The following is a 72,089-nucleotide window of genomic DNA, read 5'->3' on the forward strand; positions in this document are numbered from 1 at the left end:
TTCTTCTTCTCCTTTCTTCTTCCCTTCTTGTTGTCGCCCCTGTCACTAGAAATAGGACATTTTGCTATAAAGTGATCGGGCTTACCACACTTGTAACAAACCTTCTTGGAGTGGGGCTTGTAATCTTTCCCCCTCCTTTGCTTGAGGATTTGGCGGAAGCTCTTGATGACGAGCGCCATTTTCTCATTGTCGAGCTTGGAGGCGTCGATGGGTGTTCTACTCGATGTAGACTCCTCCTTCTTCTCCTCCGTCGCCTTAAATGCGATCGGTTGTGCTTCGGACGTGGAGGGACCGTCAAGCTCGTTGATCTTCTTTGAGCCTTTGATCATAAACTCAAAGCTCACAAAATTCCCGATTACTTCCTCGGGAGTCATTAGTGTATATCTAGGATTGCCACGAATTAATTGGACTTGAGTAGGGTTAAGAAAAATAAGTGATCTTAGAATAACCTTAACCATTTCGTGGTCATCCCATTTTTTGCTCCCGAGGTTGCGCACTTGGTTCACCAAGGTTTTGAGCCGGTTGTACATGTCTTGTGGCTCCTCCCCTTGGCAAAGACGGAAGCGACCGAGCTCCCCCTCGATCGTCTCCCGCTTGGTGATCTTGATTAGCTCATCTCCCTCGTGCGCGGTCTTGAGCACGTCCCAAACTTCCTTGGTGCTCTTTAATCCTTGCACCTTGTTGTACTCCTCTTTACTTAGAGAGGCGAGGAGTATAGTTGTGGCTTGGGAGTTGAAGTGCTCGATTTGGGCCACTTCGTCCTCATCATAATCTTCATCCCTTACGGATGGTACCTGTACACTAAACTCAACGACATCCCATATACTTTTGTGGAGTGAGGTTAGATGAAATCACATTAAATCACTCCACCTTGCATAATCTTCACCATCAAAAGTTGGTGGTTTGCCTAATGGGACGGAAAGTAAAGGCGTATGTTTAGAAATGCGAGAATAGCGTAGGGGGATCTTACTAAACTTCTTGCGCTCATGGCGCTTAGAAGTGATGGACGGTGCATCGGAGCCGGAGGTTGATGGTGATGAAGTGTCGGTCCCGTAGTAGACCACCTTCCTCATCTTCTTTTTCTTATCGCCACTCTGATGCGACTTGAGGGAAGAGGATTTCTTCTCCTTCCCCTTCCCTTTGTTGCGGGACTCTTCCGATGAAGCTTTCCCGTGGCTTGTAGTGCGCTTGTCGCCGGTCTCCATCTCCCTCTTGGCGTGATCTCCCGACATCACTTCGAGCGGTTAGGCTCTAATGAAGCACCGGGCTTTGATACCAATTGAAAGTCGCCTAGGGGGTGAATAGGGCAAAACTGAAATTTACAAACTTAATCACAACTACAAGCCGGGTTAGCGTTAGAAATATAATCGAGTCCACGAGAGAGGGTGCAAAACAAATCGCAAGCGAATAAAGAGTGTGACACGCGGATTTGTTTTACCGAGGTTCGGTTCTTGCAAACCTACTCCCCGTTGAGGTGGTCACAAAGACCGGGTCTCTTTCAACCCTTTCCCTCTCTCAAACGGTCCCTCGGACCGAGTGAGCTTCTCTTCTCAAATCAATTGGGAACCAAACTTCCCGCAAGGACCACCACACAATTGGTGTCTCTTGCCTTGTTTACAATTGAGTTGATCGCAAGAACGAATGAGAAAAAGAAGTAATCCAAGCGCAAGAGCTCAAAAGAACACAACAAATCTCTCTCACTTAACACTAAAGCTTTTGTGGAATTGGGAGAGGATTTGATCACTTGGGTGTGTCTAGAATTGAATGCTAGAGCTCTTGTAAGTAGTTGGAAGGTGGAAAACTTGGATGACTTGAATGTGGGGTGGTTGGGGGTATTTATAACCCCAACCACCAAACTAGCCGTTTGGTGGAGGCTGCTGTCGCATGGCGCACCGGACAGTCCGGTGCGCCACCGGACACTGTCCGGTGCGCCAGCCACGTCATCAGGCCGTTGGGTTCCGACCGTTGGAGCTCTGACGTGTGGGCCCGCCTGGCTGTCCGGTGGTGCACCGGACAAGCCCTGTAGGCTGTCCGGTGTGCCACCCGCGCGTGCTCTGACTTCTGCGCGCGCTGGCGCGCATTCAATGCGCCTGCAGTCGACCGTTGGCGCGAAGTATGTGACGGAACCTCCCAAGTAATTAGGCCCACCTACAGTTGTCCTCGTCTCAAAGACATCAGACAACCCTGTAGATGCCCCTGAACTACTTGACAAGTTCGGTATCTTTCCTTACCTTACCAGGAACGTTTCACCCATCTTGTAGACATTACAGAACATCGGAGATGAAGAAATGCGGAAGCGAATTATATAATCTTACATTTATTTCAAAAGCAAGCTTGAGTTATGTTATTACAGACCAGACTATAAGTGAGTGCAGAGTAGTAATATTATACAAGCCAGGGGAGGCACAAACTCCTCCCGATAAGTTAAAAGCAAAAGATCCTAAGTGGAGGACCGAGTCCTCCCGCACTTCAGTCTTGATTTTCTTCTTTGGGAACCACCTTGGCACAGAAGCAGCAAAAGTCTGCTACTTCCTCACCTAAAAACAACGAAGGGATAAACCCTGAGTATGGAATTACTCAGCAAGTCTTACCCGACTAAAGAAAAGACTCTCAAGGGTATGCTGGTTATGTGGGAGTCAAGGTAAGGCTTTTCAATATTCAAAGACTCTGTTTTGCAGAAATGCTTACTAAAGTGGATCCTTAAAAATCAAATTTTATTTGTCAAGTTAGGTAAAATTACCTGCACTAGAGTTCTTTCTACCCTAGTTCAATTACTGCTCCTGCACTAGCCAATTTCTTAACAAGAGCCCATCGTCTTTAGTGGAATGCTACGTGTAGGGTAGTGACCAAGTCTTCATGACCGCGAAGGTACGGCGATCCGAATCGATTATACTCAGCTGAGGATCTCCAATCACACGACATATGTAGCACTTAACCCTTGCATATGTCAACCCGCCACCGGGGTTCTTAAGACCGGATCAGGTTCACGCAGACCGAGAGCACAGATACACCACCGTCCAGCCTCTTGCCACGGAGGGTACACGCTACTCTCGCCACCGCTCCACGCCCATCTCGTGTTGTCTTATTTCGGCCTTAGTCTGCCCGAGGCAAGGCTTACCCATGACGAGGTATGTGACCAGCTAAAGGGTCCTCGATCAACAAGCCTACATCGAGACGGTCCTTAATCGACTCAGACTGAGACACTACACCGAGACTCTCTTCTCGTGCAAGTCACCCGCCCGGTCTCAGCTTAATCATTTTACCCCAAAAACTTGGTACCTGGCAGAGGTACATCTTTTCCGATGTTGAATCCATCACGGCCGTGATGGATCCACCATCAAGTTTTATTTTCGAAAACAACCCTCCCACTTTGCCAAACATCTTTTGTAAAACAAATCCTTTGTTTTTCTAAAGCAATGCTAAGCAAAGTAAAACCTTTTGTAAAAACAGGATTTCAAGGGGGGTAATCAAGATCAAGGAAGGTAATGCAGGAATTGTTTAACAATCAACTCCTATAACTTAATGCAGCAAGCAAGTGAGAAAGATTTTTAAAAACATCAAGGGAGGTGGCAAATGCACCGGGGCTTGCCTTCGTTCACAGGTGAATCAGGCTCAGGTCCACAGATGTCAAAGTAGAAATGATTCCCGGCCTGAGACTCCGAAGGTGGTGGTGGTGTCTCCTCTTCGGTAACTTCGATTTCTTCCTCACGTTCTAATCATAACCATACATATGTATAAGAATGGATGCCATGGGATGCTCATGAGGATGCAAAGATAACATAAACTTATTATTTATGTCTTGAATACAACTTTCCTTCACGGAGTTCCGGGAACTTAGGGTTTCCGGAGTCGGTAAAGGAGTTCATAGGGCAGGGGGGTGTTTTGGGGTTTGGTGATCAAACAAGGTCCAAATCAATTCAAATTTTACTCAAGGCTTCTAAATATTGTATAACACTCATATAAAAATTTTGGACATTTTAGGACTTACCAATTTTTTTCTAAAAATCCATAATCAACATTTTTAACCATTTTAAATACCCTAAAATTTCTTACTTTCACTAAAAATTACCAACTTATTTTTATTAAATACTATGGAAAATAACAAACCTAGGAAAATTAGTTTCACCATTTTAGCATTTTTCTACATTTTTCTACATATTTTTGAATCTCTGCTGAAAAAGAAAAAGGAAAAGAATTAATAGAACTGGGCCGGATTCAGCCCAGCGGCCCAGGTCCAGAGGGAAAGCGCCCGCGCGCGGTCGCGCCCTGGCAACTTTGCACAGGGCCCCCCGGATTTTTAACTAACTGAGAATGAGTTCTTTCACTATTTCTTGTGTCGCTGACACTTCACAGAAATGCCCCCGACTTTCTATTCCTTCACACAGACCGGTCCACGACGAGGGCAGCGCGCTGACGAGCTCCGGCGAGCACCTACGCCGGCCGATTGGGGCTGTGACCGGCGCTCTCCGTCGACTGACACCAAATTCACACCTTATTCGATGTTTCCCCTAGGTTAATTTCAGGAATGACACACCGAGACGCCCTGACCACGGTGACCGCGGATGAGGCGGATGACCATACGCGTTCTCGGCGAGGGGGGGCGGTCCAGTTCAATTGGGTGGGTCTAAGAGCTTTAGGAGGGCCTAAGGACGCTAGAACAGGCAACAGAGGAATGCGAGCTAACCGGAATCGAGCTGGCCACGGCGAGGTTGCCCTTCGCGGTGTTCTTCAACGGTTTTGGGGAAATCCCAAATTCACGTGCTCTGGTGGGGGTTTCGGGATGCCGGTGGGTGCAGTAGATGCTTGGATGCATGGCGAAGCTGGGGGTACGGTCAATTTATAGCGAGGGTAAGCGGCGGTGGCGAATTTGACCGAGCAGTACTGGCGGCCGGAGATAGGGAAGAATCCCTGGCGCGGTGAGTTCGTGGCAAACGGCGTGGCAAGCTTACCGGAGCTGATTTGACGGCCGTAAGAAGCCACGGCGACACGGTAGAAAAGTTAGGCCACGCGACGCACGGCCGGGAGGCGGCGGTCACCGGCGTTCTTATCGGCTCAAGCCGCAGGGTAGAGGGAAAGCACGGGGGTTCACCGGAATGGAGTCCAGCTCACCGGCGACGAATATTCCCTCTCCCCGGGATGTTATCCGGTTACCAGCGAGTGCGAATCTCAACGGCGGCGATGATCTTGGCGCAAGGTCGTCGACGGTGAAGACAGCCGCGCTGGCGGTCTGATCTATTTCAGTTGCCATACTATACCATGGCGATTTTCAGTTTATGACGCCTGACAGAGCAACTTTAGAGCAACTTTTCTCTCAAATCTTCATGGCAACAGGTCCAAATCTCTGCAGCAATATTGTAGTGCTATAAACCAGCTACATCTTTGCTATATGGTATTGTCACAAAAAGGCAGCAGATCATGCATGAACTTGGTCTTGAAGTTGCTATCAGTCCACTGTCAGTCTGAATTTTCAGACTTAAATAGCCTGACAGTCCAACTTTGGGCTTACTTATCTCTGGATTTTTCTTAACAAGTGAGCTTACCACCTTAAGCAAAGTTGTTCTTCTATAATCAGGTTACAATTTTGATGTGGTGACTTAATATGAATTCTCGGTATTTTGAAAGCTACACAGCCCCAAAGTTGGGCCTATAACCCTGATTTCAGACTTAGCATAGGAATCAAAATTGGGGTCCTTTTTGCAAATGAGTCCAAAACTTAGGGTTTAGCTTGCAAATTCACATATTTATGAACCAAATGACTTAAAATACTTATTTGGCTTGGTTTTTGCACTTTAGTCCAAAAGTGGACCAATTTTGCATATAAGCCCCTAGGGTTTGGTTTTAGGGTTTTCCAGGGTTCCAATTAGAGTTTCTGGTATCCCAGGGGTATAAAAGTGATTCAAGTTTATTTTTGGGGTCATTATATGACTTTTACCCTAAAGCTTTTAGGTTTTCTTAACTTGGGTTAAGTTTTACCCCTTTAACCACTATTTAGGGTTAAGTCCTTTAACCAGGGTTCTTTTTGCAAAACACTTTAAACAACACAACTTGTTTGAAGTTTTTGCCTAGTGAATGCACTCTAGGTGTGTCAAACATATGCAATGCCAATGCTTATGATGTCATGCTCAAGTTTTAGTAATAGTAACACCAAGGGTGTTACAAAGTAGTCGTTGCTCCGCTGGCTCACCGGACAGTCCGGTGTGTGATAGTCGCCTAGAGGGGGGTGAATAGGGCGAAACTGAAATTTACAAATATAAACACAACTATAAGCCAGGTTAGCGTTAGAAATAAAAACGAGTCCGCGAGAGAGGGTGCAAAACAAATCACAAGCAAATAAGAAGTGCGACACAAGGATTTGTTTTACCGAGGTTCGGTTCTCGCAAACCTACTCCCCGTTGAGGTGGTCACAAAGACCAGGTCTCTTTCAACCCTTTCCCTCTCTCAAACGGTCCCTCCGACCGAGTGAGCTTCTCTTCTCAAATCAAAACCGGGAACAAAACTTCCCCGCAAGGGCCACCACACAATTGGTGCCTCTTGCCTTAATTACAATGGAGTTTTGATCACAAGAACAAGTGAGAAAGAAAAGAAGCAATCCAAGCGCAAGAGCTCAAAAGAACACGGCAAATCTCTCTCGCTAATCACTAAAGCCTTGTGTGGAGTTGGAGAGGATTTGATCTCTTTGGTGTGTCTAGAGTTGAATGCCTAGCTCTTGTAAGTGGTTGAGAAGTGGAAAACTTGGATGGATTGAATGGTGGGTGGTTGGGGGTATTTATAGCCCCAACCACCAAACTAGCCTAGCTCTTGTAAGTGGTTGAGAAGTGGAAAACTTGGATGGATTGAATGGTGGGTGGTTGGGGGTATTTATAGCCCCAACCACCAAACTAGCCGTTTGGTGGGGCTGACTGTCGTATGGTGCACCGGACAGTCCGGTGTACACCGGACATGTCCGGTGCGCCAGCCACGTCACCAAAGCCGTTGGGATTCGACCGTTGGAGCTCTGACTTCTGGGCCCGCCTGGATGTCCGGTGGCGCACCGGACATGTACTGTAGAGTGTCCGGTGCGCCACTACACGCGTGCCTGACTTCTGTGCGCTCTGGCGCGCATTAATTGCTGTTGCAGGTGACTGTTGGCGCGAAGTAGTCGTTGCCCCGCAGTTACACCGGACAGTCCGGTGTACACCGGACATGTCCGGTGAATTATAGCGGAGCAGCCGTTGCAGTTTCCCGAAGCTGGCGAGTTCCTGAGGCCGCTCTTCCTTGGAGCACCGGACACTGTCTGGTGTACACCGGACAGTCCGGTGAATTATAGTGGAGTTGCCTCTGGATTTTCCCGAAGGCGACGAGTTTGCGCTGGAGTCCTCTGGTGCACCGGACATGTCCGGTGCGCCAGACCAGAGGTGCCTTCGGTTGTCCCTTTGCTCTTTTGTTGAACCCAATACTTGGTCTTTTTATTGGCTAAGTGTGAACCTTTGGCATCTGTATAACTTATACACTAGAGCAAACTAGTTAGTCCAATTATTTGTGTTGGGCAATTCAACCACCAAAATTAATTAGGGACTAGGTGTAAGCCTAAATCCCTTTCAATCTCCCCCTTTTTGGTGATTGATGCCAACACAAACCAAAGCAAATGTAGAAATACAAAATTGAACTAGCTTGCATAACGTAAGTGCAAAGGTTGCTTGGAATTGAGCCAATATAAATACTTACAAGATATGCATGGATTGTTTCTTCATTTTTAACATCTTGGACCACTCTTGCACCACATGTTTTGTTTTTGCAAATTCTTTTTGTAAATCCTTTTCAAAGTTCTTTTGCAAATAGTCAAAGGTAAATGAATAAGATTTTGCAAAGCATCTTCAAGATTTGAAATTTTCTCCCCCTGTTTCAAATGCTTTTCCTTTGACTAAACAAAACTCCCCCTAAATGAGATCCTCCTCTTAGTGTTCAAGAGGGTTTTGATATATCATTTTTGAAATACTACTTTCTCCCCCTTTTTGAACACTGTAAGATACCAATTTGAAATTTACCAATTGAAAATCTCCAATTTGAAAATTAGGTGGTGGTGCGGTCCTTTTGCTTTGGGCAAATATTTTCTCCCCCTTTGGCATGAATCGCCAAAAACGGAGTCATTAGAGCCCTTGAAGTACTTTTCTTCCCCTTTGGTCATAAATAAATGAGTAAAGATTGTACCAAAGACGAAGTCCTTTTGCTTTGAACTCTCCCCAAAAAATTGGAGAGATGCGCGGAGCGACGGCGAAGGATGAGTTACGGAGTGGAAGCCTTTGTCTTCGCCGAAGACTCCAATTCCCTTTCAATACACCTATGACTTGATTGAAATAGACTTGAAAAACACATTAGTCATAGCATATGAAAGAGACATGATCAAAGGTATACAAATGAGCTATGTGTGCAATTTAGCAAAAGAAATTGCGCGAATCAAGAATATTGAGCTCATGCCTAAGTTTGTTAAAAGTTTGTTCATCAAGAGGCTTGGTAAAGATATCGGCTAATTGATCTTTAGTGTTAATGTAAGAAATCTCGATATCTCCCTTTTGTTGGTGATCCCTAAGAAAATGATACCGAATGGATATGTGTTTAGTGCGGCTATGCTCGACGGGATTATCCGCCATCTTGATTGCACTCTCATTATCACATAGCAAAGGGACTTTGGTTAATTTGTAACCGTAGTCCCGCAGGGTTTGCCTCATCCAAAGCAATTGCGCGCAACAATGGCCTGAGGCAATGTACTCGGCTTCGGCGGTGGAAAGAGCGACCGAATTTTGCTTCTTTGAAGCCCAAGACACCAAGGATCTTCCCAAGAACTGGCAAGTCCCCGATGTGCTCTTTCTATTGATTTTACACCCCGCCCAATCGGCATCTGAATAACCAATCAAATCAAATGTGGATCCCCTAGGATACCAAAGCCCAAACTTAGGAGTATAAGCCAAATATCTCAAGATTCGTTTTACGGCCGTAAGGTGAGCTTCCTTAGGGTCGGCTTGGAATCTTGCACACATGCATACGGAAAGCATAATATCCGGTCGAGATGCACATAAATAGAGTAAAGAACCTATCATCGACCGGTATACCTTTTGATCCACGGACTTACCTCCCGTGTCGAGGTCGAGATGGCCATTAGTTCCCATGGGTGTCTTGATGGGCTTGGCATCCTTCATCCCAAACTTGTTTAGAATGTCTTGAGTATACTTCGTTTGGCTAATGAAGGTGCCCTCTTGAAGTTGGTTCACTTGAAATCCCAAGAAGTACTTCAACTCCCCCATCATAGACATCTCGAACTTTTGTGTCATGATCCTACTAAATTCTTCACATGTAGACTCGTTAGTAGACCCAAATATAATATCATCAACATAAATTTGGCATACAAACAAGTCATTTTCAATAGTTTTAGTGAATAGAGTAGGATCGGCCTTTCCGACTTTGAATTCATTAGTGATGAGAAAATCCCTAAGGCATTCATACCATGCTCTTGGGGCTTGCTTGAGCCCATAAAGCGCCTTAGAGAGTTTATAAACATGGTTAGGGTACTCACTATCTTCAAAGCCGGGAGGTTGCTCAACATAGACCTCTTCCTTGATTGGTCCATTGAGGAAGGCACTTTTCACGTCCATTTGATAAAGCTTAAAGCCATGGTAAGTAGCATAGGCCAATAATATACGAATTGACTCAAGCCTAGATACGGGTGCATAGGTTTCACCGAAATCCAAACCTTCGACTTGGGAGTATCCTTTGGCCACAAGTCGAGCTTTGTTCCTTGTCACCACACCATGCTCATCTTGCTTGTTGCGGAAGACCCATTTGGTTCCTACAACATTTTGATTAGGACGTGGAACTAAATGCCATACCTCATTTCTAGTGAAGTTGTTGAGCTCCTCTTGCATCGCCACCACCCAATCCGAATCTTGGAGTGCTTCCTCTACCCTGTGTGGCTCAATAGAGGAAACAAAAGAGTAATGCTCACAAAAATGTGCAACACGAGATCTAGTAGTTACCCCCTTATGAATGTCACCGAGGATGGTGTCGACGGGGTGATCTCGTTGGATTGCTTGGTGGACTCTTGGGTGTGGCGGCCTTTGCTCTTCATCCTCCTTGTCTTGATCATTTATATCTCCCCCTTGATCATTGCCATCATCTTGAGGTGGCTCTTTTGCTTGATCTTCTACTTCATCAACTTGAGCTTCATCCTCATTTTGAGTTGGTGGAGATGCTTGCGTGGAGGAGGACGGTTGATCTTGTGCATTTGGAGGCTCTTCGGATTCCTTAGGACACACATCCCCAATGGACATGTTCCTTAGCGCGATGCATGGAGCCTCTTCATTACCTATCTCATCAAGATCAACTTGCTCTACTTGAGAGCCGTTAGCCTCATCAAACACAACGTCACAAGAAACTTCAACTTGTCCAGTGGACTTGTTAAAGACTCTATATGCCCTTGTGTTTGAATCATATCCTAGTAAAAAGCCTTCTACAGTCTTAGGAGCAAATTTAGATTTTCTACCTCTTTTAACAAGAATAAAACATTTGCTACCAAAGACTCTAAAATATGAAATATTGGGCTTTTTACCGGTTAGGAGTTCATAAGATGTCTTCTTGAGGATTCGGTGTAGATATAACTGGTTGATGGCGTAGCAGGCGGTGTTGACCGCCTCAGCCCAAAACCGATCTGAAGTCTTGTACTCATCAAGCATGGTCCTTGCCATGTCCAGTAGAGTTCGATTCTTCCTCTCCACTACACCATTTTGTTGAGGTGTGTAGGGAGAAGAGAACTCATGCTTGATGCCCTCCTCCTCAAGGAAGCCTTCGATTTGAGAGTTCTTGAACTCCGTCCCGTTGTCGCTTCTAATTTTCTTGATCCTTAAGCCGAACTCGTTTTGAGCTCGTCTCAAGAATCCCTTTAAGGTTTCTTGGGTTTGAGATTTTTCCTGCAAAAAGAACACCCAAGTGAAGCGAGAATAATCATCCACAATTACAAGACAATACTTACTCCCGCCGATGCTTATGTAAGCAATCGGGCCGAATAGATCCATGTGGAGTAGCTCAAGCGGCCTGTCGGTCGTCATGATGTTCTTGTGTGGATGATGAGCACCAACTTGCTTTCCTGCTTGGCATGCGCTACAAACCCTGTCTTTCTCAAAATGAACATTGGTTAGTCCTAAAATGTGCTCTCCCTTTAGAAGCTTATGAAGATTCTTCATCCCAACATGGGCTAGTCGGCGGTGCCAGAGCCAACCCATGTTAGTCTTAGCAATTAAGCAAGTGTCGAGTTCAGCTCTATCAAAATCTACCAAGTATAGCTGACCCTCCAACACTCCCTTAAATGCTATTGAATCATCACTTCTTCTAAAGACAGTGACACCTACATCAGTGAAAAGACAGTTGTAACCCATTTTGCATAATTGAGATACAGAAAGCAAATTGTAATCTAATGAATCTACAAGAAAAACATTGGAAATAGAATGGTCAGGAGATATAGCAATTTTACCCAATCCTTTGACCAAACCTTGGTTTCCATCCCCGAATGTGATAGCTCGTTGGGGATCCTGGTTTTTCTCATAGGAGGAGAACATCTTCTTCTCCCCTGTCATATGGTTTGTGCATCCGTTGTCGAGTATCCAACTTGAGCCCCCGGATGCATAAACCTACAAAACAATTTTAGTTCTTGACTTTAGGTACCCAAACGGTTTTGGGTCCTTTGGCATTAGAAATAAGAACTTTGGGTACCCAAACACAAGTCTTTGATCCCTTGTGTTTGCCCCCAATAAACTTGGCAACTACTTTGCCGGATTTGTTAGTCAAAACATAAGATGCATCAAAAGTCTTAAATGAAATGCTATGTTCATTTGATGCACTAGGAGTTTTCTTCTTAGGCAACTTAGCATGGGTTGGTTGCCTAGAACTAGATGTCTCACCCTTATACAAAAATGCATGGTTAGGGCCAGAGTGAGACTTAATTCCTAGAGTGAATCCTCCTTATTTTGCTCTCGGGGTAACCGGCAGGGTACAAAATGTAACCCTCGTTATCCTGAGGCATGGGAGCCTTGCCCTTAACAAAGTTGGACAATCTCTTAGGAGGGGCACTAACTTTGACATTGTCTCCCCTTTGGAAGCCAATGCCATCCTTAATGCCAGGGTGTCTCCCATCATAAAGCATACTACGAGCAAATTTAAATTTTTCATTTTCTAAGTTATGCTCGGCAATTTTAGCATCTAATTTTGCTATATGATCATTTTGCTGTTTAATTAAAGACATGTGATCATGAATAGCATTAATATCAATATCTATACATCTAGTACAAATAGATACATGCTCAACGATAGATGTAGAGGGCTTGCAAGATTTTAATTCTACAACCTTAGCATGTAACATATCATTCTTAGTTCTAAGGTCGGAAATAGTAGCATTGCAAACATCAAAATCTTTAGCCTTAGCAAGCAATTTTTCATTTTCATTTCTAAGGCTAGCAAGAGAAATGTTCAATTCTTCAATTCTAGCAAGTAAATCATCATTATCATCTCTAGAATTGGAAGTTGAAACATTACAAACATGAGAATCAACCTTAGCTAACAAATTAGCATTTTCATTTCTAAGGTTGGCAATAGTGTCATGGCATGTGCTTAGCTCACTAGTTAATTTCTCACATTTTTCTACTTCTAGAGCATAAGCATTTTTAACCTTAACATGTTTTTTATTTTCCTTGATTAGGAAGTCCTCTTGGGAGTCCAAGAGATCATCCTTCTCATGGATGGCACTAATTAGCTCATTTAACTTTTCCTTTTGTTCCATGTTAAGATTGGCAAAAAGGGTACGCAAATTATCTTCCTCATCACTAGCGTTATCATCACTAGAGGACTCATATCTAGTGGAGGATTTAGATTTAACCTTCTTCCTTTTGCTGTCCTTTGCCATGAGGCACTTGTGGCCGACGTTGGGGAAGAGAAGTCCCTTGGTGACGGCGATGTTGGCGGCGTCCTCGTCGTCGGAGGAGTCGGTGGAGCTCTCGTCGGAGTCCCACTCGCGGCACACGTGGGCATCGCCGCCCCTCTTCTTGTGGTACCTCTTCTTTTCTCTCCTCTTGCCCTTCTTGTCGTTATCCCTGTCACTGTCACTTGATAATGGACATTTAGCAATAAAGTGACCGGGCTTACCACACTTGTAGCAAACCTTCTTGGAACGGGATTTGTAATCTTTCCCCTTCCGTTGCTTGAGGATTTGGCGAAAGCTTTTGATGATTAAAGCCATCTCCTCGTTATCGAGCTTTGAAGCGTCGATTGGTTGTCTACTTGGTGTAGACTCCTCCTTCTTCTCCTCCGTCGCCTTGAATGCCACCGGTTGTGCTTCGGATGTGGAGGGATCATCAAGCTCGTTGATCTTCTTTGAGCCCTTGATCATACATTCAAAGCTCACAAAATTCCCGATAACTTCCTCGGGAGTCATTAGTGTGTATCTAGGATTACCACGAATTAATTGAACTTGAGTGGGGTTAAGGAAGATGAGTGATCTAAGAATAACCTTAACCACCTCGTGGTCATCCCATTTCTTGCTCCCGAGGTTGCGCACTTGGTTCACCAAGGTTTTGAGCCGGTTGTACATATCTTGTGGCTCCTCCCCTTGGCGAAGACGGAAGCGACCGAGCTCCCCCTCGATCGTTTCCCGCTTGGTGATCTTGGTGAGTTCATCACCCTCGTGTGCGGTCTTGAGTAGATCCCAAATCTCCTTCGCATTCTTCAACCCTTGCACCTTGTTATATTCCTCTCTACTTAGAGAGGCGAGGAGTATGGTTGTGGCTTGGGAGTTGAAGTGCTCGATTTGGGCTACTTCATCCTCATCATAGTTTTCATCCCCTATGGATGGTACCTGTGCACCAAACTCAACAACATCTCATATACTTTTGTGGAGCGAGGTTAGATGAAATCGCATTAAATCACTCCACCTAGCGTAATCTTCACCATCAAAAGTTGGTGGTTTGCCTAATGGGACAGAAAGTAAAGGTGTATGTTTAGAAATGTGAGGGTAGCGTAGAGGAATCTTACTATACTTCTTACGCTCTTGGCGCTTAGAAGTGACGGACGCCGCGTCGGAGCCGGAGGTGGATGCCGATGAAGAATCGGTCTCGTAGTAGACCACCTTCCTCATCCTCTTTTTCTTGTCCCCACTCCGATGCGGCTTGTGGGAAGAGGATTTCTCCTTCTTCTCTTTGTGGTGTGAAGAAGATCTCTTCTCCTTCCTCTTGGTGCGGGACTCTTCCGATGAAGTGCTCCCATGGCTTGTAGTGGGCTTTTCGCCGGTCTCCATCTCCTTTTTGGCGTGATCTCCCGACATCACTTCGAGCGGTTAGGCTCTAATGAAGCACCGGGCTCTGATACCAATTGATAGTCGCCTAGAGGGGGGTGAATAGGGCGAAACTGAAATTTACAAATATAAACACAACTACAAGCCGGGTTAGCGTTAGAAATAAAAACGAGTCCGCGAGAGAGGGTGTAAAACAAATCACAAGCAAATAAGGAGTGCGACACAAGGATTTGTTTTACCGAGGTTCGGTTCTCGCAAACCTACTCCCCGTTGAGGTGGTCACAAAGACCGGGTCTCTTTCAACCCTTTCCCTCTCTCAAACGGTCCCTCCGACCGAGTGAGCTTCTCTTCTCAAATCAAAACCGGGAACAAAACTTCCCCGCAAGGGCCACCACACAATTGGTGCCTCTTGCCTTGATTACAATGGAGTTTTGATCACAAGAACAAGTGAGAAAGAAAAGAAGCAATCCAAGCGCAAGAGCTCAAAAGAACACGGCAAATCTCTCTCGCTAATCACTAAAGCCTTGTGTGGAGTTGGAGAGGATTTGATCTCTTTGGTGTGTTTAGAGTTGAATGCCTAGCTCTTGTAAGTGGTTGAGAAGTGGAAAACTTGGATGGATTGAATGGTGGGTGGTTGGGGGTATTTATAGCCCCAACAACCAAACTAGTCGTTTGGTGGGGCTGACTGTCGTATGGTGCACCGGACAGTCCGGTGTACACCGGACATGTCCGGTGCGCCAGCCACGTCACCAAAGCCGTTGGGATTCGACCGTTGGAGCTCTGACTTCTGGGCCCGCCTGGATGTCCGGTGGCGCACCGGACATGTACTGTAGAGTGTCCGGTGCGCCACTACGCGCGTGCCTGACTTCTGCGCGCTCTGGCGCGCATTAATTGCTGTTGCAGGTGACCGTTGGCGCGAAGTAGACGTTGCCCCGTGGTTACACCGGACAGTCCGGTGTACACCGGACATGTCCGGTGAATTATAGCGGAGCAGCCGTTGCAGTTTCCCGAAGCTGGCGAGTTCCTGAGGCCGCTCTTCCTTGGAGCACCGGACACTGTCCGGTGTACACCGGACAGTCCGGTGAATTATAGTGGAGTTGCCTCTGGATTTTCCCGAAGACGACGAGTTTGCGCTGGAGTCCTCTGGTGCACCGGACATGTCCGGTGGCACACCGAACAGTCCGGTGCGCTAGACCAGAGGTGCCTTCAGTTGTCCCTTTGCTCTTTTGTTGAACCCAATACTTGGTCTTTTTATTGGCTAAGTGTGAACCTTTGGCATCTGTATAACTTATACACTAGAGCAAACTAGTTAGTCCAATTATTTGTGTTGGGCAATTCAACCACCAAAATTAATTAGGGACTAGGTGTAAGCCTAAATCCCTTTCAGTGTGCACCGGACATGTCCGGTGAATTATAGCGGAGCGGATTCCCGAAGCTGGCGAGTTCAGAGTCGCTCTCCTCTGGAGCACCGGACACTGTCCGGTGGTGCACCGAACAGTCCGGTGAATTATAGCGAAGCGCCTCTGAGAATTCCCGAAGGTGAAGAGTTTGGCTTGGAGTTCACTGGTGCACCGGACACTGTCCGGTGGCACACCGGACAGTCCGGTGCGCCAGACAAGGGCAGCCTTCGGTTATCCCTTGCTCTCTTTGTTGAACCCTTTTCTTGGTCTTTTTATTGGCTTAGTGTGAACCTTTGGCACCTGTATAACTTATAGACTAGAGCAAACTAGTTAGTCCAATTATTTGTGTTGGGCAATTCAACCACCAAAATTAATTAGGAAATAGGTGTAAGCCTAATATCCTTTCACTCTCTAAGGCGCTTTATGGGCTCAAGCAAGCTCCAAGAGCATGGTATGAATGCCTAACAGATTTTCTTATCACTAATAGCTTCAAAGTCGGAAAGGCCGATCCTACACTCTTTACTAAAACACTTGAAAATGATTTGTTTGTATGCCAAATTTATGTTGATGATATCATATTTGGGTCTACTAACGAATCTACATGTGAAGAGTTTAGTAGGATCATGACACAAAAATTCGAGATGTCTATGATGGGGGAGTTGAAGTACTTCTTAGGATTTCAAGTGAAGCAACTCCAAGAGGGCACCTTCATTAGCCAAACAAAGTATATTCAAGACATTCTAAACAAGTTTAGGATGAAGGATGCCAAGCCCATCAAAACACCCATGGGAACCAATGGGCATCTCGACCTCGACACGGGAGGTAAATTCGTAGATCAAAAGGTATACCGGTCGATGATAGGATCTTTACTCTATTTATGTGCTTCACGACCGGACATTATGCTTTCTGTATGCATGTGTGCAAGATTCCAAGCCGATCCTAAGGAAGTTCACCTTAGGGCCGTAAAACGAATCTTGAGATATTTAGTTTATACTCCTAAGTTTGGCCTTTGGTACCCCAGGGGATCCACATTTGATTTAATTGGTTATTCGGATGCCGATTGGGCAGGGTGTAAAATTAATAGAAAGAGCACATCGGGGACTTGCCAGTTCTTGGGAAGATCTCTGGTGTCTTGGGCTTCAAAGAAGCAAAATTTCGTAGCTCTTTCTACCACCGAAGCCGAGTATATTGCCGCAGGCCATTGTTGCGCGCAATTGCTTTGGATGAGGCAAACCCTTAGGGACTATGGTTACAAATTAACAAAGTTCCTCTTTTATGTGATAATGAGAGTGCAATCCGCATGGTGGATAATCCCGTTGAGCATAGCCGCACTAAACACATAGCCATTCGGTATCATTTCTTAAGGGATCACCAACAAAAGGGGGATATCAAGATTGCATATATTAACACCAAAGAACAATTAGCTGATATCTTTACCAAGCCATTAGATGAACCAACATTTACCAAACTTAGGCATGAGCTAAATATTCTTGATTTTAGGAATTTCTTTTGATGCTTTGCACACATAGCTCATTGATATATCATTGATCATATATCTTTCATATGCTATGACTAATATGTTTTCAAGTGCATTTCATGCTAAGTCATAGATTGAAAGGGAAAAGGAGTCTTCGGCGAAGACAAAAGGCTTCCACTCCACTCCATCGAATTATTCATCCTTCGCTGTCGCTTCGCGCCACTCTCCAACTTTGGTATAATCTTCACTCATATGTTATTTACCATAAGGAGAGAAAGTAAGAAGGGCTTATATTTCACTCAAGTATCCGTTTTTGGCGATTCATGCCAAAGGGGGAGAAAGTATTAGCCCAAAGCAAAAGGACCGCACCACCACCAATTTCAAAATTTAAAGTTGTGTTTAGAAAAGATTTTTCAAATGTGATTTTCTAATTGGTATCTTATTGTTGATATAATTTCAAATTGGTATACTCTCTACAAAATTAATATCTAAAACCCTCTTGAACACTAAGAGGAGGATTTCATTAAGGGGGAGTTTTGATTAGTCAAAGGAAAAGCATTTGAAACAGGGGAAGAAAATTTCAAATCTTGAAAATGCTTCTCAAAATCTTATTCATTTACCTTTGACTATTTGCAAAAGGACTTTGAAAAGTATTTACAAAAGAATTTGCAAAAACAAAACATGTGGTGCAAGCATGGTCCAAAATGTTAAAAATAAAGAAATCAATCCATGCGCATCTTATGAAAATTTATTGGTTCAATTCTAAGTAACCTTTGCACTTACATTATGCAAACTAGTTCAATTATGCACTTCTATATTGCTTTGGTTTGTGTTGGCATCAATCACCAAAAAGGGGGAGATTGAAAGGGAATTAGGCTTACACCTTTTTCCTAATTGATTTTGGTGGTTGAATTGATCAACACAAATAATTGGACTAACTAGTTTGCTCTAAATTATGAGTTCTACAGGTGCCAAAGGTTCACAACAAACCAATAAAAAGACCGAGAAAGGATTCAAATTTAGAGAGCAAAAGTCAGCCGAAGTGTGCCCTGGTCTGGCGCACTGGACAGTGTCCGGTGCACCAGGGACTCCAACTCCAAACTACTCACCTTCGGGATTTCTGGAGGCCGCTCCGCTATAATTCACCGGACTGTCCGGTGTAGCACCGGACAGTGTCCGGTGGGGCACCGGACTGTCCGGTGTGCCAATGGAGAAACGTCTACTTCGCGCCAACGGTCATCTGCAGAAGGCATGAAATGAGCTACAGTGCACGCCAGAGTCAGAGCAGAGCCAGATGGCGCACCGGACACTAAACAGTGCCTGTCCGGTGCACCACCGGACTGTCCGGTGGCCCAGAAGACAGAAGCTCCAATGGTCGGAATCCAACGATTTGGTGATGTGGCAGGCGCACCGGACAGTGTCCGGTGGCGCACCGGACTGTCCGGTGCGCCATGCGACAGCAGCCTTCACCAAACGGCTAGTTTGGCGGTTGGGGCTATAAATACCCCAACCACCCCCATTCATTGCATCCAAGTTTTCTGACTTCCCACACCTTACAAGAGTTATAGCATTCAATACAAGACACACAAAAGAGATCAAATCCTCTCCCAAGTCCATAGATCATTCCCAATCAAATAGTGACTAGTAAGAGAGTGACTTGTGTTCATTTGAGCTCTTGCGCTTGGATTGCTTTTTTCTCATTCTTTCTTGTGATCAACTCAATTGTAACCGAGGCAAGAGACACCAATTATGTGGTGGTCCTTGCGGGGACTTTGTGTCCCGTTTGATTGAGAAGAGAAGCTCACTCGGTCTAAGTGATCGTTTGAGAGAGGGAAAGGGTTGAAAGAGACCCGGTCTTTGTGACCACCTCAACGGGGAGTAGGTTTGCAAGAACCGAACCTCGATAAAACAAATCCTTGTGTCTCACTCTTTATTTGCTTGCGATTTGATTTTCACCCTCTCTCTCGGACTCGTTCATATTTCTAACGCTAACCCGGCTTGTAGTTGTGCTTAAGTTTATAAATTTCAGATTCGCCCTATTCACCCCCCCCCCTCTAGGCGACTTTCAATAGGTTCTTTACTCTATTTATGTGCATCTCGACCGGATATTATGCTTTATGTATGCATGTGTGCAGGATTCCAAGCCGATCCTAAGGAAGTTCACCTTAGGGCCGTAAAACGAATCTTGAGATATTTAGTTTATACTCCTAAGTTTGGCCTTTGGTACCCCAGGGGATCCACATTTGATTTTAATTGGTTATTCAGATGCTGATTGGGCAGGGTGTAAAATTGATAGAAAGAGCACATCAGGGACTTGTCAGTTCTTGGGAAGATCTCTGGTGTCTTGGGCTTCGAAGAAGCAAAATTTTGTAGCTCTTTCTACCGCTGAAGCCGAGTATATTGCCGCAGGCCATTGTTGTGCGCAATTGCTTTGGATGAGGCAAACCCTTAGGGACTATGGTTACAAATTAACCAAAGTTCCTCTTCTATGTGATAATGAGAGTGCTATCCGCATGGCGGATAATCCCGTTGAGCATAGCCGCACTAAACACATAGCCATTCGGTATCACTTTTTGATGGATCACCAACAAAAGGGGGATATCGATATTGCTTATATTAACACCAAAGAACAATTAGCCGATATCTTTACCAAGCCATTAGATGAACAAACTTTTACCAAACTTGGGCATGAGCTAAATATTCTTGATTCTAAGAATTTTGATTGATATTTTGCACACATAGCTCACTTATACCTTTGATCATCTCTCTTTCATTTGCTATGACTAATATGGTTTTCAAGTGTATCTCATACTAAGTCATAGATTGAAAGGGAATTGAAGTCTTCGGCGAAGACAAGGCTTCCACTCCACTCCATCGAATTATTCATCCTTCGTCGTCGCTCCGCACCGCTCTCCAATGTGGTATAATCTTCACTCCTACATTATCTATCAAAGGGGGAGAAAGTATGAAAAAGGGCTTATATTTCACTCACAAGTATCCGTTTTTGGCGATTCATGCCAAAGGGGGAGAAAGTATTAGCCTAAAGCAAAAAGACCGCACCACCACCAATTTTCCAAAATTTAGTCTTTGAATTTGTATTTAAAGAAGTATTTTAAATTGTTATCTTATTTACAATTTCAAATTGGTATAACCTCTCTTAAGATTAATATCTAAAACCCTCTTGAACACTAAGAGGAGGATTTTATTGAGGGGGGGTTTTGTTTAGTCAAAGGAAAAGCATTTGAAACGGGGGGAGAAAATTTTAAATCTTGAAAATGCTTCTCAAAATCTTATTCATTTACCTTTGGCTATTTGCAAAAAGACTTTGAAAAAGAATTTACAAAAGAATTTGTAAAAACAAAACAAGTGGTGCAAGCGTGGTCCAAAATGTTAAATATGAAGAAAGCATCCATGCATATCTTATGAAATGTATATTAGTTTAATTCCAAGCAACCTTTGCACTTACCTTATGCAAACTAGTTCAATTATGCACTTATATATTTTCTTTGGTTTGTGTTGGCATCAATCACCAAAAAGGGGGAGATTGAAAGGGAAATAGGCTTACACCTTTTCCTAAATGATTTTGGTGGTTGAATTGCCCAACACAAATAATTGGACTAACTAGTTTGTTCTAGATTATAAGTTTTACAGGTGCCAAAGGTTCACAACAAACCAATATAAAGACCAAGAAAGGGTTCAAATAAAGAGAGCAAAAGACAACCCAAAGACAGCCCTGGTCTGGCGCACCGGACTGTCCGGTGTCCGGTGCACTACCGGACAGTGTCCGGTGCCCAGGGAGTTTCACTCTAAACTTGCCACCTTCGGGAATTTGGGGAGGCCACTCCGCTATAATTCACCGGACTGTCCGGTGTGCCAGGCGGAGCAACGGCTCCAAGCGCCAACGGTCGTCTGCAATGGTACAGGAACAGTGAACAGTGTTCACTGCGCGCGCAGAAGTCAGAGCAGGCGTCAGAAGGTGATCCATGTATTGAACCATAGAGTCCATCATCCTAGGTGATGAATAACATTTAGGTGTGTGTCTACGGCGACACTATTTATCACTTAGGCCCATCACCCAAATGAACCCCCTGCTTAATCATGATTGAACCCGAACCACCAGCTCAGCCACACCCCATTAATCCTGCTCATATGTTCCTCGCCCGACCCACCTGCCCCTGCACCTAGCAAAAAACGCTTGTGGCGGCGCCTCCCCTCGACTATTAGATCCTCCTTGGCGCACTGACCCGCTACCTCTCGTGCTCGACTTATTACGTTGGATTGTTGATCTTGAATGGTTGAAGTAATCCTTTAATGTTTGAATATTTCTTTATTGTACATTAAAGTAAACCTTTAATGGCTGAAGTAACCCTTAAACGGTTCAAGAACCTTGAATAGCTAAATATCTGTTCTTGATGTACTTGAAACAAATCTTGAATGGCTAATGTAAAACTTGAATGACTGAACTAAATCTTAAATAACTGAATATTTGGTGTTGTGCATTGCGGAAGATGGGTAGATCAACTCCCGTAATCACGTGTGGCTAGTGCGGTTGGTTTTCTGATGCGGTTAATTAGTTTCCTAATGAGCTGGTTTGGTTGGATCTTTTTGAGTCCAGGTGATGGACCATAAGGTTCAGGGTATATATGGAATACTCAGCTCACTCGAGCTAGAGTTTTTTTTCACCATTCAACATTCATGAAGATTAAATTATTTGCAGCAGCCTGAATATACCTGACTTCTGCAATCCGAATGTAGTATTTCTGCAATTTTGTAGCACGCATGGACTATCTTTGTGTTTCTGAACTCGCATGTGGCAGGCATACAAAGGTTTGTGTATTTTTAATTGGGCACAAGGACCATGTCTAGCTTCTCATGTACCCGCCTTGCTCAGTGATGTATCTCTGTTTACTACTTAGAAAGTGTACTTGTTAACTATCATGAAGATGCTTTTTTAAGAAAATATTATTATTGCACGAAATTGAGCAGGTGTTGACACTATACATATCCATGGACCAAATGAAGTATATTGCAACCATAAAAAAAACAATTTCTATTCAACCCTAAAATCCTTTGATCCCACAATTAGTTACCACTGAAACAGTTATTGTGTTATTTATTGTTTCGATGGTGAGAGCATGGATGTGTAAGTTTACAGAATGACCATAAAATTCAACATCATGTATTTGGCAAGATCAAAACACGAGACTAAAATCTTGTTTGGAAGCAACCCATTTTTTTTAAAAAACCAATTTTTATTTTTTAGATAGGAGAGGCTAGCTTCTTAGTTTTAAAAAACCGTGAATCCAATATCTTTAAACTAAGACATAAGCTGCTATGTTTAGAACCACCTCAGTTTTTATAAATCAGTTTCTTAAAAACTGAGTGATTTCAAACAAGCCCTAAGTGTTTTTTGGAACATACAAAAATCTTGTTCCCATGCTTTTTCTACATAAAGTTGATACTAATTCACGTGAGATTCTGATGTTACACAAATCCAACATTTTATTAGCCAAACAGGAATTATCTGCTATCGCAAATGTATTTAGATTCTAAATAAACATTTGGTATATCAGGTTTTGTTCTTGCAACAGTGGCCGCAGATAATTTCAGGTTCTAGACTGACTTGTTTAACCAATTTGAGGTGAGCATGTTGCTTATGCCTTTTTCTTGTTGCAAACTAAAATGTAAAACTTGATTAGTTAAAGACTTATTTAAGAGCAAGGACCAGATAGGATTAAAGAGGTTAAACTTACCTTGCTATTTAAAATTGAATAGCAAAAAAAATTCAGCCTCTCCAGTATCCTTGCTCCCAAAGTAATACGGTCTCCATTTCCCATTACATATAATTTAGCATTTCTACCATTAAAAAAGGGTGCTTCGCGGAATAATACTAAATAGCACAGTTCTAGTTGCTGTTCCTCTAAAACAAGATAATTTTTCCGTTAGATAATTTTTTTCTCCTGTTGAGACGCACGGCATGTTTGTCTTAAAAAAGCAAATAAGATATTGCTGAGCACAAAAAAACATAGAAGCTATTAGTGGATTGCTGGACTAAGAAAAAGACATTTTTTTTCCAATACGAAGATAAGTGGTAATAACGACGTCTGGACTCTTAACTACAATAATAATAAAAAAAGCATTCTTCAACAAGCAACCGGTGTGCCGGGCTGCACTTCAGTCAAAGGGAAAGCTGCAGAGGGTTCTTATTTTCCTTAAACAAGTTACTTTTTAACGTCTACATAACATGTATGAAACATCTAAATACGGAGATCCTTGATTCCTTGTTACCATGCGATCGAATGGATGCACAGAGCCAGCACTCCATTTTTTGTTAGTAATGTCCTCTTCGAGGGATGTAAGATCCACTTGGAGGTGTAGGCGCCCGGTTCCCTGCGTATTCATATGTATTTGCAGCCTGCAAGGACAACAAAAGTTAATCAAGACATACAGGCAACCACATCCTCCTTCCGTCCCAAATTAAAATTCGTTTTAGTTAATTAATGAGTTCATACAATATTTGAAGGATGTCTTTTTTGTGTCTAGGTTCATCTTCATATATTTGAATATAGACTTAAAAACCAAGAGATAAAACAACTAGTATTTTGGAACGAAGTGAGTACTTCATAAAGATGCACCAAGGATTTGCAAACATCAGAGAGGTGACATTAAGTAATTACTAGAATGTGGTATCACAATGATACATGCTCATTCGGGGTGCCCAACTCTAGACGAAATGTGAAGGACAGGCAAAACTAAGGGTGCAAAGTGCAGGTCATGCCCTTGATACATAAATATGGCCAAGCATACTTCAAATAGTTGGAATGGAAACCCCTAACCCTAACTCAGGGTTGGGAGAAATAATAATAATAGATTCAGGTTGTTGGGCCTGCCCATTACACAGGGATAAAACTGTAATTGCAAGGGGCTAACTCCAAAACCCTAAACTGGTACTCTAACACCCCCGCAGTCTCAACTCTATCATGTACAGATATTGAGACGAGGTTGAAAACCGATGAATACACTCGACAGTAAACCCTTGGTGAAAATGTCGGCGAACTACAGCGTGGTGGGGACAAACGTCCGGCAGTGACACTCGCGGACGAAGTGCAGATCAATCTACACGTGCTTCATGTGCTGATGCTGCACGGGATTGGTGGAGAGGTAGACCGCGCTGACATTGTCGCAGTAGATAAGGGTGGCGCGCTGAAGGAGGTTGTGGATCTCCTGGAGAAGCTGACGCAACCAGGAGGCCTCTGCCATGTCGTTGGCCACAGCGCGGTACTCAGCCTCCGCGCTAGAGCGGGAGATGATGGGATGCCGCTTGGCGGCCCAGGAGACGAGGTTGGTGCCCAAAACACGACATAACCGGAAGTGGACCAGCGCCTGTCGCGACAACCAACCCAGTCAGCGTCGGTGTAGACCACGAGGTCGACATCAAGGGTCAGAGTAGAAGGTCGTAGTCGAGGAAGCTAGAGGTAGCGCAGGATCCCCTTAAGAGTGGTGAGATGGGGCTTCCGCAGGGTGTGCATATGCAGGCACACCTGCTAGAGGACGTAGGCGATGTCGGGCCTAGAGAAGGTCAGCTACTGGAGGGCGCCGGTCAGGCTCGTCGTCCTCAGAGAGCTTCGCCTGAGTGTTGACAGGCGTGGAGTAGGGCTTGCAGTCAGACATACCAGCCCGCTCCAGGATGTCGATGGCGTACTGGCGCTGGTGGAGGAAGAGACCCTGAAGCCGGCGCTCGGCAGTGATGCCGAGGAAGTGGTAAAAGGGCCCCAAGTCCTTCATCGCTAACTCACATTGATGGGCGACGATCGTGCATTGTAGAAGGTCGACGGTGGATGTCATGAGCACAATATCGTCGACGTAGAGCAGGAGGTAGACTATGTCGTCACAGCATCGTAAATAAAGAGAAATGTGACCGACTTGGTCTCGACGAAGCCGATGGAGGCAAAGTAGGAGCGAAGCGACTGTACCAGGCCCACGACACCTACCAGCGCAGCCGTACAGGGAGCGGTTCAAACGACAGACCAGATCTGGACGAGCGGTGCCGACGAAGCCAGTGGACTGGCTGCAATAGACAGTCTCGGTCAGAGTTCCGTGGAGGAAGGCATTCTTTACGTGGAGCTGATGGATCACCCAGTCCCGGGAGATGGCAACGACGGCTCGAACAGTGGCGAACTTGACAACGGGCCTGAAGGTCTCGTTGTAGTCCACTCTGGGGCGCTAGGTAAAGCCCCGAAGGACCCAACAGGCCTTGTAACGGTCGAGGGAGTTGTCTGAGGCCAGCTTGTGCCAAAAGGGCCACTTGACGATAGCAGGGTCCTAGGTGTGGTTGGCCAGCAGGACCGCGTACTCCTCCGTAGCGTGACGCCAGTGGAGGTCGACGAGGGCAGCGCGAACGGAGGAGGGGGCCTAGGAGGCGTCCGAAGGAGTGACAGCTGTGTCAACCGCCAAGATCACCCGGTCGGCGGGACAGAGAACACCAGTTGTGCGACGAGTCACCATCAGGTGGACGTGCTTAGGGTCACGGTGTATGGCGACCGGGTGGTACACGAGAGGCTCGATGCGGGTCGACGGTGCGTCGGGAGCCGAGGGAGTGGCCCGCTCGCGGTGGTGGTAGACGAGAGCAGGGTCGACGAAGCGAGCCGCATTCGTCGACAGGGCCAGGTCAGGAGCCAAGTGGCCCGCTCGCAGCAGTGGTAGACAAGGGCGGGGTCAGCGAAGCGGGCCACGCTCGTCGACAGGGCCGCGCATGGCGCGGGAGGGCCCAACGGAGCCGCGCGTGGCGCAGGCGAGGTTGACGGGGCTACGCGGGAGGAGGCGAGAGCCGCGCGTGGCGTGGGTAGAAGGCGAGAGCGGAGGCGCCGAGGCCGCGCATGGCGCGGGTAGAGGCGCGAGCAGAGGCGTCGAAGCCGCGCGTGGCGCAGGCAACAGCGCAAGGTGGGGCGCCTAGGGTGGACGGGGAACCGGATCGGACTCAAGGAGAGTTAAGATCGATGGGTGGGAAGGAGCCAGCAAGTGGAAACACATCTTCGTCGAAAATAGTGATGAGAGATGAGTATGCGGTGCGAGACGAGGTCAAGACAACGATACCCCTTATGGTCAGGGGAGTACCCGAGGAAGAGGCAGTGAGTGGAGCGGGGGTATAGCTTATGGGGAGCGGTGGCGGAAAGTGTTGGGATAGCAAGCACAGCCGAACACGCGAAGGTGGTCGTAGGAGGGGGTTATGCCATACAAAGCGAAGTGGGGAGTGGGGTGGCTCACCGCCTTCGCGGAGAGGCCGTTGAGATGTGTGGCGGTGTTCAGGGCCTCCGCCCAGTAGCTAGAAGGGAGAGACACTTGAAAGAGAAGGCAGCGGATCATGTTGGTGGTGTGAATGATGCGTTCGGCCCAACCATTCTGGGGATAGGTGTAGGGGTACGAGAGAGACAACTGGACGCCATGGGTGCGGAAGAAGGAACGAGATGCGTTGTTGTCGAACTCGCGACCATTATCACACTAGAGAGCACGGACTGGGCGACGAAACCGAGTAAAGACCCAGGCGAAGACGTGGGTGAGGGTGGTGAACGTGTCGGACTTCAGCCGAAGAGGGAAAGTCCACAGGAAATGAGACGTCATCCTGAATGACGAGGTAGTATTTGTAACTAGAGAAGCAGATGATAGGAGAAGTCCAGAGATCACAATGGACAAGATCAAAGGGCTGAGCAGCCCTAGACGTGGAAGTGGAAAAAGGAAGACGAGAGTGACAACCGAGCTGACAAGCATGACAGAGACGCTCAGAGGAGCCCCAGGTATAGGAGATATCTGAGCGACTGGAAAGCTGGGACATCACGTCAGGTCCAGGGTGCCCGAGACGATGATGCCAAATGGCGGAGGTGGTGGTAGTAGCAAGAGCATGGGAGGAGGGCTACGTAGTGGGGAAGTGGATGGCAAGTGAATAGAGTAGAGGGGGTCAGAGTTGTCGCAGCGAGCGAGTACGACACGAGTAGGAAGGTGGCGTATGGTGAGCCCCCAGGGATCGAACTCCATAGAACAGTGGTTGTCACTAGTGAAGCGACGAGTCAAGAGAAGGGGATGAATCAGACCGAGAGCAACGAGGATGTCGTTAAGTAGAAAGGTCCCGAAAGAACTGATGCACCTACCGAGGTGACCTGGAGGGTGGAAACGTTGCCCACCACGATAGAGGGAGGATGTAAGGGGTGTGGTGGGTGGGAGTGGAATAACGAGCTAGTGGTGGGAGTGGTGTGGAAGGAGGCTCCAAAGTCCACGGTGGGAAAGGGAGAGGGTGGTAAAGCCACAAGGTGCGCGAAAAGAGCCAGGGAAGGTGCCCCGACAAGGTCAGGATTAGGGGAGGGAGACAACAAGGTCTCGATCACCAGGGAGGCAATCACAACTCTGGGGAAAACAAGCAGTCCAGGCACGTGGCGGCCCACATGTGGGTGAAGCTCGACGTAGACATGAAGGACAAGGCGCATGGCGCGATCGAAGGCCACAAAGGTGGGAACAAGCTAGCTGTCGTGGAATACGCGCACAACGATCCCGACGAAAATGGGTGAATCCAGGAGGGGGTCGGGGAAGCCAGGGCCCACTGGAGCAGCAAGAGAGGTAAAGCTCATAGATGTGGGGGTGAAGCCATGAAACAGGTGAGGGGAGGCATAGCGAACGCAGGGGAGGCAGGGATGGGAGAAGTCCAAGCCGTGTGCGGACTAGGACTGAGAACCGACATGGGGGCGATGCCGAGGAGACCGGGAGCTACAGAAGCGGTGGGAGAGACGATGGGGGCCACCATAGAGGGAGTAGAGCATGCGGTAGGGAAGATGTCGGGGGGAGGGCTGCGTAGGGTAGACACCGTAGAGGGGAACAGCGGTGGTCTAGGAACCAGCAGGGGCACTGCGACCACTAGGGGTTGGGTGCCTACCGCCTGGCCAGCTGGGGGCTGGGACAAGGCAGCACCTAGGCGGGAGGGTTAGTTGGAGGAATGGAGCTTGAGCTTCTGGGAGGAGCAGAGGAGCATTGGACACGGCGTCGCCAAAACCGAGCAGGGAGAGGCGCGAGCGCCAGGGGGGCGACCACTGGTGAAGGCAAGATGAGGAGTCGTGCGTGCGCGGCCTGGGGGCACGGCACATCGACGCGGCCTGGGGGCGGAGCCCGTTGGCCTGTTGGCTGCTCCAGGGGTCGCGGCCTGGGGGCGGCGCCTGGACCCTGGGGAAGGGAGGGGGCATGGCAGCGGCGTCGCAGGAGCACCAGGCGGGGGTAGCCGACGATGGGAAGGGGCCGACGACTAGGGAGAGGGGCCCAGCGGCTGGGGAGTGGGGTGGGAGGGTGGGGAAGAGAGAGAAACTGGCTCTCGTACCAAGTTGGAATGGGAAACCCCTAACCCTAACTCAGGGTTGGGAGATGTATTAATAGACTCAGGTTGTTGGGCCTAACCCATTACACAGGGGTATAATTGTAATTACAATGCGCTAACCCCAAAACCCTAAACTGGTACTCTAACACAAATTATTGATGTCGATATATTGACATGACTTACCTCATAGCCAGCATGGCTTTTGTAACCAGAGTAGGCTGATGGTGGCGCTGTTGTTTCTCCCAAGAAAAAGAAAAGAAAATATTAGAACAAATTTAATATTTTAAAACAAATATGTATGAAATTTGATGCTGATCTTTTCTTATGTTATCAAGCACATTATTATAAATAAGAATAAAATTTTGCAGAAATTAGTTTACACATTATTTGCTCACTAGAATAAAAAGATGAAAAATATTTGTATCCGGATTTTATATCTATCATTTGAGAAAATATATGATAAATTTGAGATTTACTTTTATAAATCTTTACAAGCTCAACGCTAAAACGAATACAAATTTGTATAGCAGATTCTATATCCTAATTATTCACAATCAAAGAAAAAAGACCAAAAAATTGATATTCGAATAAGTATCTATTTTCATCCCTATTAAACAACATACTAAAATCTTGGGATAACTGAAAACAGAGCAGATAAGCGCAGACCCAAGATGTTCCGCAAATTTTAGGGGAGGGGCATCAGCACAAGAAAATCATATTCCAGTAAACAAATTCTCAAATTAAGCGTTTACTGGCTGAAGGTAGAGGAGCTCACGAGAGTATAATTATAATGGCACCTCAGTGTCGGTGGTTCAATAATTAGCAATTATTACTCCCTCAATTCTAAATTATAAGTCATTTGGCTTTACTAGGTTCATAAGTTTCACTACATATCTAAGTATATTGTGTATCTAGAGGGATAGCAAAAGCTATGTACCTAGAAAAGACAAAACAACTTACAGTTTGAAGTGGAGTAGTAAAATAGAATAAGTATTGAATCTTTACGGTCCTAATCATTCATCATTTCCTACTACATCTGAAGTTTTCATACTATTATTAATATTGTTAATTAACTACGCTTATGTTGTGTCAACTTAGCAGGTCCCAAGTTCTGGTAAAGGAGGGTTGTGATAGATTTTGCTAGCCAACATTAAACCTAGCCATTCTTATGGAGACCAAACCCAAAAGAAATCAATTGGGGCATAACCATCTTAGCAACACATTAAATTGGCTATAGGTATAACATTGGCGACACATCGTGTCGTGATCTATGCACGGTGTCAAGTCAGCAAGGATTGGATCGCTATTTCCTTAATGGCGCGCTACATCAACGTCCGAGTGTAGTGAAAACATGCAAGGGTCTTCACAGTATCGATAGGTGAGAAGGGTAAGAAAGCTAGTCAAACCAACTAGGATCCATTTAAGGGCTTGTTCGTTTTGATGTGTATCCATGTGTATTGGATGGTATCGAGTCGGTTTAAATCCATAATAGGTCAAAATACATCTCAATCTCACCCAATCCACTCTAATCCACATGGAACGAAAATAACCGAACAAGCCCTAAGTAGTTGAATTCAGAGTCGCTTACATCATCCTTTTCTTGTGATTTTATGGCCTACAGTTGACTGGTTGGTTACCCACTTTCCCTGACATAATTTCTAAAACAACTACCAAAAAATCATACAATATTGCTTAGAACTTTCATATTCATACGACATTTCATATGTGATCTTTAAAAACACTGACATAGGTCTTTAAATGGTAACACACCTAAAAGGTCACAAGATGATTTCAAGATGCATAAAGGAGATGCCAGGTAAATCATAAATAAATAATTAATGCTTTAATGTGTATAATTATGAAGATTAACACAATATGTAATTTGCAAGATCATACCTCTAGCATAAGGATGGACATCTATAGGATGGATATCATACCGTGCAGTTCTGTGAGATCATAAAACATAACTGAAATTAGGTATAACTAATCCAGATCTCAAGTTCCCTATGATCATGTACTGCAGAGTGTAGAATGGGACTATTTCCTCTAATAAATCTTTAACATTTAGCGCTTTTTAACATTTAACACTTTAGGTCACGCAAGCAGCCTTGGCATGGATATACGGGCTTTCATGCCAAGGTCAATGGTGTAGCATGGTTTGTCACAATGTTTTCAAGTCGAACGACTTGCTGGTAGTTCTGGCTGACCAACTTGGACGATTAATCGGACGACTTGGCGATTAATCGCGATTGGTCCAAATCGACTTGGAAGATTAGCTGTGATTCATTGGACGACTTGAAAACATCAGTTTGTCAGTAGTCACTAAGGCCTTGGCATGGCAGTCCATATACCCAAGCCATCGGCCTTGACTAAATCCCTTTTTGGCCCATATAACAACATTGGCTGGCATGGATGCTAGAGCTTTAAAAATTGGTCGAACAAAGGTTATTATTCAAATAATCTATTTAAATCAGTTATATAATAAAAACAAATCTAAAGCTGGTCATAATCGTTGCATGCACAGTAAACACCAGTGTTGTAGCAGCAGGTTCACATCTATGCCACATTGATCTGCTTGCTGATTAAGCTAACTTATTATGAGATTAGGAAGCTAGGGATGCTATTGTCAATTTTGAGTTGGATCCAGTTTCTTAGCTATTTGGCTACTAAGTAATCCTCTTGATAAAAAACGGCAGACATTTAATGAGGCAAGCAAGGATGAAGAAGGGAAAACCTCCTTGATCCAGGGCTCCCCCTTCCAATCCATCTTTTACTCCCTCCCAAATCCCAGAAAGCTCAGACAGATAGATAACAAGAGAAAAATGGAGAAGGAATTAACCTCTGTCGATTATATGCATCACTGCCATTATCTCGAATCGCAGGCGAAATGAATCCAGCATGAGGTTCCTAAAAGGCCATATACAAGCATGTAAATAAAGAACAAAGGAAATCTGATGATGAGAATAAAGATGTCAGATGTATAGCTTTTAGTAGTACCAGATCAGAGGCATATGATTTAGATCTTGAACTTCCACCCAAATTACCTGCATATTCATGCATAAAAACCAGTTTTTGTTAATCAATTAATGTGCAATAGACTAAAGGTTTTTAATCAGGAGAGAACATACTATTGCCACGTGCTTTCTTGAGAGCCTTTTCGTTTAAATATAAACTTCTGTTCTCACTGGCTTTCCTTTTCCCTTTGGAAGTGTTAGACGTTTGCAGTACTGCAGCACTCCGATGAGTTAGCTGGCTCTCATCAACGTTACCTGCACAATGATTAGTATAAGAAATAGTTTTCTTCATAAAAAGATGGCCGATGAATTATGAGAGGGAACATACGATTATTTATTGCTTTCTTCAATGGTTTTTGGTATACAGAGGCATGTTTGTTTTTTCCAACTTTCCTCTTGCCTTCAGAAGATTTGGAGGTTTGTGGTACTTCGGCAGCACCTTGTGAGGTTAGTTTTGTATCATTGTCATTTGGTAATTTACTTGATTTTTTCTTCTTCATAATTGCCTCCTTTGTCTGAGATGTAAGTTTGCTCTTGTCGCCTTTCTGGAATTTATGTTGCAAATCGATGTCTACAAGAATCTTCTCTGTGTGGGTTTTGTCCTTCTCGGTTGCGGTGGCAGCATTTGAAGGTGCAGCACTATTGACCTTTGAAGCACTTTTTGGCCAAGCAAGATATGCACACAACTAAGTAATGAAAGAGATTGTCCATGTCAGCCAGTAATTCAGAACAACTGAAAGGCTTGAGAAAACAGGATATATACCTTGAAGCTTCCATCAACAATATTTGCTTTGTTTATTCCTGTCACACAAGCTAACGCACCCTTCCTGGATGAGAATTCAACAAAAGAAATTGTTTCATTTTCCATATTCTTTGATATCTGGAAAACATCAGCTTTCAGGATCTCCCCATATTCTTCACAGTATTCCTTAACTTTATTTTCATCCCAAGAAAGAGGGACATGTTCCAGGTATACTATTTTTGCCTACAAATAATATTAATCAGTTATGAAGTGAAAAAATGACAAATTGTTAGTGTCTGATAATCTTGGAGAAACTTCATTTACAAAATGCTGAAAGATAGTAATAAGTACACCTAATTTGTTAGTTGACAATTTGCATATGAAACATAGTATAGTGTGGCATATATACCTTTTCGATTACAAAGACTAATATATAAAATCTGTCATATTTTTCTTCAGCAAAGATTATATGGATGGCTAGTAATCACAAATCTAAAATGCTTCAGAGCACTTTCTACCCAATAACGAGTCTCACAGTTGACACAAAAAGCTCACACATGTGACATGAATGCTGCATAAGAAATATGGCTCGAGCACCTACAGCCACTGAATTTGTTGATTATCACAATAGCTTATAAGCAGAATGAGAAATACACATTATAAAATAAGATCGCATCACAATATGCAGTACTTGAGGAATTCAAATATGGCAGTGAAGAGTTAATGCTAACACTATCCAACAGTGCTAAAAGGATGTTCGATCTGGTAAGCTTCATCAGCACACAATAAGTCCTTGAGGAAAGAACTATTGGTTCGAGCATTCAGTAAGGTGCACACCATGGTTTTTAAGGCGTCGCCTAGGCGACGTCCAAGCGCTCAAAAACTCTGGGCATCCAGCGTCGCCATGAGGAGGGAGCTTGAAGGAGAGGGCGGCGGCGCTGGATGGGCGGTGGCAACGACTTTGGAGGGAGCTCTAAGGGTAGGGGAGCGGCGCTGGAGGGAGCTCAAAGTAGGTCAAGACAGGTACGGGATTAGGGGTGACAATGGGCTCTAAATTTTACACTACAAAATGTAAGGATCGGATCGGATTAGGATCGGGCTCTATTTCTATTCATTTTTGAACTAAAAATAATTTAGGGCCCTAACAAATTGTGAAGAAACATTTGGATCGTGATCCATTACCACCCCTATATGGGATGGATGGCCATATGGGCTGAGCTGGTGGGCTGGCAGGCCTTTTTTTCCTTCCCCTTCCTCTTCTCTTTTTCTCCCTTCTCCCTCCCTCTCTTTTTTCTTGTGCTCCCTCCATCCTGCTGCCATTTTATTCCTTTATATGATAATAAGGCATCGGCTTGCCTCGTATTGTCGTCGCCTAGGCGTCCGGAAGGTGGTGGAACGCCGCACCTCGCCTTAACGCTTTAAGAACCATGGTGCATCACAAAGGAACTACAGATTCTGTAAAAATGAGAAATATAGGACAAATAGGCTTGACAGCCTTGACATATGGGTGGTTTCAGAACTTCTCAAACAAAATGACTATGTTACTACATGCTATAACTACCAATACAATACAAATGCATGCATTAAGCTGCGGTACATGCATTCCATTATTTCATGAGCAGCAGTCAACGGATACCTGGGCATATATCATTGACCTGAAAATGTCATGTCAAGGATCAAGAACTAAAATAGGAACAACCAGCCCTCATGGTATTTAGTATTCCTGAAAAAAAATCTCGTGTTTCTCGGATGGCAGGAAGAAGAAGCTCAATCGGAGCCTCGACCGAGAAAGGTCACGAAAGCTAGTCCCCCGTGCAACATGAGGGTCCGCCCTCTATAGGCCAGATCTTCACTCGTGCTTTGAGCCCTCCTAGCCCCTACACGAGGATCTGTCCCCCATAGGTCAGTCCATCTCATGTGCACAAAAACAGGGAAACCAGCGAGTGACCTTTTTTAACCTCGGTCTGAAATTTGCTCCTACTAGCATTCGAACTCATGACCTAAGGAGTGCTACTCAGACCACCTAACCAACTCGGCTAGAGGCCCTTTCACATCTCCTCGTGTTTCTCATCCACTCTCGGGTTACGACTCGGCTGTGCACCACCCTGGATGGGCATTTGCAGAGTGGACAGCTTGAAGCGGCCCATTGATGATGGGAGGACAGGGTTCGGGGGTTGCTCGGTCGAGACCATTGTCAACTTGTCATGACCTTCTATTAATATAATACCGTGACTACGCGAGGGTGATCTTACCCTCCCCGGGTGAATTTTTTCATCCAAATGACAAGGCCTAGGTCCAGACTTCAATCCAAATGACAAGGCCCAGGCTCAGGCCCAAGCCCACGAGAAAAAAAAACATAAAATGTAGTAACACCCAAGTCAGAACAAAAATGTAGGACTAGGGAGACCTGAAAATCTAATTTCTATAGCCACGAAATCAGCATCCTATAAGATTTTTTGGTCACAAACAAAATAAACAAGTTCATATCATAGGCGAAATACTGAAATAGTGCCACTTTGCAAAGTTTTCATTTAACCTTTCATATCCCCAGCTACTAGAGAAGCTTCTGCAGATCATAGGGAGGTTACCAAAATGAGATTCAAGTTTTTTCCGGAACAAATTTAAAAGTATCAACCAGAAACTAAACAGACTATTAATGATGTCTTGTGTCAATACGTTGTGCTTAAGTTAACACACAATTCATTTACAGCAAGCAAGAAATCCACCAAACATGAGGTACCATCCATCCTAATAAGAAATTTTGAGTTTCTCCTAAGTCAAACTATTCTAAGTTTGGCCAAATTATAGATAAAAATATAATTAATAAAATATATTTCATAAGGGTATTAACATCTAGTATATTTCAAGGGAGTAGATTATGAAAATATATTTCATAATGGACCTATTAATACTCGTTTGATATAGTAAATACTATTGTACTTTTCTGTAAACTTGGTCAAACATAGGACAGGTTGAATTTGGACGAACACAAAAAGTCCTGATATTCTGGGACTGAGGGATTAGCTATCAATAAGGGGAAATGACATAATAAATAATCAAACTATTCCAGATAATACTCTCAAATAAATTTCGAATATATGAAACATAAAGCAATGCATACCTGTATAAGTCTCTTGGATGATTTTGTGGGGGTTCGATAAAAGGATACTTTAGCGCTTCTATCAGTACCAAAAATAGCATCGGATTTCATTAAGCGACGAAGTGCTGCTCTAGCATAGTAATGTGAGGTGAACTTAAGAAAAGCAAACCCTCGGCTTCCTCCCTTGTAACTGGGAAAGCTTATCTCACACTCTTGAATTCCAATACTTTTTAGGGTGTTCAACACCTAAAGAGTTAAACAAATATAAAGTAAATGTTAAAAGTTCTACAGCAAGTGGTGATTTGGAGGATTCTGCACACTTATTCCAAAGAGAATACAATAAGTAAAATAAATAAAAAATGGATGAAGAATTAAACACCAACTTTGAAAGAAAAGAATTCAGTGTAGAAACAATATCGTGTTTTAAAAAGTCTTTTTCAATGGTCCACAATGTAAATGAGCCTTGGCATCTCAGCATTTAATCTCAATTTTCATTTTTTTTCTAGATTCAACAATAGATAACATTTATGCAATCAAACAAGTTGCACTTCTGAATTTATCATTTTATCAACAATGGCTATGTTTATCAATGTATGGGGAATTTTAAATAACATTTCAGAATACCAATAATTGTAGTACTATTGAAAAAGTTGGCCTTCAACTTCTCAAATGTTACTTATCATTCTATCGACAATGCCTATGTTTATCGATGTATCAGGAATTTTAAATAACATATCTGAGTACCAAAAATTGTAGTACAACAACAACAACATAGCATTTCATCCCAAGCAAGTTGTGGTAGGCTAGAGTTAAAAACTAGTGTTTTCAAGTCGTCCGACTAATCGTGATTAGTCGGCCTGGTCGGTTTCTGTAACCCGATTAGGTGTAGCGAAGCGATTAGGTGTCCTGGTCGTTCGGTCGTCCAACTAGTCGTCGCCTAATCGCGACTAGTCGAGCGACCAGGGCCTGTGGGCGACCAGCAGGAGGGGAATTTGCTGGGCTGCTAATGGGTTGCGGCCACTGGCCCATTAGGGCTTCTACTGCAACTTCTAGCAGTCATCCTCTCCTATTTTCTGCCTGCCCTTTCTTTCACGTGCCGCCTCACTGTTTGGTGTTGCATCCTACCACCGCCTGGTTCCTCGCATTGCCGCCCCCTCCTCACTGGTCGGCCAGACCTCGACGCCGGCTACCCCTCCTCCTCTGCCCCGAGCTACCCCTCTGCTCCTTTTCCTCTGCCATCGGTTGCCCCTCCTCCTCTACCTGCTCCAGTTCCACAGCTCCAGTCCATAACTCTAGATCACCGGCGGGCGGCGGCTGCTCCAAATCACCGGCGTCTCCAACACCAGTGACGAGATGAGCTCGTCATCTCAAGATTCACCATGCTCCCCCTTCTTTGTAGTTCTGTTTTGTGACTCTGTCGGTGTCTTTGTGACTTACCTCTATCGGTGCCAGTGCCTAACTAATGGTTGTTGCTGCTCTAATCCTAAGGGGTCGACTAATCGCCCTGGTCGTCGCCTAATCGTGACTAGTCGGCTGGTCGGTCCCAGGGTTCGACCAGGCGACCAGGCGACTTGAAATCATTGTTAAAAACCCAATAGAACCCACAAATCATGGTTCGAGCACGTGTATAGTTGTTTTCCATGCACTCCTACTCAAGGTTAAATATTTGGATATATCCTATCCTTTTTAAATCTCCTTTTACTACCTCTTTACATGTCAACTTCGGTCTTCCTCTCTTCTCATTGCTATCATGCCTTAGGATTCCACTATGTGCGCCTCTGAATGTATCCACAAGATATCTCTAAACCATCTCAATTGATGGTGGACAGGCTTTTATTGAATTGGTGCTACATCTAGCCTATCACGTATATCATCATTCCGGACTCGATCACTTCTTGTATGGCCACAAATCCAACGCATTTTTGCAACACTTATCTATTGAACATGTATCTTTTTCTAGGTCAACATTCTGCACCATACAACATAGCAAGTCTAATAGACGTGCTATATAACTTGCCTTTTAGCTTTTGTGGTACCCTCTTGTCATATAGAACGCCAGATGCTTGACGCCATTTCATCCACCCTGTTTCAATTCTATGGCTAACATCTTCAGCAATATCCACATCTCTCTGTAGCATTGATCCTAAATACCTAAATGGCACTACTTGACCTTCCAAACTACTATCTCCTTTCTCGTGTATAGTGCCAAAATCACATCTCATATATTATGTTTCAGTTCTACTAACTCTAGAACCTTTGAATTCTAGAATCTCTCGCCACAACTCTAGTTTCCTATCTTTACTCCTTCCTGTCATCAACCAGCACTACATCATCCGCAAAAAACATACACCAAGGGAAATGCCCTTGTATGTCCCTCGTGACCTTATCCATCACAAAGGCAAAAAAATAAGGGCTCTCAAAGTTGATCCAGTTAACCTTCTTAACAAAGGTTGTTAATACAGTATTCCACTGACAACATTAAACAATAATCATTTCAGCTCTATTTATCTATACACCAAAAGAACATTAACATAGTCGTTCACACCCTTCACCTCGTTCCCGCACCTGAGGTACCGGTTTAGTCTGCCGCTCCTACAATCAGTCTCCTCGATCTCTAGCTCTGCCACTCTTGGACTCCCACTCATGTGCCTAAAAAGAACAAAATGCCTCTCATGTCACCACTATCCCCTTAAATCACAACCCCCTCATGATCCACACCTATAGCTAGCCCAGCCTGCTTGTGTCACCCCACCCAAGTTTGGTTTTTCATCCAACAAGTTCATGTTTTCTTCCAAGGACCCCACACCTGCTTGATTATTGTGACATGCTCAAGGCCACACAAGCCACACATGGTCCTACCCCACAACACCACCACCATATTACAAACACCCAGAATCTGTAATCTTCTCTTCTCTCTTCCTGCTTATGGCCAGTCGTCATCGATGTTCTTGGCTCGGTCCAAGGAATGTGTCGTGCCACCATCAACTTATCAACATTGGATGGGATCATGCTACACCACGTGGTGGATCACCATCCCCGATCCCATCTACTTCCACTACTACTGCAATGTTTTGTTGCTTCCTTTAGATTCATTGATGCATGGATTGACCACATCATAAAGAAATTGTATTGCTTGTTTCATTAATATTCACATGCACAATTGTTTGCCTGAAGTTAAACTTGGACGAAGAATTTTTCCACGTTTCAGTTCTTGCAAGTCTAAAAGAAGAAAAGATGGTGACGGGACCTAAGCATGTCCAGTTTGTCAATGAGTTTTGCATCAAAGAACCTCCAAAAGTAGGTGCATACTCCATCCCCTGCTCGTTGCTCATTGTATCAGGTTTTTTATTCACATGCCACCGACTACAAGGTGTCTATCTCATGCATTTAAAATTGACTCCAAGTTCTTATTCGCGTGTAGGTTAAGCATTAAAAAGACAATTCTTCCTACCATCGGTATGCTACTTAATCTCCTTTGTTTAATCCTTGTAATAGTTTGTTCAAGTAGTCGAACAAACTAGGACCCATTTATAGTAGCTAGAACAGAAGATCACTTATAGGTAAATTGAAGATAAGTTAAGGCAGTTAGTTGGGACAATGACTAGGAGGCATGTGTCAAGCGCCTCGACGCCCAACGTCGCTGGACCGCGGCTACGCAGTTCGTAGTCGCGCTCCAGACCTTCACCGTGAGGGATTCCTCACCGGTGGCTTGAGAGAGGCAAGGGAGAAGAGCAGTTTTGGATAATTGATCTTTCTTGATTATTTCCCAGCCTATTACACGGCATATATATAGCCTCTGGTTCAACCAACCTTTCCTATGATTAAGGCATATGAAAAGGAAACTAATCTTAACCAATCTCTCCTATTATTAAGGCATATGAAAAGGAAACTAATCTTAACCAATCCCTCCTATTATTAAGGCATGCAAGAGGGAAACTAATCCTTATCTTTCTAAACTTAGCCACTGATTGTGGCGCCTGCCTTGGCTGCGCGATCTGCAGCCCTCCTGGCGTCACGACGGCGCCTGTAAGTGCGGCCGTACATGACAGCATGTAAATAACTTATGCGTCCAAAAGATTAAGTGAAGGCTCAGAAGGTAAAGGAGGTGGACAATACCAACTTGAAGCTTTGGTACACCGAGACAGCTACAAACAAGAATGGAGTATGAGTTTTGATTGATAGGTCTCAAGAACGGTGTGGTGGATGTGAGGAGGCAAGGATATAGGATTATCTTAGTCAAGCTTGTCATGGGTGATTTGGTCTTGAACATAATTAGTGTGTATGCCCCCTAAGTAGGCCACGACGAGAGTGCTAAGCGACTTTTCTGGAAAGACTTAGATGGCTTGGTTAGAGCTATACCTATTAGTGAGAAGCTTTTCATAGGAGACCTCAATGGGCAATTGGGCATGTACCTACAAGTGCAGGTTTTGAGGCGGTTCATGGAAGTTTTGGGTATACTAGTAGTAGGAATCAGAAGGGAGAGGAAGTCTTGGACTTTGCGATAGCTTTTGACCTGTTGATAGCCAACACCTTCTTTAGGAAGGACTCCCATTTACTGACCTATGGTAGTGGCCAACACTTAGTCAGATTGACTTTATCCTCACAATAAGAGGATAAACAAGCATGCTCACAAGAGGAGAGGACAAACAAGCATGCTTGGATTGTAAGGTGATACCTAAGGTGTATGTTGTCTCTCAACATAAGCTTGTGGTGGCTGTCTTTTGTTTTCAAGTGTGTGCCTGTAGGGATAAACAAGCAAAGATTGTGAGAACGAAGTGATGAAAATTGAAAGGTGCGAAGGTAGAAGTTTTCAAGTAAAGGACCATCAAAGAGGGCACTTGGAAAAAAGATGAAGTCGTCGGGTGGCAGGCATCGGGGTCGAGTTCAACAAGCAAGAGCTGGGAGGCAGGTCCATCAAAAAGGTTACGAAATCCTTGAAGATCATCTCTAACTCTGACGATTTTAGCAATGAGGCTTTTGAAGAATATGTCAATCTGTTCAAGCACCCCCTTCCTCAGTGCCATGTGGAGGCCCTCTCAGCCTTGTTTGGCTGGAGTCCCCCGCAGAGGTTAGGACAAATTAGTGCCTTGCCTCACTCTTTCTTGGTTGTATTCCTGTCGTTTTGGTTATGGATCCTTCAAAAATCTTGATATGGAATGTAAGGGGGTTGAACTCGCTGGTGCGCCAAGATTCTGTGCATGAGATGGTGGACTCCTCTAGGGTGGATGTGGTCTGTTTTCAGGAAACTACAATGCAGTCCTTCTCAATTCACACCATTCTTTCCCTGCTCGGATCAGACTTCAGTTCATACATTTGTCTACCTTCTGCTGGGGCTAGTGGAGGTATCCTTGTGGCTTGGAGAAGACATGTTGGGGTTTCAGGCCAGAAAAGACAAGACACTCACAGTGTTTCAGTTCAGTTTTGCAGTGAAGATATAAGTGCGTGGTGGCTTACTTGTGTGTATGGCCCTCCAAGAAATAGTGAAAGGATAGTTTTTTACAAGAGCTCAGAGATATTAGAATTGCTTGCCCTGGACCTTGGATGATAGCTGGAGACTTCAACCTAATTTTTAAGGACTCTGATAAGAATAATGCAAATCTGAATAGAGTCATGATGAGAAGGTTTAGAGGGCTGATCGAGGATCTTGCTCTTAAAGAAATTCCTTTGCATGGGAGGAAATTTACTTGGTCCAACCATCAAGAGACACCTGTTCTAGTCAAGCTAGACCGAGTTCTTTGTTCAGTTGACTGGGAACTGCTCTTCCCCAATGTTTTACTTCAAAGTGTTGCTTCCCAGGATTCTGACCATTGCCCCTTGCTTTTGGGGCTTAGGGATAATAAATCTGGAAAACGAAGGTTTCACTTCGAATCCTTTTGGACCAAGCTGGATGGTTTTCAGGAAGTTGTTCATTCTTGATGGAATGCTGTGATACCGGTCCCTTGCCCCTTTAAAACTGTAGAATTGAAGCTCAAAGAAACCGCCAAAAGGTTGCAGGCTTGGAGCGAAAAGAAGGTTGGTCACGTGCATTCTCAGCTTGCTTTGACCAAAGAAGTTCTCCACAGACTTGAAATGGCTCAGGATATTAGAGTGCTCAGTCAGGCTGAGATTTGGCTCAAAAATCGGCTGAAGAAGCAAGCTTTACTGCTTTCCTCTCTCAAGCGCACCATGGCTAGGCTCAGATCTAGAATCTCCTGGTTAAAGGAGGGAGATGCTAATACAAAACTGTTTCACCTTCATGCTCGTCATCGCAAGAGGAAGAATTTTGTGGCTAGGCTGGTGGATGGGGATCATACCCTAACAAGTCATGCTGAAAAGGTTGCTTGTGTGGATCGCTTCTATACCAACCTTATTGGAAAATGTGTTGATCGTGATAGGGTGATTGATCTTGAAGCCCTGGGATTGCCTTCTTTTGAGCTGTCTGAGCTTGATGCCCCCTTTTCTGAGCAAGAAGTGGAGGATATCATTAAAAGGATCCCTGCTGACAAGGACCCTGGGCCTGATGGTTTTACTGGTCGCTTTTACAAGGTATGTTGGCCCATTATAAAAGTTGATATGATGGCTGCAATCTCCGCTATTTGGGGTAGGAAGTTTGATAATTTTGGGCGCCTTAGTTCTGCATATATAACCATGATCCCAAAGAATGATGGAGCTGAAATGGTGAAGGATTTCAGGCCTATCAGCCTTGTGCATAGCTTCGCTAAGTTGATCACAAAGATCCTAGCCAATAGGTTGGCTAAAAGGCTTAATGAGATGGTGTCACCTAACCAGAGTGTGTTCATTAAAGGTAGATTCATCCAGGACAATTTTATGTTGGTTCAACAAACCTCAAGACTGCTTCACCAACAGCATAAGGCTTCTTTGCTCTACAAGTTGGATATTACTAAGGCTTTTGACTCGATTTCTTGGCCTTTCCTGGTTGAAGTATTGAAGCAGCTTGGTTTTGGTCAGATTTGGAGGGATATTATTTGTGGTTTGTTGACCTCTTCCTCTACTCAAGTAATGCTGAATGGGTTTCCAGGATAGCACATCATCCACCGGAGAGGTCTTCGGCAAGGGGATCCCCTATCTCCTTTATTGTTTATTCTTGCCATGGACGTCCTGGTATATATGTTTTCCAAGGCAGAAGAGGAGGGTTTACTCCAGCAGTTATCCAACAGGAAAAGGCTCCATCGGATCTCCTTATATGCCGATGATGTTGCCCTTTTTGTTCACCCATCAGCAGCAGATTTATCTATCACTCTTGGCATTCTTCAGCTTTTTGGGGATGCCTCTGGGCTGCACAATAATGCCCAGAAATCTAATGTCATTCCTATCAGATGCTCAATGGAGGATATGATGGAAACCCAAGGTCTGCTGCCTTGTGGAATATCTTCGTTCCCCTGCCGTTATTTGGGTCTTCCTTTATCCTTGCACAAGCTGTCTAGGCAGCACCTCCAACCGTTTATTGATAAAATTGCTGACCAACTATCAAATTGGAAGGCAGACTTATTAACGAAGGCAGGGAGAAGAACCCTAGTTCAGCATGTTCTTACCAGCATGACGGTTTATATGGCAATGGCAGTGCATATCCCACAATGGGGTTTAGATGCCATTGACAGATTAAGGAAAGGTTTCCTCTGGCGAGGTCGAAAAAAGGTAAATGGGGGGCACTGCCTTGTGGCTTGGAGAAAGGTTTGCCGCCCCCTTCAGCTTGGTGGGCTGGGTATCTCCAGTTTAAAAGAACTCTGCTGGGCCCTTCGAATGAGATGGCTATGGCTGTCTAGAACAGACCCCTCTAGGCCCTGGATTGGTCTCCCAATGAAAATCCCAAAAAAGGCCACTTCCTTCTTTAATGAGGTAGTGCTCACTGCAGTTGGTGACGGGGCCAGCACCAAATTCTGGAAAGACAAGTGGTTACATGGAAAGAAAATTGCAGACCTAGCACCTAGACTCCTAGCTACAATTCCTAAGTGGATTGTGAACAGCAGAACTGTGATTAAAGCTTTGACTAACAGAAAATGGATTGTCGATATAAAAGGGGCTCTCTCAGTGGGTGTGTTGATTGATTACCTTCAGCTATGGGAGATGCTCTCAGCCATTGAACTGCAGCCTGGAGTTGAAGACAGACATATTTTCAGTATTGCCCCAGATGGAATGTATTCTGCAAAATCTGCTTATAATGGACTGTTCATGGGTTCAGTTTCCTTTGGACACTTCACAAGGGTTTGGAAAACCTGGGCCCCGCCTAAGTGTCGTTTTTTCATTTGGCTTGCTGCCCATAATAGATGTTGGACAGCAGATCGTTTAGCTAAGAAAGGCCTAAACCACCATGAGAAATGTCTGCTTTGTGACCAAGCTGAAGAAACCCTTGATCATCTTCTGGTGGCTTGCTCCTTCTCGAGAGTCTTTTGGTACCAGCTTTTCCAGAAATTTGGCCTTCACTCCCTAGCTCCCCAGCCGGCGGTCACCTCCTTCTTGAATTGGTGGGAGGAGGTTTCAGAGGTGGTCTCAGGTGTCACCAGAAAAGGCCTTAACTCCCTCATTATACTGGGTGCTTGGACTATTTGGATTCATCGAAACAAATGTGTCTTTGATGGATTGTCGCCTTGCCTCACCTATATCCTTGCTTGGGCAGACGAGGAGAGAAGTCGTTGGGAGGCAGTTGGGGCGAAGGCCCTATGTTCTTTGGCTGCTTCTGCAGCTGCTCCCTAGAGTGGTGTGTTGTTAGATGAGTTCTTTTTTGTATGCTATTTTCTGGCCCCCGTGAGGAGGCCTGCTGTTGTTTGGTCTATTTTAGACCTTTTTCCTATCTTCTTAATATATAAAGGGGCGCAGCTCTCTTGCGCGTTTTCGAGAAAAAAAAATGATGCAAACAACATGTGGGAGAAGATGCAACCTGCATTTGGAAGGCGGTCTCAGAGGTGTGTGGAGTAACCAAAGGGAGTGGAGGAGAAATGCATTCGAAAGGTGGCCTTAGTGGTGTGTGGAGTAACCAAAGAGAGTGGAGAAGCTGAAGATACTTGGTGGTGGAATGAGGAAGTCCAAAGGGCTATTAAGGAGAAGAATGCTACAAACGTCTGCACGATGACAAGAGTATAGTGAGAGTTGATGAAAGTCAGGCAAGAGTAAATAGGAAACGAGAGTTGTGGCGGGAGACTCTAGAATCCCAAGGTTTTAGACTTACTACAACTAAAACAGAATATGAGATGTGATTTCGGCACTACACATGAGGAAGGAAATGTTAGTTTGGAAGGTCAAATAGTGCCCAGGAAGGGCACATTTAGATATTTAGGAATTAGGATCAATGCTACAGAGAGACAAAGATATTGATGACGATATTAGCCATAGAATCCAAGCAGGGTGGATGAAGTGGCGTCAAGCATCTGGCATTCTATAAGACAAGAGGGTACCAACAAAAGCTAAAAGGCAAATTTATAGGACAAATATTAGACTTGCTATGTTGCATGGTGCAGAATGTTGAACTACAAAAGGACGACACGTTTAGCAGATAAGTGTTGCGTAAATGTATATCTTGCGTTGGATTTGTGGCCATACAAGGAATCGAGTCTAGAATGATGATATACGTAACTAGATAGGGGTAGCACCAATTGAAGAAAAGTTCGTCCAACATCAGTTGAGTACAAGGGATCGAGTCTAGAATGATGATATACGTAACTAGATAGGGGTAGCACCAATTGAAGAAAAGTTTGTCCAACATTAATTGAGATGGTTTAGACATGTCCAACAAAGAACTTCAGACGCATCAATGCGTAGTGGGATCCTAAGGCATGATAGCAATGAGAAGAGGGGGAGGAAGACCGAAGTTGACATAGAAAGAGGAAGTTAAAGGAGACTTGAAAGGGATGGGATATACCCAAAGATTTAGTCATGAATGGGAGTACATGGAAAATAACTATGCATGTGTCTGATCCTTGACTTGTGGGTTCTATTTAGTTTTTAACTCTAGCCTATCCCAACTTGCTTGAAATAGAAGGCTTTATTGTTATTGTTTTAGTAGTCTGATCACCAACAACTAAGACCTCTTATTTGGCCCATCATCTAGAACCATCCTTGGGGAGTCATCATTTATCTTTTGTAATGACGTATTACTGGACTTTGAAACTGCGAAATATAAAGATGTCTAATTTTGTGTAGTAAACTAATAAAAACGCTGACCTGTTGGGGGTTCCTCGGGCATTGTATTAAGACATTCTTACCTAGGTCCAGAAAACCCCGAAACCCTGCCCCACCCATACACAGCAGCACCGTAGCCCATGTGAGAACAACCGTGACCGAGGCATTGTAGGGGCCTCCCCTACAGTATTTCCATGTCAAAAAAATCGTGACCGGGGCCGGGCCTTAAACCTGTGCTTTGGCATAGGACAAATGAGTGCTATTCAAACTTCACATTGATATCCGTTGGCCATTGATGTCTTTAGACAATGTTATCACCAAATTAATGCTTCATAATGAAAATATAAAATCTTCTTTAGGTTTGATTTGCATTATGTGTGTGTCTGTGTTCCTTTTGTTGCACTGATTTTTTTTACTCTCATTGCTACGGAACGTCGAAGATCTATTTTGTATATAATCAAGGTAAAAAAAATAAAAAAAAAACATGAGCTCATGGTGGTCTGACTCAGCGCTGGCAAATTAAATAAACTGGACAACTGAGACTATTATATAGATATAGAGCTATTTTTTGTACCTTTAACAAAACTGAACAGTTTGACAAATTTAAATTTGGACAATAGTGTTCTTACAAAATCGGGGCACCAAAAAATCCTTCTATTTAAATCCAGGTTCCTCTGAGGCAGCACAACCACATAGGCACATACCTAGTACTGAATGTTCTGATTTCAAAGATATAGTTCAATCTATAACCATAGCAGTGATTAAACTTGCTAATTTCCCTCCTATCCAATTTTGCAGATTATATAAGGAACAGCCATATACTCAGGAGCTCAATCGAAGTGTGTCATACCATACCTGATCTCTGGTCCAACCCTTGCAAATGTTCCCCAGGTAAAGGGTATTATTATCTTGACAAGCAGATACCCTGACCATTTTTCCTTTTACCTGGTGAAAACAATACATAGTATATTACACATTAAGAATTGACATATTAAATGGCTATAGAGGGGTTGTCAAATTCAGAACCTCAATTCCCTCCTTAAATTCAGCAAGAACCTTCTTTGCAGCTTCAATACTTGTGTAACAAACAAATGCAATGTCTTGGTTCTTTCCAGTTGATGAATTTTTAATTATCCTAACAGATTTGACCTCCCCTGATTGAGAAAAGGCCATAGCAATGTCTTCCTTGACACAATCTTGAGGCAAGTCATCAACAAATATTTCAAGACCTCCAGCAAGTTCAGAGTTCTGCATACCACGACTTCTGCTTCCACCACTATCACTCCCACTGCTCAATTGATCAGCATCTTTATCATCTGCATGAAATCAAAGGAAAACTTTTACTACTGAATGGTTCACTATTAGGGCACAGACATATGAATACAACCAGGCATGCACATATAGCATTAAGGCCCTGTTTGGCATGGCTCTGGGGGCTCTGGATCCTCTTCCACTGTAGTGTTACTGTCTGTTATTGTACCAAGGAGCAGTTTTGATTCCTAAGACAAAAAAAGAACTGAGAAAGAGTTCTAGCTCCACCTTGCTACAGTGTAGCTACAGTGCACAGAACTGCAGGGAGCTGCGTCAAGCGGCCCCTGTGTATAAGGAAAAACTTAAGAAAAGGCTACATCGCTAAAGAGATCTTAATATTCTTAGATGCAAATTACAATAAAAAGCTCAGCAGTTGTAACCTTATTTAGGTGGGATGAAAAGCTTTGGATGCTGCTGTGTTACATTTTTTCCTGATACTATAGATATTCTAACAGAGACGAAAACAAAAACGAACACACCAACTTTTCACATACTTTGAAATCATGTTAAGGGGCCTGACAAGGAAATGTTTGATAAATTGCATAGAGGTGAACTCAATCTAAGCAGGTCAGCTATGGTTTGATCACTCCAATCCCTAAGTTAACTGAAGCCAATACCATCAGACAGTGAAGACCTATCTGCTTATTGAATGTGGATTATAAGTGGTTTGCCAAAATTCACACAATGAGGTTGACTCCTTTGGTGGATAAATTAATCACCAGAAAATTAAACTACGTTCAGACCTGGGGGTGTATCTTGCAGGAGTTTATTCTCTTATATGAAGTTCTACATGACCTCAGAGTGAAAAAATAAGAGATTAATCTTGGAAGTGAACTTTGAGAAGGCCTATGATAAAGTACGGTGGATCTTTATGTTAGAGGTGTTACATATTTTTCCCAAACTTTAGTTGACTGGATGAAGCAAATTGTTTGGAGGTACTGTGGGAATAAACACAAATGGCACACATGGAGTGCATTTCAGGACATACAACGGGTTGATTGAAGGAAGAGGACCTTTTATTTCCATTGCTGCTTAAACTTTCTAGTGAGTCTGATTTGGTATAGGGAGGCTTATATCATTTACAGAATGCTGATGATACTGTGATCTTCCAGAAGTTGGATGACCAGAATATCGACACTAAGTTCTTGCGGTTATGCTTTGAGAATATATCTGGGGCAAAAAAATAATTTATAAACAAAGTTTTTGTATTGGAGTGTCAGAAGAAGAGTTGTAGTCATTTTCGATGATAAAGTGGGAGAATATAATATGAAGTACCCAGCAATATATATAAGAAGGAAGAAGTATCTGAGTGATGTAGATTTTTATAAAAGGAATAGCAGATATGGTTCCCAATTTTTTCAGAGGTTTGCATTGGATTAAAAAACTATTGCAAAACTTGGGTGAGTGGTCCGAGTTTATGTTTTAGAAAAATTTTGGGTGCAACAGAACAATTAGAGTGCCAAGAATTTGGGGAGTTAATGGACACAATGGAATGAGTGAGGGTGAACACATAATGAGCTGAGCTTTGGAAAAATCTGGATTGTTTTCTACATCCTCAGATTACAAGGCACTGGTTTTTTTCCAGGAACCATAAATACAAGGATGGTAAAAATGTAGAAGCCAAATTTGCCCATAAAAGTAAGGACCTTTCTGTGCAATGTCATTTATGATAGAATTTAATAGGCAGAGAAAGTGTTTAAGAAGCATTGCACATTGGCATGGAGTATTAAGTGTAAACTCTGTGAGCAACCTTATACAGCAGGCCATGTTATTTCTTGGTGTCCAATTGCTAGCTTTATGTGGAGTGTGTGCAAAGACGGGATGGGATGGCAAATTCTCCTAAGGGTGTCGCTGGATGGCTGAGCAACCTGCTTGGAGCAGGGCAAATGCCTTTAGAAACTTTGAAGGGGCATGATTTTAGGCAGCACTCTATCTCAGTCCAACCAACAAAATTTGGAGAAGTTAAATCATTATGCTGTCATTTAAGCATCAGTTATCCAAAAGACTCAATAATCATAACCAAATAAGAGCAATATGCAGAGTCTTATAACAAAGGCTAAACGCACTCTTTGAATTTATCATAGTGTATATTATTTTCTCACACCACTCCACCGGGCTCAGGACCTAAAACTAGCACTACAACCCATACTAAAGGAACATAAATGAACAAAAAGAATGCCGCACTCAGAACCTGAAAACTATCACTCAAACCATACTAAACAAACAAAAACGACTAGCATTTACGTACCGTTCGCCTCCGACCCATCCACCAAGCCTTCCTCCGCAATACCGTCGCCCTCCTCCTTCAACTCTTCCACCTCCTCGGGGTCCTCTTCCGATGCCTCGGGCTCCTCATCCAGCTCTTCCTTCTCCCCCTCTAGCTTTTCAGGTTTGACCTCCTCCCCAGGCTTCAGCGCCGCCAATGGCTCCATCAACTCAGCCTCTTTCCCATTCGCAGTTTCCGTCTCCTCCTCCACCTCCTCCTCCTCCTCCTCCTCCTCCTCCTCCTCCTCCTCCTCCTCCTCCTCCTCCTCCTCATAGTCATCATCATCACCAGGATCCTCCTCCCGCGCCGCCTCCTTATCCGGCTCCTCAACTGGAGCCGCGGCCCCAACCTTCATCTCTTTGCCCTCGACGCACTCAACACCTGCCCCAGCACCGGCGTCGGCTGTGGTTTCTCCCTCGGTGATGGTAGGCGCCAAAGAGCTGCCATCGTCGGCGGCTGATGTGGTCATTCCGGCTCGTAGGCCGTGGTACGGTGAGGTTAGGGTTTCTGATTCGACGGAGAGGATAGGTAATTGGAGATGGAGATGGAGACGGAGCAGCGTGTTATTGCGCCTTCTCGACTTCACTAGAATGCCTCTCTTTTTTAAATCGGAACCATCGAGATCTTGCTTTCGTATGAAAAAAAATGCCTACAAACAAGAATGTTTGCAGTCCCTCACAAAGAGGAAGATAGGCTCTATTTGTATTAACAATAACATAACTAAAACATTATCTAGTAGACCTGTAGGTGGGGTCTATCCTCCTTTCTGTGAGAGACTGCAAACATCTGTTTTGCAGCCGGGCTGCATAAAAAAATTTCCTTCGTTAGGAGCCGCATTTTACTGTTAGATAAAAAACTAGTACAATGATCATGTATACGATGATAATAAATTATTTAATAAAATATTAATGTATAACGATTATATAAAAACTAATAACATATATATTAATATTATTATCGACATTAATATCTTACATATTCTTTTAGAACTAAATTGATATAGAGAGTGAGAAAACATTAGAATTCATTTATGTAAATCTAACCATTGCAACTGAATTTATTGTTCGAAATATATGATATAAATCCTGAAGCGATATTAATAACATCACTAAGATGGTGTTTGGTTGAGAAAATGTAGTGGTAACACTAATGTTTATGTTATTCATTATGATCTGTCTAGGTTAATTTTGATGGGACCCAATAGGTCACCCTAGTTTAGTCATCTTTATACCTTGTTTACCACTGAACTTTTGGGTAGTATATGTTATTGCTTTATGTGGTTTTGGATGTTAAGCTACACATTATTCAAGATCATGCTTTTATTACAAATAAGTTATTTATTGTTCATGACAAGATCATTATGTTAATTGGAACATGGAGCGACCACCCGGGAAAACAGTGCTACCACAAGGGTGGTATGGGACGCCCTTGGCTGACCAATTAGGAAAACTAGTGGAGTATTATCTTACCCGAAAGGAGCAAGGGCGGTAGGGGAGTTGTCCATATAGGGAGGTTCTCGGGTTGATCTTGCTGAGATGGCTTTTTAGACGGGGGATTCCTATATTGCTATCCTCAGAAACCGTAGCAGGTTTTCTGAAGTTAGTAGAACTTTATAAAGGCCTCATAGTGTTACCCTGCCTCGCCTCCTCGGTAGAGGTGTATGGGGCCCATACAACCCCATGACAGATGGGTAACATGACTTGTGGGTAAAGATGTGCAACCTCTGGAGAGTGTAAAACTGATATATCAGTCGTGCTCATGATCATGAGCGGCTCGGACCCTCACATGAGTAACTTATGAAATTAAACTTAATCGGTCATTTGTATCACATTGCAGTTTATTTATTAATTATGATCTCTCATTATTTAAGTTGGTATTTACTTATACTTAGTAACTGTTAATAAAACTTGACCAACTTTATTAAAAGCAATGCTTTGCCTTAACCATTATTTGTTGATCAGCCTGACACTACATATGAGTCCCCATTTTTGGTGTGCTCTGCACATTATTCCCCATACTTGTTGAGCTATAAACTTTTGTGAGCTCACCCTTGCGATATATAAACTCCCCCACAGGTAAAGAGCAGGTAGCCCAGGAGGAGGACTACTATGAAGAGTTTGATGAAGTCTAGGTGTCATCTCCCAGTCAGCTTGTTGGCGCCAAGGAAATAATATTAGTTCGCTTATTTGTTATCATTTATTTTTGTAAGACACTTTCAGTTTGTGACATTTATCTCTATACACTTGGTCATTATATGTGTTGTTCTTCCTTGGCGCACATATGAGACGTACCTGGGTTTACCCCTTAAATTTGGGTGTGACAGAAATGGTATCAGAGGAAATGTTGACTGTAAAACGAAATCTATATAGAACTGGACAAAACCCTTACTTACTTACCTTTACTCTGATTCTTTCTATACTTTTCATGATCCTGTCTCACCTTTGGTTGTTCTACTCTGACTACTCTTATCTTTGCTACTCTAGACAGATGTCGGTGTTTTGGGTCCGACCGCGCACCTGGGGTTGCCCCTCGAGGTGCTTTTTGGAGTAGGACGGTGTTACCGACTGTAGCTCGATGGTTCGTGCTAGATGCACGAGAGACAGTGGACAATTTTATACAGGTTCGGACCGCTTGGAGAGGCATAATACCCTACTTTCTGGTGTGGATCTTTTATGTGGTGGGTTACAGGAGAGTTCTCTAGTACGAGGGATGCTAGAGAGCTGAGTAGACGGCTAATGGGTGAGTTGTTCTTTGATGGGGTGCCCCCTAGGTCTTATATACTCGACCGTGGAGCGTTACATGCGGATATGATAACAACGTGCGCCTAAGTAATAGTGAACTGACTGAGCTTATCTTCCTATAATTCTGCCGACTTATCCTTATTCAGTTCCGACGTCTGAGGGCACAGCGCGGGAGAGTCGGATCACTACTGCGGATAACGCTTAAATCCATTGGGCCGCCCGGGCTCGAGTTGATCCAATCTTGCGTCGATCCACTCTGCCAGACATTCCTCCCCAGGCCACGAAGGGATGGTCTTGCGAAATAATGGACCCAATGCCTTTCGCGAGGTCTTCTAGTCTTCTAGTGGACCCGGGGGATATCTGTCCCCCACAAGCCCCCAATCTTTGAGTTGATTTTGAAATAATCGGCCCAAAGATTCTAGGTCCAGCTTGCAGTTTTGATTTTAAAACATGGATGCTTTGATAGTACCCTTGTCAAGTCGTTGCTTCTGAGCTTTGATCGGTCAGCTTATGCTTTAGAGATCAGCATTTCGTTTTTGGGGGTTGAAGATTCATTGGGTATAGCCCCCGAGCTTTGAGTGGATTACTGAAAATAATCCACTCAAAGGTCTTCATTTCCTGCCTTTTAGAAGTCGTTGGTTCATCTTTGTCCTATGCTTTAGAAATCAGCATTTCATCATTAGTTCATGCTTTAGAGATCAGCATTCTGTTTTCTGGGATTAATGATTCATTGGGTGCACCGGAGGTACACCCAATGGGTGTAGCCCCCGAGTTTTGAGTGGATTACTGAAAATAATCTACTCAAAGGTCTTCATCTCATGCTTTTAGAAATCATCATTTTATCTTCGTCGAATGCCTTAGAATTCAGCATTATATCATCAGCTTTATGCTTTAGAGATCAGCATATGGTTTTGCCTTTGAGATCAGCAATGTGGTCTACCCATGTCCTGTTAGGTTTGAAATTTATTTGATCGGCGACAGATTGGACGTCTGGTAGATGGCTCTTGGCTGGTCTTCATTTCGCTTCGTGCTTCAATGCTTCTGTTGATTAGACTTGTACTTCAGCAGCTATTTTTGGCTTTCCTCCGATCTCTATTGATATCTTCCTTCTGTCTTGATACATTCATTGCGTATACTGTATGGATGTGATTGCTTGGGAAAATCTATTGAAAATTCCTGGACGTCCCCCTCCCAAATGGGTGTAGCCAAGGGACGGCTTGGTGCGCTGAGCGTTTAGCAAACTGCCCCTGAGTAGTAACTTGACGTGACCGCGGATGTAATCATATCGTCCAAGCAGTTGACTTCAGTCCCAATGGGTGTCGTGTTACGTGAAACGACGTCTGCCGCCTGACTTGTTTCCAGACGATTTGAATTGCATATTGAATATTTGCGACTGTTCAGTGACCGTGGTAGGAGATGAGCGGTTGCCTCCCACCCCTATAAATAGAGCGCTTGCTTCACTGGTGTCTTCACACATTTCTCGGTCGTTTGTTGCTTATTCTCCTCTTTTCTCTTCTCTTCTACTCAACCATGGGCAAGAGCAAGAAAGGCGGAAGTTCGTCGCACCACTCTGGCGACAAAGCGGAAGCGTGAGCCGAGTCCCCCTTCCGAGTCCGAGGGGTCGCCAGCCTATGCCTCTCCCCCAGTGTCGTTTGATGATTCGAACAATTCCCAGGGGATCGCCGTCGAGGTGTGGACGTACATCCAGGTCATCGAGCGCTCCGGGCTCGAGGGCTCAGATGAGTCGGAGATCTCCTCGAACGAGGAGGACTCCTCCGACTCGTCCGAGGAGGGGAGCGGTGGTGACAGCGACGACAAGGGCGACGGCGGCAGCGGCAAGGGCGACGGCGACAGCGGCAAGGACGACGGCGGCAGCGGCAGAGCCAGTGGCAAAGCGCCACTGGCTTAAGTATTAGTATAGATAAGTAGCAGTAGAAGTAGTATTAATAATAGTGAAATAATGTAGTAGTAGTTAGTAGTATAGAGTAGTGTAAGTAGTGTGGTGGTGTAGTAGTGTAATGTAGCGAAAAAGGGAAGATGCGCCGGGTCATAATGAGTTGGTCTTTGAGTTTGTGGAAGAACTTCCCTTATCAATATATTGAAGAAAATTTCGGCTTGTTCTGAGTCTCTCCTTTTTGCTTTTCCATCGTTCTTTTATAGTCAATCGATAGCTTGTATTCATTCCCAGCGTTGCCGTTGTTCTTAGAGATAACACCCGAGTAATGACTGGTAACTGCTGAGTTGCATTTGGTTCTGCTGGCGTTTGCATGGAGAAAACGGCTGAGTTATGCATTGTCGGTGTTTTTTAGAAATAACTGTCGAGTTGCTCTGCACCATGTCGACGTTTTAGAAGTAACAATCGAGTTATGCTGGGCCACGTCGGCGCTTTAGAGGTAGCTGCCGAGTTACGCTGGGCCATGTCGGCGCTTTAGAGGTAGGTGCCAAATTATGCTGGGCCACGTCGGCGCTTTAGAGGTAGCTGCCGAGTTATGTTGGGCCACGTCGGTGCTTTAGAGGTAGCTGCCAAGTTATGCGAGGACATCTTGCTTTTTCCGAGTGATGACTTAGCAATTTTTAGAAACGGTGTCTGACCCGACAAAACCCCATTTATATCACGTCGCTGCACGCCTCTGCATTCTGAGCCCTAACTTCACCTTCCTCCAAACATTTACTCTGCTTCCCTCTGATTTCGTTTCCTTTCAATCCGTTGACAAGATTGCGATGGCGCCCAAGCGGAAGAACCAACATTTTGCTGCGGTGGTCATTCCTCCCATCGACCCCAACAGTCAGTTGCCTTTCGCAAGTAACTATATGTCTGTTGTTTCGGAATCGGATCTCCTTCACCTTGTCGATGTTGGAATTCTTCCTCCGAAAGAGCTTTGTTCTTGGCAGATTTGCCGTGGGGTTACTGTCCCAACAGAGGATACCCACGAGTTCGTTGTTTATGTTCCTTTTCTTATCCACGGCCTTGCTCTTCCCGTTTCTCCCTTCTTCCGCGGTCTCCTTGACTTTTATAATCTGAACCTAACTCATCTGAATCCCAATTCCATTCTGCAAATCTCTATCTTTGTTCATCTGTGCGAGTCCTACCTCAGAATTCTTCCCCACTTTGGTTTATGGAAGTATCTATACCACTGTCGACCTGGGATGGCTGGGGGTCAGCACCAACTCGTGGGTGGTGCGAGTCTGGAAATGCGGCACAGAAGGAAAACGGAATATCTTGATATTCCGCTTAAGGACAACATTAAGGGGTGGCGTCTTGAGTGGTTTATTGTGGAAAACCACGGCAAGTCCCTCCCCCCTCGGTCAGGAAGACAGCCAGATGTGCGCTCTCCAAGTTGGATTGAGTCTCCTACTGCCTTGGAAATAACATAGGCTAAGGTTCTGCTTGCTGAAGTCTGTCTGCTGAAGGAAAGAGGTCTGACCGCCAAAGCTGTTGTTGCTGATTTTGTTTTTAAGAACATCCAGCCCCTAAAGGACAGAGCATACCCGGCTTACTTGTACAGTGGTGTTACCGACTCCACTCGGGTTACTAATAGGAGAATTCCTGCTAAGGATTTGGTGAGCCGGCTAGACATGATCTTGAGGGGCAAAATATCAAATGTTGGTGCTCCTGTTGCCTACTCTGTTTGGAATCTGCCACCTCCTAAGTCCTTTTTCAATTTCGTGTCTAATCCTCCTACTGGTGATAGTGGTCTGGGTCTTAGAGTGCGACCCTCTCCCGAAGATATTGAGGTCTTGGTTGCTTCTCTTTGTGATCTTCCCAATGATGAGAGGCAAGTTCATTTTGAGATGCCAGCGAGTCCAGATGATGCAGAAATGAATGCTATGCTTGACATGTTGGCTGGAAAATCATTTGACTCGGGCCCTACTGAAACAATGGCTGTTGCAGTTATACCAGAGCTTGACAAAGCAACGGACGCCCGAAAGCCTGAGGGTACTCGCCCAAAGCGTCGTTGCCAGGTCAGTCATCCGGCTGCGCCTGCTGAAGAAAAGAAGAAGAAAAAGAGACGGCTTTGGCGATTGTCATGCTTGGACCAGGGTGCTAGCCCTTCTGCTCCTGTTGCTGAAAAAGTACCGGCTGAGGTCTTTACTGAGTTGATCCCACTAGTGGTGTACCTGCTGAAGTTGACCCCAATGGGTGTGATCGTGAAGCAACTGATCCCAATGGGTGTAATCCTGTTGAGACTGAACCAATGGGTGTAATCCGGCTGAAGCTGACCCCAATGGGTGTGATCCTGCACCATATTTTGTCTGCGTTCTTGATGAGGACGAAGAAGAAGAAGTTCCACTAGTTCGCAAGAATAGCCGACTCTATAGAGGTAGTAGGGGGGATAGTGATATTCCTTCTCCAGCTCTGTCTGCTCTTGTCAGCCTGCAAGAATTGTCTAACGGACTTTGATCAGACCCTTGAGGATGTCATTTTTGAGGATATGCTGTCAGAGCCGACTGATGGGGATATGATGGATGTTTGTTCTGACATTCCAGATGTGGGATTAGAGGTATCTCGGGCAGCGTCTCGCGCATCGTCGACCTTGGAAGGTGGCCTTCGGTGTCAAGAGGTTGGTCCAGATTGCCCGACTCCCATGGAGGTGATTGAGGATCCTTTAGCCATAGAGGTGGCTGTTGCAGAAGACCCAGCCCCCAAAGGTGGTGCTGGCGATTTCCCAGCCCTCGAGGGTGTTGCTGGTAATGATCCGGCTCGGGTGGGTATCGCAAGCTGCAACCCAGCCTCCGAGGGTGTTGCCGATAATGATCCAGCTCCGATGGGCAGTGTGAGCTGCAACCCAGCCCCCAAGGGTGTCCGAGCGAGCTCTCCTTCCCATACCTCCATGGATGTCCACGTAGGGTCGTCTCCACCACATTCTGATGGAGTGATAGTGATGCATACTTCTTTAGCTTCAAGTGAGGGAGTCGCCTTAGAGGTGGCGCACCGGATGACAGGATTCTGATATCTGCCAGTGGAGCTGAATCACCCCCCGCCGATGCTCTTCAGATTGTTCCGGTTGATCTTACTTCGTCTAGTTATAACACAACTTCTCATGACTTGGGATTGCCTTCATTCTTTTCTAATCTTCAGGTAAATTAGCTTTTTTCATTCTGTCATTCCTCCTGGTAAATTACTTTCTTCGTACTCACTTGTTTTTAATAACAGACTTTGGTTGATGGGATGTCTGCTCAATTGAGATCACATGGCGCTGCTATCCCAGAAGGAGCTCTGTCTTTGACGCAGTGGAATCCATTGCTGCTTCAGAAACAGATAGCTGATTTGAAAGTGTCAAATGTTGGTTGGTACCTCTGCTTCTTCCTTGGCTGATTGACTAATTTGTTTTTTGACCGTGTATCTTTCTTTGGTTGCTTTTTGTTAGATATGACCCGACGGTACTCTGAGCTCGAGGAGAAACATCTTCAGTATCAAACCGACTCAACCCGGCGGTATTCTGAGCTTGAGGAGAAGTATTCCCAAGGTCAGATCGACCTAGCCCATGTTTTTGCTTCTTTAGACGACACAAATTCTTTGAATTCCTCTCTTAATGCTCGGCTTGACTCTGAAAGGGCGGCTAACGAGGTAAGCTTACTTAATCGGATCTGCCGTGCTTTTTACTGATTTCTGGATATCTGAGAGCTGATTCTTGTCTATAGGAAGAGAAACGAGCACTTGCAGCTTCTCGCGACAATCTGAATAGGTTATATCGTGACGCCAGCAATTCTATAACCATCTTGGAGAGGAGCCACCGCTTCACCATGATAGATCTGGATCATCATCGCCATGAACTGCAAGTATCCCAGGATGAGAGCCTGCGGCTCAGCCAGCTGGTGTCGAGCAAGGACTCTGTCATTAAAGATTTACGTGCCTCCAAGAGATCAGTCGCCCAGGAGCTAGAGGCCGCTCGATTGGCTGCCAAGGTTGCAGAGGACAACCGCGCTGTTTTGAAGACCCAGTGTGACAAGGCTATGGACAAAGCCATCCGCGCGGGGTGAATCTTGATGAGAAGGCCTGGTGTAGTTGTTCCTGATGACATTGTTGCGGACGTCAAGGCTACACCTGATGCTTCGAGTCGCCCTTCATCCTCGATTGCTCCTGCGAAAGACATTGCCAAGTAGAGATGTTTTGCTATGTTTAGAAGACATTGAATGCATTTGTGAACTATATGTATGTGTGATCAGCGTGCTTGAATATTCCGTAGGATATTAGGATGTGTCCTTGGCGCTGAAAACTATAAAGTTTTGTTTCTGTTGTTATCATTCAACAGTTGTCATGAATGATTGTAGAAGTAAGTGCAGTGTGCTGGTTTGGAATCTTTTTCTAATTTATGCTAATTGATCAGCTGGTAAGGCATAGAGATCGCCCTAAGATGAGTAAACGTGAGCATGTTACACTAAGTCGAGTAAGCGTGAGAATGTTACGCTGTCTTAAGTCATTGCTGACTTAAGCCGATTGCTCCATTAGTAGGGCATAATGGTCGCCCTAAACCGAGTAAGCGTGAGCATGTTGCACCGTCTTAAGTTACTGCCGACTTAAGCCGATTGCTCTGTTAGTAGGGCATAGTGGTCACTCTAAGTCGAGTAAGCGTGAGCATGTTGCACCGTCTTAAGTCACTGCCGACTTAAGACGATTGCTCCGTTAGTAGGGTATAGTGGTCACCCTGAGTCGAGTAAGCGTGAGCATGTTGCACCGTCTTAAGTCACTGCCGACTTAAGACGATTGCTCCGTTAGTAGGGTATAGTGGTCACCCTGAGTCGAGTAAGCGTGAGCATGTTGCACCGTCTTAAGTCACTGCCGACTTAAGACGATTACTCCATTAGTAGTGTCGGTGTTTCGAGACCGGGGGGTCCCTGGGCCGACGAGTAAATTGTCGCCGCGTGCCCCAGCCCAGATGGGTCGGCGCGAGACGGAGCGCGAAGGGGGGAAAGGCAGCTGGAGGGAGACGGGCGTGAGAGGTGGAAATCCCGCGGCCTTCGTGTTTGTCCCGCGCCCAGGTCGGGTGCGCTTGCAGTAGGGGGTTACAAGCGTCCACGCGGGAGGGAGCGAGCGGCCTCACGCGAGCGCCTGTCCCGTCCTTTCCCCGCGCGGCCAACCCTCTGTAAGAGGGCCCTGGTCCTTCCTTTTATAGGCGCAAGGAGAGGATCCAGGTCTACAATGGGGGGTGTAGCAGTGTGCTAACGTGTCTAGCGGAGGAGAGCTAGCGCCCTAAGTACATGCCATCGTGGCAGCCGGAGTGGTTTTGGCACCCGGTTCGTGTGGTGTCGTGGCCGTCGGAGGAGCGCTGGAGCCTGGCGGAAGGACATCTGTCGGGGCTGTCGAGTCCTTGCCGACGTCCTCTTGCTTCCGTAAGGGGGCTGAGAGCCGTCGTCGTCACAGAGCGTGCGGGGCGCCATCATTACTTGTCTGGCGGAGCGAGCCAGATGGGACGCCGGTCTTGTTCCCCGTAGCCTGAGTCAGCTTGGGATAGGGTAATGATGGCGCCTCCTGTTGACGTGGTCGGGTCCGTGCCCTGGGTTGGGCGATGTGGAGGCTCCTCTGAGGTCGAGGTCGAGTCTGTCTTCCGAGGCCGAGGTCGAGTCCGAGCCTCTGGGTCGAGTGAGGCGGAGACCGTCGGCTGAGGCTAGGGCTGAGTCCGAGCCCTGGGGTCGGGCAAAGCGGAGTTCGTCGTCTTCCGGGGCTGAGCCTGAGTCCGAGCCCTGGGGTCGGGCGAAGCGGAGTTCGTCGTCTTCCGGGGCTGAGCCCGAGTCCGAGCCCTGGGGTCGGGCGGAGCGGAGTTCGTTGTCTTCAGGGGTTGAGCCCGAGTCCGAGCCCTGGGGTCGAGCGGAGCGGAGTTCGTCGTCTTCAGAAGCTGAGCCCGAGTCCGAGCCCTGGGGTCGGGCGGAGCGGAGTTCGTCGTCTTCAGGGGCTGAGCCCGAGTCCGAGCCCTGGGTCGGGCAGAGCGAAGTTTCCCATGGCGCCTAGGGCCGGACTTGGCTGCTGTCAGCCTCACTCTGTCGAGTGGCACAGCAGTCGGAGCGACACAGGCGACGCTGTCCTCTTGTCAGACCGGTCAGTGGAGCGGCAAAGTGACTGCGGTCACTTCGGCTCTGTCGACCGGAGAGCGCGCGTCAGGATAAAGGTGTCAGACCACCTTTGCATTAAATGCTCCTGCGATTTGGTCGGTTGGCGTGGCGATTTGGCCTAGGTTGCTTCTTGGCGAAGACTTGGCCTCGGGCGAGCCGAAGGTGTGTCCGTTGCTGGAGGGGGGCCTCGGGCGAGACGTAGATCCTCCGGGGTCGGCTGCCCTTGCCCGAGGCTGGGCTCGGGCGAGGCGTGATCGAGTCCCTCGAATGGACCGATCCTTGACTTAGTCGCACCTATCAGGCCTTTGCAGCTTTGTGCTGATGGGGGTTACCAGCTGAGATTTAGGAGCCTTGAGGGTACCCCTAATTATGGTCCCCGACTAGAGATGTCAATGGGGAATTCCCCATCGGGTTATAGCATTCCATACCCATCCCCATCATGTTTGATCCATCCCCATACCCATCATGGGTACAAAACTCATCACATACCCATCCCCATTCGGGTTTCGGGTCCCCAATGGGTCCCCATCCCCAATTAAGGGATAACTAGGTACTAACAGGTAGCACAAACAATCTAGATTTCAGACATCACCACATCGGCAAGCACTCATCCATGAACCATGATTCATTCATCAATCCATCATAAAAGAAATAAGTACTTCGAGACCGATAGAAGAAATGGAGAAATGGAGTTTGCTCACCTTCCTTGGTCACCATCTGAGTTCGTTGCCGCCCGAGAATCTATGGTCGTCATCGTCGTCTGGGCAGGGCGTAGCATATGACTGGTTATTTTAGAGTTTTATTTTTTGCTAGTTTGCTAGTTGCCTTGCCGTGTTGCCTTATTGGGCTAGGACCTGGGGCCTGGTGCGCTGCCGTGCTAGGCTTGGTGGCCGGCTCGGCCTCAACTCATTCATACAAACACAACAGGTGTACACGTATGAAATACCCATGGGTAATCGGGTTCGGATTATTGCTTCCCAAACCCATACCCGTTTACCCAATGGGTGGAGATTTTGTCCCATATCCATACCCATGGGTACAATTTTTGTCCCATACCCGTACCCTAATAGGGGAATTCCCCACGGGTTGGCGGGTATCGGGTCCCCATTGACATCTCTATCCCCGACAGTAGCCCTCGAGCCTCGAAGGGAGTGTTAATACTCGCTTGGAGGCTTTTGTCGCACTTTTTTGCAAGGGGACCAGCCTTTCTCGGTTGCGTTTTGTTCCGGTGGGTGCGCGCAAGCGCACCCGCCGGGTGTAGCCCCTGAGGCCTCGGAGGAGTGGTTTGACTCCTCCGAGGTCTTAATGCCTCGCGCAATGCTTCGGCTGGTCTGGTTGTTCCCTCATGCGAGCTGGCCGTAGCCCGGTTGTACGGTCGGGTCCCAAGTTCTCAGGCTGGTATGTTGACGCTGTCAACGGTTTGGCCGGAGCCGGGTTTGCGAGAGCAGCCCCCGAGCCTCTGCACAGGGCGAGAGGACGGTCAAGGACAGACTCGACTTTTTTACATACGCCCCTGCGTCGCCTTTCCGCAAGGAGGAGGGGGAAAGCACCATGTTGCCCTCGGAGGGCGCCGAACATGGTGTCTCCGGTGAGCTGCTGGCGGGTAATCTGAGTGGACGCCCGTGCCCCATTTGTTAGGGGTCGGCTAGAGGCCCGGAGGCACGCTCAAAAGTACCTGCGGGTGATCTGCCGGACCCGGTCCCCTATCGACGGGGTCCGAGGGCTCGATGCCTCCCTCTGATGGGATTCCGTTACAAGATCGTTCCCGCTGGTCTCGGAAATGTCCTAGGGTACCTCGGGAGCGTAGCCCGAGCCTTGGTTATGTATCGAACGTACCCAGGGTCATCCCTCGCTCTATGTCTGAGGCGGCTGTGAACCCTTCGAGGGCCAGCCTACGAACCCCTGATCAGTAGTGGGCGCGGAGCCCGAGTGGCCTGAGGCGGCCGTTGAACCCTTCCGAGGGGCCGGCCTTCGAACCTCTGACCAGTAGTGGGTGTGGAGCCCACGCGCTCTGAGGCGGCTGTTGAACCCCTCCGAGGGGCCAGCCTTCGAACCTCTGATCAGTAGGGAGGCTCGGGGTCTGTTTCCTTCACGGAGAAGGATCCTTTTCGGGGTATCCCCCTTTCCCGGTCCCTGTTGTAAGAGAGAGAAAGAGGAAAAGGGAAAGGACACGAAATCGAATGATGTGGCGTACCTTTTTTGACGCGGTTATTATGGCGAAGGCGAAGTGTCGCTTGCTTCTCCTGCCAGAGGCGCCGCCTGTCCCGCCGCGAAGTTAATGCGACGGGGCGAGCGGTTCGCGGGGCGGCCGTTGCGCGTGCGCGAGCCGTTCGAGGAACGACCGTTTTGCTTCGAGTTTTTGAATCCCGCGGCGGGTCCGGGCGAAACGTTGAACGAGTCTCGCCTTGGTCTTTATATACTCTGGGGAGGGTCTGGCGACGGTTCTTTGCTCCGCTTCTCGCCTCCTTCTTAGGTTTTCGCAACCTGAGAGGTTTAGCCATAGAAAAGGAAACCGCCCACCCAGTCCTTTCCGCCGCCACCCCTTTTGCTCGGTGATGGCCGACCGGGTGACCATCGTCTCGCCGCGCGACCCATGGCCTTTCTCCACAGTCACGGCGGATGACCTGGAGGATCTTGTTGCTGAGGGTTTACTTCGCCCTCTCTCTGATGAGAGGCAGCCGGAGTGGATTCCCCCGCGAGCGGAGCCGCTCCGTCCCCACCGCCGGGGTACGTCGTGAGCTTCGTCTCCTTCCACGAGCGGGGATTCGGTGTGCCGGCAAGCCGCTTCATGCGGGCGATCCTGCACAACTATGGGGTGGAGTTGCACAACCTCAGCCCCAACTCCATCTCGCAAGCCGCCATCTTCGTAGCGGTGTGCGAAGGATACTTGGGAATTGCTCCCCACTGGGACTTGTGGACTCATCTCTTTTCCGCGGAGCTTTTTGCTTCGCCGACGGGGGAGAGAAGGGTCCGCGCGGCAGTGCGGGCCGGCGGCTGCATCCTCCAGCTGAGGCAGTCACGGACGTCGCAGTATATTCCCGCCATCCTTGCGTCCTCGAATAAAGGGTGGCAGCGCCGGTGGTTCTACCTCCGGAATGACGGCGAGATGCTCCCGCCGTTTTCTCAGCGAGTGGTCACCGTTGCCGCCGATGCTTGGCGCTACGGGACCCCGCACGACAGACAGAAGAACCTCGAGCCCCTTCTCAAGGCCCTGGAGGCGTTGCGGAAAGGAGGGCTCACCGCCGCGGGAGTGATTGCCGCCATTCACCGCTGGAGGGTGCTTCCCTTGGCGGAGCGGCGGTTGCCGCTTTGGGAGATGACGCCGGAGGCTGACTTGGAAGGCTCGCGGATGTCCTCGGATCCTCTTCCCATCGACGTTCTCCATGGGCGGGTGGCCGTCGCGTTGGGAAAACCGGATGCCAGCGCCTTCTCTCAGCCCTTGATGCGCCCCGACCACGGGTGTGTGACCCTAGTGAGTGTCCGCTCCTTCTTTCTCCTAGCGTCGGATTGCCCTTGGTCCTTACGGTCGAGACTTTTCATCTGTCCCCAGGAGGTAGGGTGGCACAAGCCTTCCCGGCCATGGGTCCCGGAGGACGCGGTGGACCGAGCAGCGCGGCGGGTTGCCGCGGAGGAGAAGAAGAAGAAGAAGGACGCGGAGAAGGCTCGGGCCCGAGAGCGGACGCGGGCCCGAGACGCCTTGGAAAAGCTCCATCGTCGGCAGGAGAGGGATGGACTCCCGAGGGAGCCGTCGCCGGAAACGCCTGACGACGACGACGACGATGAAGACGATGACGAGGATGACGGCATGGCTGCCCGCCTCGGCCTCAGCCCGGGTTTGAGGCTAGGCCAGGAGTCGTCAAGCCAGCCCCCGAGTGGGCTGGCGCCGTCAGTTCCCGGAGTCGGGACGCCGAGGTCCTGGCCTGAAGAGCGGGGGCAAACCGAGGGGGTACTTGACCCCTCGACCGGGGAAGTTGAGGTGACCCCAGGGAGTCAGGCCGAGGCGTCTGTTCCCCGAGAGCCGTCGCCCATGCCGGCAGCACAGGAGAGCGACCCTCAGGTCGCCGTGGCAGTGCCTGGGCAGTCCGTTTCCCGGGCGTCCAAGGTGCCCAAGGCGAGGACGATACCGAAGCTGGCGGCGAGGCGGACCTCGGCGGTACCTTCGGGGGTCGAGATCCGAGAGACCTCTCCTCAGGCGCGGCTGATCATGGCCCGGAGCGGGTAAGTACCTTGGAACGTCTTCATCCTGGCTCCTCATTCGTATGTCCCGACCGCGACTTTCCTTTCTTCCTCAGCAAACTAAGCCATGGTCTGACCGATCTGGCTCCCCGGAAAGCCCTTAAGACGGCGTCGGCTTCCGCAGCCGGTGGCGCGCCGGGCCTCGCCGTTCAGCTGACCTTGTCGCAAGGCGCTCCACAGCGGGGGGCTCAGGCGGCACCAGTCGCCGTGGAGCGAGTTCCCGAGGCCAGCTCTTCTGTCGAGGTGGCCGTCACGCTGGGGGAGGCGGCTGGCACGGTCGTGGCCTAGGGCCCACCGGACATGCCGCCGGCGCTGGCGCCAGCTGCTGCTGAAGCCGCTGCCGTCCCAGTCGAGGAGCGACCTGTCACTGCCAACGCTGAGATGGCCAAGGCGTCGGCGCTCGGTGCCTCGGAGGAGGGGGGCGTGGAAACGCGATCCGTCCCGCCGAGCGGCAGCCTTGTCCCTGCGCGGCGGAGCTCCGAGAGGCGGCGCCAGTTGCTCCGGTTCCGGACCCGTGAGGCTTCGGATCCCTTCTTCGTTCTTGACGATGAGCGGGAGGAGCAGTCTTGGGACGAGCTCCGCGAATGTGCCGAAGCAACGATGGGGTCGCTTCGATCATCCTTGGAGGTCTTTTGCAGGGACGTCCCCAAGATCCTCCAGGTAATGATTTCAGGCATACCTTTTTTGTGACCAAGGCGTCTTTTGTGACGCCCCGCTTCCTTCCCTCAGGATCTGACAGATCTGAGCGCCGCCAAGTCGTCGTTCATCTGCCACGAGGTCGATATCTGGGGCTCGCTGCGATCCCTAAGGACCTCGTTCGCCGGGGCTACTGCGCGCCTCTCCCAGCATGGCACCGAGGTGGCAGACCTTCGGTTGCTCTGCGCCGATCTGAGAGCAGAGGCGGCAGCGGCACGCGCAGAGGTGCAGCGACGGCAGTCGGAGTTCGACCAGGTCGTCGATGAGCGAGATCAATCTCGGGGCCGGGCTGCCGAGGCCGAAAGCCGGGCCGGAGCCCTTGCAGCAGACCTAGTCGTAGCCCAGGCCGCAGCCTCGGAGCAGCGTGCCCGAGCCGGAGGTATGTCCTGGCTGTTTTCGGTTTTCGTTTCAGCTTGTTCCCTCCATTTGTGTTTGAGGCTTTGCGCTCTGGCTACTCGCAGAGCTCGAGTCTGCCCTTGATGAGTCCACTAGGGCGCTTGCCCAGGCGGCCGAGCAGAGGGAGGACGACCACACGGCCATGTCCGAGGCCATCTCGGACTTCTGTCGGGTCTTCAGCTTCGGCGACATTCCCTCAGGAAGCTCCCCTCAAAGTCGCCTGCAGGCCTTGGGTGACCACGTGCGCGGTAGACTCCGCGAGGCCCTACACCATGGCGTCAGGCGGGCCTTCGCCGTGCTCGCTTCCCACTACGTCGTGGATCTAGAGCGGGTCAGCGAGGGGTATTGCCTCCCTGACGAAGATGAAGCCGCCCTGGCTGAAGTCCAGAGTAGGGATGAAAACGAACAGGAAAAATACTGTCCCGTCCTGTACCATATTCCCGTTTTGAACCGTTCGTTTTTGTTTTTTCGGGAAAATAAGAAAACGGTACGGGAACCGGGATAAGTATGTCCGGGAACAGGTCCGAAAACGGTTGGAAGTGTTTCCCGCCCGTATTTACGGTATCCCGTATTGTACCGGGAATTTCCCATATTTTCCCGGACGCCCAACCGTGTAGCAATGGCAAATGACACAAAGCCCATTAAACATTGGCGGATTGGACCACTGCCAGCCTACCACGCAGCCCATGCTAGCCACCAGACACGGCCCACAAAGCCTGCCGACCAGATGACCAGACGCAGGCACGCAGCGTATGTGCTCGAGGTGGACGGAGAACGGCTAAACCTAATCCATCGAGGACTCGAGGTGGACGGAGAACGGAGACTGGCGGCGGCGGTGCTCCTCTGCGCACGTGCTCGGCGCCTCGGCTATCGGCTTCCAGCGGCGACGCTTCTCCAGTTCAACTTGCAGCGCGTCGCGAGCCCGCGATTCAGGCGTTCAGCGCCACGCTGCCGTCGCCCGCCCCCAGGCCTGGCTCGCCGAGTCGCCCACTCGCCCTTGAAGTCTTAGGTGTCAGGTAGGCTCGCCTCTTGTCCTCGGCTCCTCGCCTTAGTTGCTCGTTGACTGCTCGTTTGCTCACTGGTCACTGCTCCAATCAGGAACCGATTGTGATTTGTGAAGAACTACCAATTGATTTACTGAAGATGTCAAAGAGTGGAGGCAAGGGATGTCGTCCCCGTGCCAAATCAATGCCACCCGAGAAGCAACTAGGTATTTCAAGTTTCCTGCCTGAACCTCCACCGCTGCCACCTTCTGCAAAAGGTAGCACCAACGGTGCCAATTCTATTTCAGGTATTGTTAGTCTATTACAGATTTAGTACACTTAACTGCTACTGGTGAAGTTGTTTGTATTTGCAAACAAATTCATACAATGTATTGTTTATTGATTTTCAGGGGCCAAGAGGGTATTATGTGCAAGTGACAGTCAGGGGGTTCCAGGGTCTTCATCTACAGCAGCAAAGAGTATTACTGGTGGTGATGCTAGTGTACCAGTTGAACCAAGGATTGGGATTGATGATACTAACACACAAGTAATAGTGCCTGCTACTGGTGATGCTAGTGCACCACTCGATGATGACAAGGAGGAGGGTGAAGGACATGCAATTGGTAACAATCAAAAAAGGCAGAAAAGATGCACATCTTGGGTGTGGGAATACTTTACGAAGAAGAATATGGTCATTGAGGAGAATGGAAAAAAGTACGAACAAGTGTGGGGGCACTGCAACTTTGCAAGATGTAAGGCAAAGTATAGAGCTGAATGCAACCATGGCACTACTGGGTTTAGCAACCATTTGAAGGCAGCTCACAAGATTGTGAAAGGGCAGCTACAACTCGGTTTAGAAAAGGATGGTAAAGATATAACTGTTATTAAGCCCTTTAGGTATGATCAGGATGATAGTGTCAAGAAATTTTATTTGGCAATAATCATGCATGAGTACCCATTTAATATTGTTGAGCATGATTACTTTGTTGAGTTCATTAAGTCTTTGCGCCCTAGCTTTCCCTTGAAGTCTAGAGTAACAGCTAGAAAGGACATAATGGATATATATGTACTTGAAAGGGACAAGTTGTATGCATATTTGAAAACAGTCCCATGTCGCTTTAGTACAACTATGGATATGTGGATTTCATGTCAAAACAAAGGGTACATGTGTGTCACCTTACACTGGATAGATGATGAGTGGCACATTCAAAAGAGAATAGTGGGTTTCTTTCATGTAGATGGTCGGCACACCGGGCATAAGTTGGCTGAGTCTTTTACTGAAGTCATGGTTAACTGGTTTGTTGAGAAAAAATTGTTTTCTTTGACCTTGGACAATGCATCTAGCAACTTAGTGGCAGTCAATGATATTATTGATGACCTTAGAGAGAATGGGACTGCTTTGGTTTGCGATGGCATTTTTTTCCATATTAGATGTGCATGCCACGTACTTAACTTGGTTGCTAGAGATGGAATGGCTGTCATTTCAAAAGCACTACAAAAAATTAAAGCATTGGTCCTCACTGTTAAGGGTTCTCCCTTACAATGGGAGGAACTCATGAAACGTGCTGCCGAGTGTGGGTTAGACACATCAAAGGGCATACAGCTTGATGTTTCAACTAGGTGGAATTCAACATATTTGATGCTTAGGGATGCCTTGCACTACAAAGCAGCTTTCATTAGGCTAAAAACAGCAAACCGTCAAAAGTATAACAACATTTGTCCTTCTGATAGTGAATGGGCCATGGCTGTAAAAGTTTTTCAGTGCTTGCAAAGTTTTTATGATCTTACTGAGTTGCTGTCCAGAACTTCGTATCCAACTGCAAATATATTCTATATAGGTTTCTGTGAGATAAAGGAACTGCTTGATAAATGGTGTGTGGATGAAGATTTGACTAATAGAACAATGGCAATATCTATGAGTGACAAGTTTGAGAAATATTGGAGCTGTTCTAGTTTGAGTCTTGCTCTAGCATGCTTTCTTGATCCTAGGTATACGAAGAAGCTTGCTGAATTCTACATGAGAAAGTTCTATGGTGACTACTACCAGGTCCGTCTTGATGAGTTAGTTGGTGCTATGAAGAACTTGTTTCTATTTTATGCAAGCTCTAAACCTTCAGCTTCCAACAATGATATGAATGCAAACCAACATGTCAGCCCAACAGAACATTTAGCTACAAAGAAGAATGTTGAACTTGATGCTTTCTTGTATGATGATGTTAGGCCTGGTACTAATTATTTAAATGAATTGGACAAATACATGGCAGAACCTCTTCTAAAGCAAGATCCATTTGATATTTTAGCTTTCTGGAAGAACAACACAGATAAGTACCCTATTCTCTCACAAATTGCTCGTGATGTGATGTCTATACAAGTGTCAACTGTTGCTTCAGAGTCTGCATTTAGTGCTGCTGGCCGGGTTGTTGATCCATATCGCAATCGACTTGACCCTGAGATGGTACAAGCACTTATATGTACTAAAGATTGGATTCGTGCATCAAGAAAAGGTACCCATTTTTTAATATGTTGAACAGAAATTTTCTTATGTCATATACTCATGCATGTCTTTTTCTTTTGTATTATCAGATTCTACAATTATTCATTCTATTTTGGCTGATCTAAAACCTTCGGAAGCAATTCCTATCAGCCAGCCTTGCATGGATGATGAGGTATGCAACCATTTTCCATATTATTGTTAGAACTCCTAGTTACTGATCTATGAATTTAGCCTTATTGGTTAGAATTAATTAACCGAGAATTGCAAACTTGTAGGAACAAGATGCTGAAAGTGATCCTGACGTCATGAATGATTATGATGAGCTTTGAATGTGAGTCTGCGACTACACCGACTAGTCATGGTGCTTAATGCTTGGCAACATGTTTGGAATTTAGATAAATATGTTGATGTGTGCTGTGTCCATGTTTGGCAACTGTGTGCTGTGTGCGATAAACATGTTTGGCAACATCTATGGAGCAGCAGTAGCTGTGTGCTGTGTACTGTGTGTATTTAAATCTGAACAAAACTGTGTGTTGTACTACTGTGTGCCTGTGTGCGATAAATATGTTGCTGTGTGCTGTTCATCCGGATGTTGTTCGGCTACCGTCCGTTTTTGTTGAATATTCGTTCGTATTTGTTCGTTTTCGTATACCCATATATTCCGTAACCGTTTTCGCTACCGCCTTTCCCGCTCCCGCTCCCGTTTTCGGTAAAAAAATATGGTAACGGAAACGGGAGAGGTAGTTTCCCGCCCATTCCCGTTCGTTTTCATCCCTAGTCCAGAGGCTCGACGCGGCCGCCGCGGGCCCGAGTGTAGTGCTGGCGACCACCTTCGAGGCAGAGATCCTCCCGCCTGCGCCGTCGTCCGAAGCCGGGGTGGATTCTGCCAAAGGCGGCGACGAAGCCGAAGGCGCGGCTCCTTCACCGGGCGACGCCTGATTCTGCCGGAGCAGTTTCCTTTGAATGCACGTGTGTCTTTTGCGGCCGCTGAGGCCCAAAACACTTTATTATCGTAGCATAAAGTCGTGCCCCTTTTCCTTTCATTTTGCGTGTTCGGCCCCGTTCGTCAGTAGCAGGGTGCCTTGCCCAAGTAGGAGTCATATTTCGTGGTAGGTGACGAGTGAGGTATCCGTAACCCAGAGGCGTAGGAGTCCCTCGGCTCAGTCAGCCTTGCCACTTACATGCACCTGTGTTCGCTTCTTGGGGTTCTGCTACCGACATAGCCGAGGGAACGCGGAAGCCTTTTTGATTGAAAATTTCGACGCAGGGGGGTTCCCCCCTTTTTAGCCCCCGAGGGAGGGTCGGGCTTTGCCGAGGCAAGGCTGACCCTTCCTTGAAGACTAAACTTTGCGTGGGAACGAGGCATACGAACAACTTGAAAGCATCTTAAGGGTAGAAGCGACGTAGCTGTTGGATGTTCCAAGCGTTGCTGTAGACCTCGCCTTAACTGTTGGCCAGCTTGTACGTTCCGGGCTTCAGAACTTTGGCGATGACGAACGGCCCTTCCCAGGGAGGCGTGAGCTTGTGCTGCCCTCGGGCGTCTTGTCGCAGCCGAAGCACTAGGTCGCCCACCTGGAGGTCTCGGGACCGGACCCGTCGGGCGTGGTAGCGTCGCAGGGACTGCTGGTACCGCGCCGAGTGTAGTAAGGCCATGTCCCGAGCCTCTTCCAGCTGGTCCAGCGAGTCTTCTCGATTAGCTTGGTTGCTTTGGTCGGCGTAGGCCCTTGTCCTCGGGGAACCGTGTTCTAAGTCTGTGGGCAAGATGGCCTCGGCCCCATAGACTAGAAATAATGGCGTGAAGCCCGTGGCTCGGCTCGGCGTTGTCCTCAGACTCCAGACCACCGAGGGGAGTTCCTTCATCCATCGCTTGCCGAACTTGTTGAGGCCGTTGTAGATCCGAGGCTTGAGTCCTTGTAGAATCATGCCGTTGGCACGCTCTACTTGCCCATTCGTCATGGGGTGAGCCACGGCGGCCCAGTCCACCCGGATGTGGTGATCCTCGCAGAAGTCCAGGAACTTTCTGCCCGTGAACTGGGTGCCGTTGTCGGTGATGATGGAGTTCGGGACCCCAAAGCGATGGATGATGTTGGTGAAGAACGCCACCGCCTGTTCGGACCTGATGCTGTTTAGGGGTCGGACCTCGATCCACTTGGAGAATTTGTCGATGGCGACCAACAGGTGCGTGTAGCCCCTGGGTGCCTTCTGCAAGGGGCCGACGAGGTCCAGACCCCACACAGCAAAAGGCCAGGTGATGGGTATCGTCTGCGGGGCCTGAGCGGGCAGGTGGGTCTGCCTTGCGTAGAACTGACACCCTTCACAGGTGCGGACAATTCTAGTGGCGTCGGCCACCGCCATCGGCCAGTAGAAACCTTGTCGGAAGGCGTTTCCAACAAGGGCTCGAGGTGCTGCGTGATGGCCGCAAGCCCCCGAGTGTATCTCTTGTAGGAGCTCCTGGCCTTCGGCGATGGAAATGCATCGCTGGAGGATGCCTGAGGGGCTGCGGTGGTAGAGTTCCTTCCCGTCCCCCAGCAAGACAAACGACTTGGCGCGCCGCGCCAACCGCCGAGCTTCGGCTCGGTCGAGGGGTAGCTCTCCTCGGTGGAGATATTGCAGGTACGGGGTCTGCCAGTTTCGATTAGGCGTGACCCCGCTTAGCTCCTCCTCGATGCGCAGTGCCTCACCCTCGGGGGCCGAGGGTACCTCGGGCCGAACCGAGGGTGCCTCGGGTTGGGCCGAGGGTGCCTCGGACTGAGCCGAGGGCGCCTCTAGCTTGGCCGAGGCCTTCTCGGGCTCGGGCGTGTTGTCGGTCTTGACGGAGGGTTGATGCAGGTCTCGGGAGAAGACGTCCGGGGGAACCGTTGTTCGCCCCGAGGCTATCTTAGCCAGCTCGTCCGCAGTCTCGTTGTAGCGTCGGGCGATGTGGTTGAGCTCGAGCCCGTAGAACTTGTCTTCCAGCCGCCGAACCTCATCGCAGTAGGCTTCCATCTTCGGGTCGCGGCAGTGGGAGTTCTTCATGACTTGGTCGATGACGAGTTGCGAGTCACCGCGAGCGTCGAGGCGTCGGTCCCCTAGCTCGATGGCGATGCGCAACCCGTTGACCAGAGCCTCATACTCAGCCACATTGTTGGACGCCGGAAAGTGAAGGCGTAGCACGTAGCGTAGGTGCTTTCCGAGGGGCGAGATGAAGAGCAGGCCTGCGCCTGCCCCTGTCTTCATCAGCGACCCGTCGAAGAACATGGTCCAGAGTTCCGGTTGGATCGGAACTGTTGGGAGCTGGGTGTCGACCCATTCAACCACGAAGTCCGCCAAGACCTGGGACTTTATGGCCTTCCGAGGGGCGAACGAGATCGCTTCGCCCATGATTTCCACCGCCCACTTTGCAATTCTACCCGAGGCCTCTCGACACTGGTTTATCT

General features: G+C 46.7%; 1 protein-coding gene across 1 annotated transcript; it reads right to left on the reverse strand.

The window, feature by feature from the left end:
- Positions 1-23,229: 23,229 nt before the first annotated feature.
- Positions 23,230-49,742, reverse strand: LOC103626258 (heterogeneous nuclear ribonucleoprotein Q). The gene is made up of 12 exons (XM_008646653.3): positions 49,061-49,742; positions 46,528-46,817; positions 46,357-46,446; positions 35,410-35,634; positions 32,310-32,531; positions 31,875-32,232; positions 31,661-31,801; positions 31,530-31,576; positions 31,372-31,439; positions 30,429-30,478; positions 28,716-28,762; positions 23,230-23,597 (listed from the first exon to the last, which is right to left on the reverse strand). The coding sequence occupies exons 1-12, from the start codon at positions 49,545-49,547 to the stop codon at positions 23,514-23,516; spliced, it is 2,109 nt and encodes a 702-aa protein (XP_008644875.3). The 5' UTR covers positions 49,548-49,742; the 3' UTR covers positions 23,230-23,513.
- Positions 49,743-72,089: the final 22,347 nt, after the last annotated feature.

This window comes from Zea mays, chromosome 5 (genome assembly GCF_902167145.1).
Source record: "Zea mays cultivar B73 chromosome 5, Zm-B73-REFERENCE-NAM-5.0, whole genome shotgun sequence".
Classification (NCBI taxonomy): Eukaryota; Viridiplantae; Streptophyta; class Magnoliopsida; order Poales; family Poaceae; genus Zea; species Zea mays.

Excerpts from the sequence above, each read along its gene's own strand:
- LOC103626258 (XM_008646653.3), bottom strand. The coding sequence starts at position 49,547 with ATGACCACATCAGCCGCCGACGATGGCAGCTCTTTGGCGCCTACCATC. Across the intron at positions 31,577-31,660 it reads CAAGAAAGCACGTGGCAATA|GTAATTTGGGTGGAAGTTCA; the intron begins GTATGTTCTCTC and ends ATGAATATGCAG. Across the intron at positions 28,763-30,428 it reads TGTCCATCCTTATGCTAGAG|CGCCACCATCAGCCTACTCT; the intron begins GTATGATCTTGC and ends GAGAAACAACAG.